The sequence below is a fragment of the Cajanus cajan genome, chromosome 10 (assembly GCF_000230855.2).
Source record: "Cajanus cajan strain Asha chromosome 10, NIPB_CcT2T_4, whole genome shotgun sequence".
NCBI classification, from domain to species: Eukaryota; Viridiplantae; Streptophyta; class Magnoliopsida; order Fabales; family Fabaceae; genus Cajanus; species Cajanus cajan.
The window spans coordinates 39,016,979-39,089,067 of NC_138526.1; the positions used below are offsets into that span (position 1 = coordinate 39,016,979).

At 30.7% G+C, this 72,089-nt stretch overlaps 4 protein-coding genes across 6 annotated transcripts in view; 1 reads left to right on the top strand and 3 right to left on the bottom strand.

Moving 5' to 3' along the window:
- LOC109788339 (purple acid phosphatase 2) overlaps positions 1-3,567 on the bottom strand; it is a 4,033-nt gene extending 466 nt beyond the window's left edge. Inside the window, exons 1-7 of the mRNA XM_020347035.3 lie at positions 3,391-3,567; positions 3,031-3,231; positions 2,688-2,799; positions 1,062-1,291; positions 791-929; positions 418-638; positions 33-154 (exon numbers count right to left, since the gene is read on the bottom strand). Of these exons, the coding sequence (XP_020202624.1) occupies positions 33-154; positions 418-638; positions 791-929; positions 1,062-1,291; positions 2,688-2,799; positions 3,031-3,231; positions 3,391-3,564 (1,199 nt within the window). The 5' untranslated portion in view covers positions 3,565-3,567. The remainder of the gene's footprint in view (positions 1-32; positions 155-417; positions 639-790; positions 930-1,061; positions 1,292-2,687; positions 2,800-3,030; positions 3,232-3,390) is intronic.
- Positions 3,568-13,910: 10,343 nt separating this feature from the next.
- Positions 13,911-18,044, bottom strand: LOC109788336 (uncharacterized). Of its 3 annotated transcripts, none has more exons than XR_002238722.3 (8): positions 17,325-18,044; positions 16,213-16,353; positions 15,994-16,107; positions 15,730-15,903; positions 15,385-15,500; positions 14,892-14,979; positions 14,619-14,777; positions 13,911-14,336 (listed from the first exon to the last, which is right to left on the bottom strand). XR_002238722.3 is itself a non-coding variant. In XM_020347031.3 (7 exons), exons 1-7 carry the CDS (start codon positions 17,811-17,813, stop codon positions 14,772-14,774), a joined length of 1,128 nt encoding a protein of 375 aa, XP_020202620.1. In that variant the 5' UTR covers positions 17,814-18,044; the 3' UTR covers positions 14,423-14,771. The 3 variants fall into 3 exon arrangements, 1 of the variants encoding a protein (XP_020202620.1); XR_002238721.3 differs by having other exon boundaries at positions 13,911-14,367; XM_020347031.3 differs by lacking the exon at positions 13,911-14,336 and having other exon boundaries at positions 14,423-14,777.
- Positions 18,045-23,232: 5,188 nt separating this feature from the next.
- CLUB (TRAPP II complex TRAPPC10/CLUB) lies at positions 23,233-36,079 on the top strand. Its single transcript, XM_020347029.3, has 21 exons — positions 23,233-23,525; positions 24,001-24,230; positions 25,574-25,755; positions 26,255-26,438; positions 26,582-26,672; positions 26,844-27,004; positions 28,135-28,224; positions 28,345-28,506; positions 28,721-28,782; positions 28,937-29,027; positions 29,586-29,749; positions 29,862-30,078; positions 30,288-30,833; positions 30,940-31,152; positions 31,428-31,818; positions 31,900-31,990; positions 32,118-32,202; positions 33,419-33,608; positions 34,246-34,538; positions 35,302-35,392; positions 35,525-36,079. Exons 1-21 carry the CDS (start codon positions 23,462-23,464, stop codon positions 35,704-35,706), a joined length of 3,780 nt encoding a protein of 1,259 aa, XP_020202618.1. The 5' UTR covers positions 23,233-23,461; the 3' UTR covers positions 35,707-36,079.
- Positions 36,080-43,791: 7,712 nt separating this feature from the next.
- LOC109788337 (uncharacterized) lies at positions 43,792-46,139 on the bottom strand. Its single transcript, XM_020347033.3, has 2 exons — positions 45,820-46,139; positions 43,792-45,660 (listed from the first exon to the last, which is right to left on the bottom strand). The coding sequence occupies exon 2, from the start codon at positions 45,611-45,613 to the stop codon at positions 44,726-44,728; it is 888 nt and encodes a 295-aa protein (XP_020202622.1). The 5' UTR covers positions 45,614-45,660; positions 45,820-46,139; the 3' UTR covers positions 43,792-44,725.
- Between the last annotated feature and the right edge of the window lie 25,950 nt (positions 46,140-72,089).

A 72,089-nucleotide genomic window follows, 5' to 3' on the forward strand; every position in this document is an offset into this window, starting at 1 on the left:
GATACAAAGGAGAATTTTTTTATTGAACTTACTTCGTTGCTAACCCTTCAATGTTCCCTCCATCACCAATGGTTATGTACACAGGAGCTGACATATCCTTCACAGGTTTACATCGACCATTTATAAGGTTGTATGCAACATTGGAGACACGTTCCTGATATGGGGTTCATATAATTTTAGTTTCATCATAATCTATGTTAGAATACTTGTATGTTACCAATTTAAAATTATGTTCAATGAAAAAACACACTTAAGAAGCAAAAGCTTTTGAGTGTAACTTTTTTCAATCACAGTAAACTGGTTTTCAAACACACCTAGGTTGTTCTAAGTAGCACAATAAATAAAAAAATCAATTCAATGATAAAAAAAAATACTTCAATGTTCATATGAATATTGTTTTGTATTTTTAGCACTTACAGATCGTTCATAGGCATGGACGTGTCCAGCGAACACAAGATCAACCTTGTACTTGACAAACCAAGGCTCAAACGCCACCCTCATGCTGTCCCCTTCCATGTAATGATAGTTGTAGCTATTATACCATGGCGAATGCATGAGAACAATCAACCAAGGAGTTTTGGTTCTATCAACCTTTGGTAGCTCTGCCTTAATCCATTCATATTGGGGAGTATATTTACCTGAAAGGAAACTGATGTTAGAGCAAAATACATGTATAAGCAATTCAGCTTTTAGTGGATAATAGTTTTAAGCAAAACATGAAGATTAAAAGGTACTGTCAAGAACAATATTTGTTATCATGTCAAGAGAGAGAGATGCCATATAATGTTACCATAAGCTGAATATGAAGCCAAAACTATGATGTGTGCTGAAGCCATCTTGATAGAATACCAAAAGGGTTGAGTACTTCCTGATGCTTTGTAAGGGACTTGGTAACGGTGGCGGAAAGGCTTGAAAGGTTCTGGCTCATCCTAAAGCACATCATCAATTAATTTACTTAAGCACTAAACTTTGCATTTAGAACAAGGAGCATAACATGAGAGTCATAATTTGTCATAACATGAGAAATAACACTCACACACATAATGAAGTGAACAACTTACAATTTCAGGAGCATAGTCAATTTCATGGTTCCCTGTGGTCCATATCCAAGGTTGATAAGCAGTACTTCTTTCTACGAATCTACCCCACGTATCCCACCTTACATTATCATGATTAGGGTGATCATCTGCATAAGAGAGGTCTCCAACATACAACACAGCTTGCCCTTTCTTAGGGTTTGATTCGTAGTGAGTAAAGGTCTTGTTTGAGTCAAAAGTTTGACCCATATCCCCTGCAATGAGAGCCACATCATCTAAAATTAATTTTGGCATTCTTAATCCTTGGTGCCAATGGTACCTAATATCGATGTGTCTTTTATCCAATTTAGATCATTATCGAATATATTTTAGGATTTTAGAGATTTGTTTTTGTCAAAAATAAGTATTTTGATTTAATACTGTTTAATTAGTAGATTTTTAAAAAAAAAATTAGGTATTTTTCATTTCTTTTATTAGTTTTTGAATTAGAAGGAAGAAAGAAGGAGTTAAGGCTAATAAGAGGGAGAAGTTGAGCATCACAAGCTCACTTAAACCAATCAACTTGGTCGTTTAAGTGAGACAAAACCAAAAGTGCCGAACATAAGGAACTTTTGCTCAGAACAAAGGTGAAACATACCTAAAGCAACCCTATATTCATTCAAGTGAGAAGCTTAACCACTTAAGCTAGTAAGAGCAAAGATATCACTGGAACACTCATGAAATACTCGCTTAAGCGAATAAAATGGTCACTCTAAGCGAGTGGACATTGTAAGCTCACATAAAAATAAAAAAAAATCCATTTAAATTTTAAAATCTTATAGAAATAGGATTAGGAGAAAATTGAGAAACACTTCACATTTAGCTTATTTAAGAGTGATTAGAGAGACTGAGAATAAGAGTCTTTATAATTATGGATTCCTCAACGATCTCTTTTTAAATTTATAAGCAAATTCCTTAGTCATGAGGAGTTGAGACATGTAACTCTCCTATTTTTATTCAATTAAAAGTTTTTATTCAATTAATTGTTATTCTTTTTCTCTTAATATGTGTTTTAACTTGATTGTCATCTCATAATCCCATATAATTAATTGAGATAGAAAAAGCTTTTTAAAACTATGACCTGAAGAACAATACTAATAACATTTATTACCAAAAATAGGATAAGAATTATTAATCAACTTTTAGACCTTCAATCTTAATATAGATTTCTTAATCAACTTCACCAAAGAATTGAAATTTTTATTAAGAAATATAGAATTTCTTACCTAAAAAATTAGGATTAAAATATTTTTTATTATTTAATTAATTAAATAATTATTAAAATTGAATAATAATTGAAAAGGTTTCGTGTGAGGAATGTTTAGTGAAATCTCTTATTATAAATTTTTCATTGTCTTTTTAATCTGTTAGTTAATTCTTTAAATCCTAAAAATATTATTATTACTTTTTATGCATTTTCAAATAAATTTTTTTAATTAATATTAAATTAGATTATTTAGTTATTATATAAGTTCATATAAATTCGATATCTAAACTTCTATCTATTATTATTATTTGTAATAATTGGCACACTTACAAAAACTCTATTAATGTGTAAAAGATTTAGTGTAAAGCACCTAACATCAGAGTTTTCAAAGAATATAAACTTGCCTATGAGACCAAATGTAAAAGGCGCATCAGGGTGAACTTCGGGTGGGGTCGTGAACCAAAACTGCCTTCTAGTATGCCCAATTCCAACTTCATAATAATATTTTGTGTTAAACTGCCAAATGAAAAATTCACTTAATTAACATTCAAATTAATGTATGATAAAAAAATAATATAAAAAAAAAGTGCACGACACTAAGGTGCTGTGTTGTGTACTAAAAGCACCGAGTTTTGTCTTTAAAATATTTCATGACTAATTTGAGTCAATTCAATGAATAAATATTTATTTATTTTCCTTCCTGCATTAGAGAAGAAGCATAGCATGCAACCATTAATGATCTATTACCTCTAAATCGTTAAGTGTGCAGTGATGAATAAAAGCAGAAGAGTAATTGAAGAATCTATAGGTAACATGATTTCCCTTGGCCATTCTCTTGTGAGGGAAGTCCTCACTCCAGTAATGCACTAAACTCATTCCTGGTTCGTCCATAGTCACCCATGACACCATCATTGCCCTTCCCTCATGATCACCTTGTGTTATATGAACCTACAAAACAAAGATCAAAACATGTTTGTCATGTTTATATGAAGTAGGAACAATATTAGGAGTTACCACTTGTTTTTCTTTCTCCCTAACTACTAATTCATGATAATTAAACTCAAGAGAGCTAATTAACATAAGGGAAGGGAAGCAAATTAGAGGTACCTGCTGAGGGGCATTATAGCCAGAAGGGGCAACAAAAACATCGCTATGAAGTGGCATATCCTCAGACTTCTCAACCTTCCTAGTGAAACTGCTTGTCTTGCCTCCATTGCAAACCACAACCACATTCAAAACCAAGGCCACAACTATTGCTGCACCAGCCATGCATGTATGCATACTTGATTCCTAACCCTTCAAGAGATGTTCAAGTGTTCAACACTTTCTTCTTCTCATCAACTTATTTATAAGAGAATAATAAATTAATAACAAAGAGGGTGGCTAAGAGCCTAAGACTATATGACATGTGGCAAAGAGTTTCTAATCGCGCCAGTTTCTATTTGGTAAAACGGATTCCCGCCTTATCTGTTAGAAATAAGATTAGAGAAACTCTATTCGTACGTTAATGCATATCACAACACCGGAAAATTTGCACAGATACGAAGGATATACCAACTACAAGACTAGAGAGACTATTCATACGTCAATGCATATCACTTTACAAGTTTCTCAAATTTCTTGTGATATGATATACACATAATTTGTTGTTATCAATTTCTTAGGAGAATCCAATATATTAGGAATCCCAAATTTGCTGTTATTTTTGTTGGAGAGGGAAACGGAAGTGTGGTTACTTTTTTTTTAAAAAAAAAAAAGGAGAATCAAATATTGTTTGTGACAATTGTGGATATATATTTTTTTTATAAGAAATGCTAAGAAAATACTATTTAATGTATATGACTTTGAATTAATGGAATTCAAACATGTTCTATTAAAGATAAAATAAAAATAAAAATTAAATAATAAATATATGTTGATCTAATGTTATAATTAGTTCATTAAATTTAAGATCTTGATTTTGATAAAAAAAATATATATATATTATTTTTTCTAATTTTTTAAAATGAATTAAAATAAAATGATATAATGATTAATAAAATGTAGAGATAAAATAATTATATTGAAAGGAGTATTCTTTTATATATTAATATAAATATACTCTTTTTAATTAATCAAAATTTATTAAAATATAAAAGTTAATGATCATATATTATATCTTATTAAATGATTTTCTCATTTAATTTTGTGATTTTTAATAAATTCTAATTAATAAAAAGAGTCTTAAGAAAAGTGTTAGAGAGCATTGCTAGCACTCCTATATTTTTATTTTCTTTATTTTAAAGCTTTGCAAAAGAAAAAATTTGACATCAAGTTTTGCAAAATTTAAACATCAATTAACCTGACATTAAATGATAGAGATTATATCAAGTGATAAACCCGCTTAATTTCTTATTTGTTTCAATTCTTTCTTTCATCTCTTTTTTTTATTATTAATAAATTAGTATTTTAACATTACATTGCACTCGATAAATTTTATTTTATGTAACTAGAATTTGTATTTTTTTTAGGACAGCTATAATTTAGAATATATAAATATTTGTGAATATATAAATCATAACATAACTGAAATTCATAACTTACAATAAATAAATATTTATTATGATATAGAAATGTTTTTAATTATTGAAATTTTCTAAAATATTTAAAATTTAATTTAAAAATAAAAATAACATTAAAAAAATATAAGAAGTTAACAAAAATATTTAAAAATACTTTCATCGAAGAAAATAATTAAAAACACTATCATAAAATAATGGTTTCCAAAACCACTTTCATTCAAAATAATTAATCTAATATATATATAATATGATTAAATTTTAATTTTTAAAATATTAATAATTTAAAAAAAAAACACTTTATATCACGATGTAATTTTTTTTATCGTAAATCTACGATGTAATTTTTGTTTAAAAATATTTATTTCTTATAAATTTTAAATATAATATAATTAAAAGTATTTATTTGTTATAAATTTTAATTATATAAAATAAATATTTATCATTTGTATACACAAGTTAAAATATTAGTATGTTATAAATTTCTATGAATATGAATTCGTTTAATTTTAGTCTTTAATTTTTTATTTATTCCTTAAATTTTAAAACTTTTAAAAATCATTCTTATTTATATTTGTACTTTTTAAATCAAGTCAAGGTCGAGTTCGAACTTTAACACGATTTATATTAAGCCAAAGTCAAATTTGAACCTTGGCATGATTTTGAAACTTCAATCATGTTCTAACTTCTAAGCATGTGTAACGGAAATAAAAAGATCTACTTTATACTAAAATCACACATGATAATTAATAGGATATTTATGAAAGCAAATAAAGTTTACCCCCACGTGTATCCACACTGAGACTAATCTTTGCTTGTCAACCTCTTGACTGAGCAATTTTCAGCACAGGATATAAGAGAGAAAAGAACTAATTTTCTTATGGTTTCTCTGTGTATATTTCTCCACAGTGGAGCTGTATATTTATAAATATGTAAACATATCTATTCACTTAGCAATAGCTTCCATATTCTATCTTCTAAAAAATAGGAATTATCAAATATCTAAAAGAAATTAGTTTTTATCTTTTCTTATCAAAACCACTTTTGACTAGGTCAAAATTTAAATTGAATCTTTCAATTTGAAATTGAAAAACTGACGTGCTTTTCTATCTTAATAGAAACAAATACTATTTATATTTTGATGCTAGTCAAAAAAATAAATAAATAATATTTTATTTATAAGAAAAATAATTATTTGATAAAATCAAATTCTTTAATTTAATTATCAAATAATAAATTTTCTTGAGCAAAGATTAGAACACTCATTAGTGTGTGACCCTGTAGGTTCAAAATTAAATCGGTAGTAAATTAACTACATTAATTTACTAATTAAGGTTGGCGTCTGGCAACACTCCTTAACGTCCGGATAGTATGAAATAATATTTTCAAGAACCTTTAGAAGATTAACATAAAATTTCCTTCCATCATTTTACAGCTCTAAATTAACTTTAGAATATGGTTTAATTGTCAAATTCTAATCAGTTAACATATAATGAAAAATACAAGAAAAATCTCTTTTTCTTTATTATTTCAATTGCCTTGGCCAAGGTCCTTATTTTCATTATAAAGTTCAAACTCATTACCAAGAGTCGATGGATCCCTTCTTGATTAATCATTTAATTCTACAAGAATTTAATTACACCCAATAATCATTCAACTAACACCTTTAGGTATTAGGTGTCCGAAATCAAAGTATAATAAATATCTTGTTAATTATTATGATAATCTCAAGTCTAAGGAAATTATATATTTCTTCTTAAGAATTTTCTATTGACAAAATTTTAAGGTAATACATAACCATTAGGAATTCTCCTTTATAGAGTCTGTTCAATAGTCATATCCCTATATGCACTATTTATATGAGTAATTTAATAAATGAGATCTATTAATCTCTATCCAATAAAGACTATTACACATATATTGATCTATGTGGATTAATGATGTCCTATCCTCGATAATCCTACGATCAAGAACAATTTAGATTAAAATTAAAAAAGACTTGTTTTTCTCATTATTATAATCTCTATTATAAAAAAAAAAAAAAAAAAAAAAAAGTCTTTAATTTTAATCAAGGACTTTATCATATTAATTATTTCTCATAATCAATAAATATGAAAATAAAGTACAATCTTATTAATGCATATAAGATAGATTGGATCTTGGGCATTCATCTTATTCCCAACAAATTTATATTAAGTCAAGGTCGAATTCGAACCTTGACACGATTTATAATAAGCCAAGATCGAGTTCGAACCTTGGCATGGTTTATATTAAGCCAAGGTCGAACTCGAACCTTGGCACGATTTATATTAAGCCAAGGTCGAATTCGAACCTTGACACGATTTATGTTAAGCCAAGGTCGAGTTCGAACCTTGACACGATTTATATTAAGCCAAGATCGAATTCGAACCTTGGCACAATTCATATTAAATCAAGGTCGAATTTGAACCTTTGCGCAAATTATATTAAGGGTCAAGTTTGAACCTTAAGGCCAAGCATGAGCCCTAACGCGAAAACTAAACGTCAAGTTAGAAACTCAAAAGTTTAAATCATAAGTTCGCTTTCAAGCAGCAGCGCGAAAAGCAATATATATATATATATATATATATATATATATATATATATATATATATATATATATATAGCAAATTCATTCAAAAAGTAATGAGTTCAACACAATGCTAAAAGCAAGTAAAATAAACTAAGTTATTACATAGCCTACGAGCAACAACCAGAAAAGTCTATGCAGCGGTGTTCTCGCTAGAGCTTTCAGATAGATCATCCTCATTCACCAATTGCCCATCTCGCACATCTTTATCAATGTGCATCAGCGAGAAGTCCACCTCGGGAGCAATTAATCGGGCCTGGCGATCCGCCTTAGCAAATCCCCTCTTATGCTCAACTATCACGGCGCGCTTGGTCTCACGAAGCGTCTTCTCCACTTCCTTCTTTGAGAAAGCCAGCGCCTCAAGGTCCAACTTCAAGGCACTAACCTCCTCGCCCTTGCCAACAAGAAGGACCTCATCGCAGAGATGTTTCTCCTCAACCGCCTGCAATTTGGCCTTCAAGGCAGCGTTCTCCTCCCCAAGCAGTCGCACTCGACCTAGGGCAACCTCAGCCTCGCCCTTGGCCGACTTGACGGCACCCACCAACTCGCCAACTTGGGCAGCATATAAGCCTCGTTTGCCTTCATAGCTACCTCCAACGACTTCTGGGTCTTGGATAAATCCCTCCTCAAAGCCGGAAGCTCGGCAACCCCTTTTCGCGCTTTCTCTAGCTCGGCCTCATACTTCTGCCAACGCTGCCTCCAGTGATCCACGATGGCGATAGACCTCTACATGAAGACCTTCGCCGAGTCTAGGCCCTCCACCGACCCTACCTTCTCTATCATGTCCTTGTCGGCCACGAATGTTGGGTTCTCCTTATAGACCCTCTCGGCGGTAAGATTGGCATTCCACAGCGATGTCACATCAGGTGACATGCTAACGTGGTCCAACCTCGCCAAGGGTCGACTGACGTCGAAGCACTGGACGATGCACCTAGACTTCGAAGTCGAGGAGGCGCCAAGATTAGCTGAGGTCATGGTCAGCGGAGTCGACGTCGGAATGGCGGACAACTTCGTATCTTCCTCTCCAACCCCATTTGAGGTCGACGTCGGAACCACCTACAACAATCACATACATTTCAATATTTTTTCTAAGTTACACACTATACGTATAAACAAACAAAAACACAAGATAGGTACCTGTTAGATCGGGGTAGCCTCTATCACGGGCTCCTTCACAAGTACCTCGGCCCAGGGACTTGTAGTGAGGTCAATCAGAGAAACAGGGTCGGCGGCCCTTGAAGACACCTCCTCAAAATTAGGGGCGCCGGAGCCCTCACCAACTGCCTTGGGATCCCTCTTTCTTTTTCGTTTGGCCACCAAGGGGGCGACCTCCTCCTCTCCAGGCTCGGGCACATCGACCTACTCGGTATTAAATCTCGCCTTAAGCTTGCGCCACTTGCTCTTCCCCATCAACTCTACAAACAAGGATTGCAAACATAGTGGTTAGGACAACAACACAACTTGGAAGAAAAAACAACAAATACAATATCCAAATACTCACGCTCCACCCCCCTTTCTTTATTCTTCAAACCCGCCAGAGACAACACGAGTTTGCTATCCAGAGGGTGCGGCAACTCCTCCAGGCCGGCAATGTCGTCCCTATCCGAGTCCGACAAGCGCACACAACTCGTCTCGTTAAACTTTACCGGGCTCTGTTGCCAGAAGAAAGGGAACCTCGGCTCCCCCCCAAAATGGAAAACCTCCTCAGTCATTGGATCGTTGTCTATAGGTCGGATCCGGAAGAACTCTTCTTTAAAGTTATTGTACGATTGAGAGTAAAGTTGAAATAACCCTCCGGCCTTACTCCCACTCAAAGATACCCAACCTAGAGGAGGCTCGCCCAGCTTAAGCTGATAGAAATGAAGAAAGACATGCAAAGAGGCATTCATCCCCAGAGTCGAGCATAGAACTTGAAAGGCCCGCAAAAACCCCCAACTATTGGGATGCAATTGACAGGGGGCCGCGTTTATAAACCTAAAGAACCCACACTCAAACTCGGTAAAAGGCAGGCAAACACCGAGGTCCCTAAATAAATAGCGGTACATGTAGAAGAATGGAGTGTTCACGGTACCTACCATATACACACGCTCTCCAGGTTGGCAAGGCTCAACCGGGATGAGCTCGAAAACGGGAAACCTACTAATCAAGAGTGAACTGCACGCAGAGTTCACATCGTGATATGACCTGAACCTACTCTCGAAGATACCCACATCTCCCCTAACGCACTCATACCCAGGGACGGAGATGGCGGGGTGTGAGTCCTTGGGGTTATTACCCCCCTCTTTCTCTTAGGCTCACCGTCAGCGGCGGCCACTTTTGCCTTACCCTTCCCCTTGGCCTGCCCAGAGACGGCCCTAGGGGGAATCGAGCCCTGACCACCCTCACTGGCCATCGCTCACTATACTACTAACAAAAGGAAAAATGGGAACGAAGGAGAAGAAGTACCTGGTACTCCTTAAACACTGACAACACACTAGGCGTCAACGACGGCCGACAGCAACGGTGCTAACCGGAAATGACGATGGAGAAGACAAACAGGGCACAAAACACTCAACAAGTAAGAGAGAAAGCAAATGAGAGAGAAAGAAACTGAGGAAGAAAGCAAACGCGAGAAATGAGAAGAGTAACGGGTATTTCAAACGAATAAAGAAAACGATAAAAGGGAGAACACATTTAATATGGCTCATAATGACAAGGTGCATCCCATCATTATAAGCTGCCACTCTTCATTGCAAGTCGCCCTTGCGTTTGAGAAACAAGGCAACAACTCGTGACACGCGGCACTTCACCCAAGAAGTAGAGATGAAAGGTCACGACCCCCCACATACTCGACAATTAACTCTTCAACTCGAGGTCCTCAGAGCTCGGGGGGCTAGTATACTATTCGCGCCAAGTACCAAGCTCAAGCTCAGTGCTAAGCACCGCACAACATCGAATAAGTGCTACAAGACATCGACCAAAGCAAAGGCCCAATGCCTATTGGCCACGGCCAATCTCAAGCCCAGATCAATCTTATCCTCGCCCAAGAGAAAACCCTAATTCCACATCAAGGTACGTGCACTATATATATGAGACACTCATACGACTAAAAACTAACTTTAGCATCGGAGTCTTTTTTGCAGGTACCACCCCCATTTCAGAGCAGCCGACATACCTAGCAAAGAAGGCTCACCAATCTTGCCCAGCAGATCGTCCCTCTCAACCGATCTCCGATAAGAACAATACTATATCCACTTAATGGTAACTATTGACTTATAATACATTTCACTGCATCACGTTAGCTAAGATAACATGTTCGATGTATGTCACGTTACTAAATAATAATTATAAAATTCTTTTTAAAATTTAAATTTTATAAAATTGGAAATTAATAATTTTTCTTTTAAGAGTTTTAAATTATTTTTCTTAAAATCTTACACATATCAACTAAAAAGATATAAATTTAAATTCAAAAATAGTCCTTAGTTTTTTTTTTAAAAATTAGTCCATAGTTTATGCTTACTAAAAGACACATTTTCCACCATTTTCAGTAATTACAATTTTTTTTTTAATATGTCGTAACTGATAACATGATTTTGTATCATTTTATATTCAACTCTCTTATTTTGTATTATTATGTATTTTGATATAAAATAAAAATAGACATCAAATAAGAAATCAAATCTTTTAATTTAATGACTGTAAGGTATATTATAGGACATGGAGATTGATATGATATTTTTTAGTTAAATTTTTATCTGTATTAAAATAATGTTTGACCAACACAAATAATTATGAATTTCACTATATAAATTATGTTTATAAATTAAAAAAAATTATTAAATAAGAAAATTACAATTTTCTATAAATAATTTTTTTTTCAAGCTAAACTAACTAGAAGGATACTCAAAAGTCAAATCAAACCCAAAGACATGAAAAGATCATGTCAAATAACCAAAATACAAGTTTAAAAATAAATCTTTATTGCATCATTGTAGCAGAACCATATGAATTCAGAATTAGAGGACCATCACTAACAACCCACTTGTTCAATTCAAAGAGCCAAACCCACTTTTCTTACTAAATACTAATTGCAAAGCAATATCGAACCAATATTTTAAACCAGAATAACCCGCGAAATGTGCATCATAGTGGCACCGTTGCTGTTGCAGTCCCCAAAATAAAATCTCATTTAATTTGGCGAATGATTTTTAGTTTTATTTTTTAGAAGTGATATTTAATTTCCTTCCATAGGCACCAATCAACCTATTTTAGAAGTAAATTAGTATTTCTATAGCTCTAGTAATTAGTAAAAAAAAAAAAATTGTATTTCCACTATTTTGGTTCAAATTTTATCTATAATATTAAAGGCTTGAATCTAACGTCATTATTTTGAAAAGAAATTTACTTGATCATTATTTTGAATTTGAACCGGAAGTTAGGGTCATCACTATTCTGTAAGAAAGAAAATAATAAATTACGATCACCAAAACTTTGATGTAATTTAGAGTTTGACCTTATTATATGATTTAACCATTTTTGGTGTATATGTGATTTGATTGTGGCAAATACGGCAATGCGCCTCCTTTGAATTTTGTTTTATTAATTAAAATATTACTGTACATTTTGAGATATTTTAAAAAATTAATTTATTTATAAAATTATTTTTAATTTAAATTTAAATTTAAAACAATTAATTTATTAATTACACATTTTTAAATCTAATTAATATCAATTTTAACGTGATATTATAATTTGACCGTTGTAGTTTTATTTAATCTTAATTATCAAACATTTTAACAGATACATGGTTGAGTCACATGATGTTGTTTCAATGTAATAAGTAATTTTAAATTTAAATTTTAAACGTACAATTGCGTTGAATAATCAAATAAATGATTATATTACATATAATAATCTTATCCAACTCAAATGTTATGAGATTATCTTCACTCCAGTAAAAGACATTCGTGAATTAAAAATAATATTATTTGACTAGGTTAGCATTTAGTATGTATTTGTTAAATGAGAAAAAATTGTTAAAAATAACCCTTATATATTAAATATAAATTTCTATATTGTGCAAAAATATTTCAAAGAATTTCTCTGCAACTACAAGATTTTTAGGAATTCTTTTATCTTATCTAAGTTGATTTTTATTTATCATGGTTATTTTTAAGTTAAATGTTCATATTTTAAAATAATATTTGTCAACTTCTATATATTAAATACCAATTTTTATCTCACATAAGAGTTTTTAGAAACTTTTTTCAACAAAAGAATTTTTAACTTTTTATTTAATTTAATTTTTATTTATCATAACTATTTACAAATTAAATCTTAATATTTTAAAATAATATTTATTTATAAAAATTTAATATAATTATATATTCAAACATAATATTTATTTATATATATAATTTATCATAAATTTTAGTTATATATAATAAATATTTTGCATGTGCATTATAAAAACTAAAAATACTAGTTAAAGGGTAAAATACACATTTGTGTTCCCTTAAAAAAATTCCAAATTTAGTTTTAGTCTTTAAAAAAATCCTTATTTTAATTTCACTAATTTAAAAATGTACGGTTCTCAAATCACTTTGAAGATGAAAGGCAAGACATTTTCAAATTAAAGAGATCAACATAGTACACAAATTTCTAAGAGGATTAAAATCAGATTTAAAATTTGTTTTAAAGAGCTAAAAGCATATTTTATTCAATATTAATTAAATGTGCGATCAGATGTTAAGAAACTTAAAATTTGTTTGGAAACTTAAAAATTTGTTTGGTTGTTAAGATAAGATGTGATATAAAATATAATATGAGAATAGGATAAAATAAGGACGAAATAAACTTTAATTATATTCAATAAGATAATAAATCAAATAATATTATTATGTTAATTACTGGCATGGATGAAAAAAAAATTAAAAACATTAATTACTTGTTCGATGTTGAATTTAAAATTTATTTTTTTTTTTCAATGTATTAAAAAAAATTTATAAGCAAAAATTAAATTATGGAAAGTATAAAAAGTACCACAACCCATTACAAAATATAAAGTCACCTAAATAAAATCTAACGTAGTCCATACAAAAAATAATCACCATATTGTATTGTCTATACCATTATAAAGCTAGGAGCATAAATTGCCATCTAATAATAAAAAAATTTCAATAGTCCCAAATTTCTGATAATTCTGAATCAGAAAGTATCATAATTCAATGTATTAATTGTGTATTAATTGTTATGTCACAATCTCCATTCATAACCAACAATTGCAAACAACTATGCGGCTTCAAATGGTCAATGAGGTTGCATGACTAAATACATGATACTTCACCACTACGACCATTTCCAAATTTCTAAAATTTACTTCCATTAAAATTAACAACAACAAAAAAATTAAAAGATTTGAAATCACACCAGACAAAATCATTTTTTATACAATTTTATGGTTAAGAAGGACAAAAACATGAATAAGTGATCTGATTAACAGATAGCAATAGCAAGAGTGAAGGGCCAACACGGTGAAGGCTACCAGCCACATGATTACACAAAACTAAATAAATCCAGTTCTTCAAACTGACCTAGATCAAAATATGACATTATGACATTTTCCTGTGTTAATGAATCCACACACCACATGATATCGGTGCACTCTAGCCTCACATTAACTGAGGATTCCCCACTAATGGTACACCGCTGAGTCTATAACCCACCACTATCATACATCAAATATCTTCACTGTTCGTATAGGAAAGAGTGATTTGAAGACATAACCATAAGGTCTTCAACCGCTAAAATAGCTTACCAGAGTTTTCACCGTCACAAGGCACAACAGTTTCTTTCGCTTAAAGAATAGAGCAATTACCATTATTTATGGGAAGTCATTCATCCAGCTGCATCGGGAAGACATAAGAATTCATATGCCTAGAAGACCAGAGCAACCCAAAACATTATTATCCATGAATTGAAGACATGAATATTAATCCCGCCAAAAGCCAACCCACAACCTAGCTTTTTCATATATACATGTTTCAAACATTACATGACGGAGTGAATTCCATCTTGACAAGGCTTTAATACATACAATTACAATTAGGGGAAGGAAAGTTTGAACGAAAATTATATACTCATAAAAATCATCAACAATTATATACTTATAGGAAAGTTGATGTTACCTAACATACATGAGATTCCGAGGGATGCAACATATACACGTATACAATTAGCTTTTTCATATTCCACATTATAAATCTATGCCCTTTATCAAGGACAAAATCTGACTGAGCAAAGCCCTTTTTCTGCCACTGCTTCTGGTCATATCTCTACCTTTACTCCTGATAAAACGCAAGAGAAGATTTTAAAAATGTCCACAAGCCATAAAAATATGTATTTCTTTTTGCAAAATTTATTAAATATGCTTACGTAATAATTATTAATTTATCATGTACCTCGGGAGGATGAGCAGATGTGGTGGATTTCACTTCTGTCGGCACTATAGACTCTGAGTTTCTTGCTTCTGATTTTTCATTTGAAAATCTATTGATCACAAAAGCCTACGTCAGAATCAATGCAAAACTTTCACATGAATAATAAAAGCTGGAAATGTTTGACTGTTTTAGACTGCTTAAATTAATCATCGCCCGAGTAATATTTGCTAATTAACATTAGAGCCATCTGATCTATTTTCAAGGAGAACCATGTACAGTAGGCAGGTTGTACTGTAGTACACTTTAACCTCCACCAGTTTTGCTTTTTCATTATATAATTTCTCCTAGAGAAACTTTATATAGAGTTCATCTCTCAAAACTCAAAAGCAAATGGAAAAGTAAAAGTCCATTTTAATATGATCAAACTTCATCCCGATTCTCGAAGCATTGTATGAAGTTATAAATGTTCAAATTCTAATACGCAGCAATTCAAAATAAATCCAGATCGACATACGTGGATAGTATGGTCACCCAAATAAGCTCTATGGTATCCACCCAGAGAAGTCTTTGCTCAACTGGTATCACTCCATAAGTAATGAGATGGGCAAATGGCCATAGTTTCCAACCCGCCTGTGTAAGAAAAATATAAAAAAACATTAAAATTGCAAATAGCCACATCCGTTCCATGTCTGAGCCAAATAGGTAAATAAATTGGACACATAATGACGCATGTCAGAAACACAAAGTCTGTATGTGGTACACTACACCAAAATGGTATGTCCATGTTCTAGGTTTTCTCAAAGGAAAAAACTGTTTCAACACAACACATGAAATAGGAAAAACCAGATGGTTCTCTTACCGTCAGCATGGGAAAAAACGTTGCCTTCCATTCATTAAAAATAGCGATTGGAGGATCAAAACGCAGAACTGCAACAACCGTATAATAAATGCTGTTCCAAATTGCTGACCATACAGTCTGATCGAAGGCAACTTTAGCAGGAACTACCCACCATTCTTCGTAAGGAAATAGCTCCTGGTTAAATGAAAAACCGCTTACTACATCAACACAGAAATTTCAAGAACCAAACGGAACAAGAAAAAGAACATTATCATTACGCTCTACCTCGCAGAACTGATAATAGTAATGAGAAAGAGAACCATGAAGAGTAAAACCAGCAAGCCCAGATCTGAGCATCCGTGCACGGTCAAACTCAAACAGGGGTTTTCCTTCAAAGCACTGCAAAACCAGTTAAAGTGTTAAACCACAAGGCATTATAAAATATAAACCTTGCTTCTTTCACTAGATTGAAGTAAACTGTACATGAATTACACAGAAACTCACCTGTGCAATCCAGTCCCCAAGAGAGTAAACAATCCCACTAATCATCATCTTGGCAAGAACCGGATTTGTCTTGAGAGCTTCCTCATAAGCAGACCAGTTGTGCTGAGGCGCATATCTGAGTATCTCAAATAGCGTCCATCCCTATATGGTATCAAAAATAACAAGCCATATCAAATAAGGGAAACCTCAAACATAAAAAATGAATAAACAAATTTCGACCAGAGTACCAAGTTAGGCCTAGTTTGGATAAAATTGTCCATAAACACTTATAGTAAAAGAAAATAAGGCCATGTCTGAACAAACTTTTCCATGACCATTTATAAGAGAAGAAAGAATGAAATAAGTTTATCAAACAAGTTAAAATTGATTTTGCATTAAGTTAGAATCAACTTTAGAGAAGCTGAATAAGATAAGATATTCCAAAAAAAAAAATACTAATTTTAACTCATGCACTAGTTAATTTTAAATTATGAAAAAAAATTATTTCATTTTAACTTCTTATTTTCTTATCTCTTAAGTGTTGAAGTTTTCCGAAATAGAGCCTAACAAAGTAAAAATGAATTAAGCTTTTCTCATGAGCTAAAATCAAATTATGCACTTAAATATCATAGAATGTACAAAAGTTGATTTTAGCCTCTGGAAGAAGTTCAATTCATTTTCATTTCTTATTTTCCTCTTCTATAAGGACTTATGGAAGAATATATCCACATATAGCCTTTATCTGAATTAGCAAGAATTGCTTGTTCATATTAAGTGTCTGCATAGATAAACTTTTTCAAAACACTTCTTATAGAATTCAAAAACATTTCTTATAGAAGAAAAATTCAAATTATCTTCATAAGTTAAAATTAACTTATTCATACGTTAATTCGCTTCAACAAATTAGTTTATTATAAGTTCATTTTAGATGATTTTAACTTATGAAAAAGATTAAGCCATTTTTCTTCATATTTTCTTTGGAAGTGCTTTTGTCTAACAAGAAATAACTAATTTATTTTCTAACAAATAACTTTGAAGTAAAAAAATAATAAACAAACAATTCTTATATCTTTGAATAATACACATTAAATTGAAGATAAGGCATTGATATTAGTTCAGCGTTTTCCACTTACATGCCAGTAATCACTATCAATAGTGACAAGTTTGGTGATGGCGAAAGTACCAGCGGCGAGCACAATCGTAGCGTTGATAGTTCTATCAATTAGCTTCTCCATATCCTCCTCGCTCTCGCTCCCAACCAACGCAGAAGAAGACGCCGAAGAAGAAGAAGAAAAACCTTCCAACGACAACAATCCTTCGTTCGCTCCGAATCCGCTCACCTGCGTCGCCAATTCGCCGTCTCCGCCTTCCATATCGACGCGGCTCACCACCACGCCCTCCTGCTGGTCGGTAATGTCGCCGCTCTGCACCGATATCACGTCGAACTCCTCCGCCGCCGAGTTCGCCGCCACCGCGCGTTTGCTTCCCGAGAAAACGCGGTTCCGTGAAAATCTCGCCGCCGGAAATTTAGCATGAGTAGCATCAGGCTTGGGCTTGGGCTTGGGCTTGGCAATGGACGGCAAGAAGGTGCGTGGAGCGACGGTGCTGTGGAGCGAAGCCATCGCCGCGAGTTGCGAGTTACGTACGAGTCACGCCGCTGCGTTTGCTTCTCCGAGTTCGGGAGCTGCGAAACGCGCGCGTTTGTCGTCGTTTGGTGATACGGTGTGTCGCGGCTGCGTGTGTGGCTTCAGAGACAATGCGAGAAAAGGATGATGCTGTAGTATTAAGATGCTCTAGTGATTCAGGGAGAACGTGGAACAGTGTCCACATGAAATGCGTGGATCCTTTGGATAACACAAAATGTGTGAGGATGAAAAGTTATTTTCTAGTAAAAATAATAATAATAATAATAATAATAATAATAATAATAAATAAATATTTTCTCTTATCTCTTGTTTTCATTCGATAGTAGAATCTGGATTCATCAGAATCTCTCTAGTCCAGCGAGGACCCAACCATGTGGGCCTCTTAGTCCATTGTTAATGGGCCACAAAGAGTCCGTGAGTGTTCCAGATCCACAGGCTTGAGCCTACGTGTTCACGTGGAGTACAATCGAAGCGTCTTGCTTAATGCTTAATAGTTAATACACATGCACGTCCAAACAAATGATCATGTTTCTATCATGGATAAGATAAGCTCATTTTAACACATTTTGTTGACCAATTTTAATACAAGCCATTAAAAATGTTAGGGTTGTAGCTAAATATGCAATAGATATTTTTGTTTGGTGTTTAAAATAAAATATTTGCAACAAAAATAGCAGACAAATAATTGCTAGTTGAAGTTTTCATCTACCTATTGTGGTCCAAAGGGAGAAAAAAGGACTGGAGTAGTTATCAAGAAGTTTTCATGTCGTCCAACCACTTATTCCAATTGATCAAAAATAAAAACTATTTTTTGGTTGAAAAGATAAATTTATTTAGCTGGTTTATGAAAGTTTGCATATTTAACTTTTGTCTCTCAAGATTTAATTAGAAAAGATGTATGATAGATTTAGTTGGTAATTTTTTAAAGAGACTTTTGAACTTTTTGGTTTTCCTCCCAACATCATTAGATTCATCATGTGGGTGGTAACGGGTTCTATCCTGTTATTGTTATGGAACATGTTTAAGTTAAAAAAAATTTCTCCTATTAGGGCATGAGACAAGGAAACCCCTATTCTCTTACATTTTTGGAATTTCATGAACTTGTTAAAAATGAAATATGGAATTCTATCAATTAATCTATCTCATGGAGTTCCCTCTCTTTCTCATATTCTATTTGGAGCTGTAATATCGGTGTTCTGCAAGGCATCCAATGAACAAGTGGAAGTTATTAAGAACGCCTTGAACCAATTTTGTGAAGCTTCATGTATGAGGACTTAATGCTCAAAAATCCAAGTTAACCTACTCGAAAGGCCTAAAGGTAGATTTGAGAAATAATACTTTGGGTATTACAAGTGTTTAAAAAATTTAAACCGAACTAAATTAATTTATGATCGATTTAATCCATATTAAAAAATTAAATATATTTTTAAAAAAATCTGAATCAATCTAATTTGTAAATAAATTTAGTTACTTTATCTATTTTTATAAAGTAGATCAGTTGAGTTTGGTTGATTTTTTTTAAAATCAATTTATATATGAGTATAAAATAGATAATTATACTGGACCAATCCAATTTTAAAAAAAAATTGATCTATTTTTTAAAAAAATAAATCGATCCATTTTATAAAAAAAAATATTTTAATAGATTGGTTAACCAATCCACTTTTATAAAATGGATTGGTTCAATTCAATTTAAATTTTTTAAAAAATCCAATCTATGAACACCCTCATTGGGTATCAGGATAGCTTAGTACTCTCAAATGTCCTTGTAATTGGAGCTTCCTTTACATGGCAAAGCATCCAAAAGACAATACATATTCTTAAACATGACTTTACTACAAAGTTAAGATCAAGAGTCTCATCTTTCTTCTATAAGGACTAGTTAGGTCAAGGACATTCATGTGCACATTTCAAATAATCATCTTTGTGTATCTAACCTTTGACATGATAGTACATGGAACATGAACATTATTTGTACTCCCTTTTTGCAAGAATACATTCACAAAATTGAAAATATTCTTATTCCAATAACTCCTTATGATGAATATAACTTTATTTGGCCTAATGACATTTTTTACCACTATTTTATAACTTTATCACTTCGTCTAGGTGCATGGGATTTGGAGGTGTTGTCTATGATGAAGTATGAAGATGGATTTATGGCTTCTCCATAGTTGTGGGTATTAGAGACCATATATGGGTTGAACCATAAGTTATTTATGTTGGTCTTTAACTTTATTGGAATGAAGGGTTTTGTGACCTTTTGTGTAACAATCCAACAAGTCTTTTCACTTATTACAACTCAACAATTAAATAGCATAAAACATATTATCATCTAACTTAGGATTTTCATGTGATAAGTACATGAATATTTATGCAACAATATATATGTAAGGAATAAACAACTAAAAACATAAAATCCCTTAGTGGGATTATAACACTATCTTGTATACAAACACACAAATATTAGAACTACAAAGTATAAAAGACCTTAGTTGTTAGTCAAGCAATAACTAGTTGTAGGAAAATAGTCTCAACCAAAACATGTCATGACTAACATGACACAACATCATGCTCGTCCTTTGGTCTAATCCTACCTTATTCCTACAATAATATGATCATTACAATCCAACATGAAAAAGTAAGGGTAAACTTGCATGCAAAGAAAACATCATATAATATAGAAGCTAACAACTAACTATACAAACATCTTTACAACTAAATAACTTTGTCACACAACTTTCAACACAACATTCAACAATGTATACAATTTTCAACAATTTTATTACTTGACAACATAGCAACACGTTATACAACTTATCAACATAACAACTTAACAATACAACAACTTATCAACATAACATCTTTATACGTCGTCACACATTTGAACTAAGAAATCTTTTTTAATACAGGTAAGCAATTTATGTGGTTTGACCCTCCCAAATCATAACATTTGATCCCAAAATGGGAGATCAAGTCAACACAATGTTTGACATACCAATGTCATGTCAATACAATATTTGGTATATCCAATTCCTAGTCAACAACTTTATTGATTTCTTGGATGTTGTTATTTAGACTAAGAAAGTCTAACACCACTATTAGAAATAAAAACAACTTAGGTGTATGTCTACCACGACATTAATACGCATCAACTAAGCCTATGTGAAATTAGTCTTTCAATTACTTTCTAAATTTGACCTCAACACAAAATAATTTCATATAACTAAACTCTTAAAAATCCCTAAATTTGTAGAGTTCTAAAATATCAAAACATCACATCAACATAATTTTATTAAATGTTGAAATTTAAAATAAACAAACAACTCATAATACAATGTTACATTTTGTGAGAGTTTAACTATGTGGAAATTTTAAATCTTCTCCAAAATTGGTATGGTGTGATGGTCTTATTACACTTTCATACGAAATTTTTTTATAGAAATAAAAACATATTGGATAAAGATTGAATAATCTATCTATCTCTTATTCATTGTTAGGAGTAACAATAAATTGAATTAACTTGAAAATAGTTCAAAACTCAATTCAATAATTAGCTTGTTTAATTTAATTCAAGAACTACGTGATACTAGTGGAAAAAAAAGCTTTTAAAATCGGTTATTTTTAACTTTTAAAATTGGTTCTGTAACCGATTTTAAAAGAGCTGATTTTAAAAATTAGACTTTTAAAATCGGTTAAATAATCGATTTTAAAAGTAAACTTTTAAGATCGGTTGTTTTATAACCGATCTTAAAAGTGCGGGCTAAGAAAAAAATATTAAACTGGAACGGACCGTTCCAAATTGTGAAAAGGACTAATTGAAGAACGTAAATCAGAACGACCCGTTCTCCATGCAGTACGACTCGTACTGAAAGGAGAACAGGCCATTCTCCACGCAGTACGACCCGCACTCCTTGCAGAACGGGTCGTTCCAGATTCAAAATTTACCCAAAATGAACGTATAACGAAAATAGAGAGAAGAGAAGAACATGAGAAAATGAAAAGAGATACAAGAAGAGGAAAATGAAAACGAAAACGAAAACGACAACGAAATTTATCTCTTTAGAAAATGAGAGCGTGCGAGATTAAAAAAATGAATGGAGGGAAAGGTTAAAAAGAATGAGATTAGAGGGAAATATAAAAGGTTTCTGACGATACTTTTAAAATCGATTATTTAAGAACCGATTTTGTATACTACATACAAAATCGATTCTGAAATAACCGATTTTAAAAGTAGCACTTTTAAGATCGGTTACAAAAAAACCGATCTTAAAAGTACTTTTAAGATCGGTTAAATTTGAACCGATCTTAAAAGTGTTCATATTATTTACAAAATTGTCATCGCGTCACTTTTAAGATCGGTTACCTGGTAACCGATCTTAAAACTCCGATTTTAAATCCAATTTTTACACTAGTAATCTCCATAGTTGATGGTAATGATCTTATTACACCTTCATAGAGGAATTATTTATGGAAATAAAAAAAATATGTTGGATAAAAATTAGATAAGCTCTCTAACTCATATTCACCAGCACCATGATGCTAACAAAGCTGCTAACGAATTGACACAATGAGGATATGCTAATGCAAATTGGTATAAAGAGTGGAGTAAGCCTTCGAACACACACATACTTCTTTGGGGTATGATTTGAATATAATTAGATAGTTTTTTTTATCATTAATTTACATTTTGTATAAAAAAAACACGAATTATAAATAATAAGGAACCAAAAAGTGCATTTAAGAGTTTTACAACACTAATCTATATTAAAGTGGACACACCATGTCACAGTCAAGAAGTTATGTCAAAGATAACTAATAAAACTAATGGATGAATTATAAGTGCTTAATTTAAAATATTACAAAATTAAATTCACACAATTAAAAAAAAGAGAGATTAACATTAATATATATATATATATATATATATATAGATATAGATAGATATAGATAGATATATTATTGAGATCAAAATACAATTAAATAAAAAAAATATTGAAAATGACTATTTTAAAAGAGGGTTATTTGCAACATAAGATTATAAATCATCTAAAAATTTATATTAAAATAAAAACTAAAGAATATTTTACTTTTTCTTTGTCGGAATCGAACTCCATATTAAAGAATTCACATCTGTCTCACGATAAAGTTTGTATACTAAAATTAAAAATATCTGCTGGACTAAATTAATTCCTATTATAGACTATTGAGATACACATAACTTATCTTTTGTAAATTATATATGCATAAATGTTAAAATAATTTGAAGTTAAGTATACATAACATTCAACATGATATCACATATTTTAAAGGTTTAATTGCTAAATTTAATATTTAAAAAAATTTGAAATAAATGTACAATTTTACCCCTGTTATCCTGGGAACGGGAAGCAAAGTGCAGTTAACATTTTTGTTAGGAAAAGAACTAAAGAGACATGACGGCTGAGGCAACGGCCTGATGAAATGTGCGAAACGGTGATCGTGTACACCGCGAAGCACTAGATCTGCGGGCCGTAACCTCTCTGAACTCGATACTCGAACTCAACACTCACTCACTGCACACCACTTCCTTCTCTTCTCTCTCTTTCGCTTCCATGGATCTCTGCTGATTCTTCAGATCCAGCATGGCCAACTTCCTCGCTCAGTTCCAGACAATTAAGAACACCTCCGATCGCCTCGTCATTTCAGGTATTTCCATTACTATTTTCATCTCATCGCTCTCTAACCGAAGATCCAAACGCCGTCCTTCGCTTTCTACCTTTCTAGCATTGTCTAAATTCACAATCACATACAAATGCTCCGTTTCGTTCCGTTTTTCATTTTAAATTAACTTCGTATGGATTTTAAATCGCCGTGTAGGGCTTTTAGTTGCGTTCCACAGCAATTTACAGTGTTGTCAATAATTGTTGATATAAATCGTCGCAATGAAACGGAATCCTAACAATTAAGCTCAGTAACACTTCAATTTCAATGTATTGTGGTGATCATTTTAAGGCAAAGTTAAGAGAGGTCCATTGCATTGGCAACTGCAAGAATAATCTCAACTGTTGTGACTCCTCGCAATAGAAGCAGAAACAGTAATCAACAGTAGATGTAGGCTATCATTGATCTAGATGTGTGTGTGTATGACCTTATATTGATGCTTCATCAAAATGATTCTCAGTGGAGGATGTGAGTGACATTTGGCCAACTGTCAAGCCTGCATTTGAGGCGCGTTTGCCGTTCAAAAGAGCGACTTTGAATAACAAGACGCGGAACCCTGTCTTTGTTGAGGCATTGCCTGCTGAGTTTATATTAACTACAGATTCAAGACTCCGTAGCCGGTTCCCTCACGAGCAGTTTTTGTTTTGGTTCCGGGAGCCGTATGCCAATATTGTACTTGTCACCTGTGAGGTAATGTGAATTTCTGTTTATTATATTATTTGGAATTTACTGGAAAGTTAGAATCTACTGGAAAGTTGTAATGTTTTAAGAACCATCTCGAGTTAGTTGAGAAAGAACCACTATGATTTTTATCACACTTTGCAGCTTTCTTTTACATTGCAATTCATTCACTTCATATGGATGTTTTGATGCATAACTTGGGCAATGTTTGGAAGAGCTATTGCAGAGCTTATTTGGTCTTATGAAAATGGCTTATGACCTTACTATAAGCTCTATTTAGCTCATTTCGATAAGCTTCATAAGAAAGCTTATGAATAAGCCTTCGTGTGACAAGCTCTTATCGTATTGCTTAAATAAGCTATTTACTCGAATACTTCTTTAGTGATGCCATGTTTTGTGCAAATGAATGGGAGGACAAAAACATAAGTATCAGGTAAATAACATGCAAATCATATTGATTCAATTGTTAGCAAGCCGAAAGAAAGATTGTTAATTTGTTATTGGTTCAGTGAATTACATATAATTGGAGTGCATTTGTTAACATCAATTACTTAGAGTGGTACTTTCTCTCACCATATATAATAGTCTGTTTAGACACATTCTTGGGCTTGCACTTAACTTTTCAGCTTTTAGGATGATGGGTTTTTTACATGGTATGCAGCCTTTTTAATTAGGGGAGCTGAAATTTGATCCTAGCTGATCCACTCATATAACTGTATTGCTTTAGCTCAACGTAATGGTGTGTGTAGCTTACTAGCTTTGTCATAGCTTCAATGAAGTGGCTTATTAGGGAAAAAAGCTCAGTTTTGGATTTGCACCAGACAACTTTAGCTTTAATGATTACTAGCCCCATGACAACCTTCTTTATATTTATTTATTTACATTTTGCAGTCTTCAGAGCCATGATAGTAGCTATCATGAACATGAATCCATTTTAATTCATTGGATTTCATTTGACTTGGTTTGCTTCTGCATGTTTTTCTCACTCACCATTTGTAATTTTTGTTGGCACGAAGATTGCATTTTAAATGCTGTTGGTTATGTTGAATTTGCCTGAAGTATGGCTAGTTTTCTTGCCACTTGTGAAAAGTAATTATAGGTAATCTAATGCCAAAAGTCCATTATAAGGAGCTTTATTTCATGAAGTTAATCAATAATCCTTTTATCATGTTTTGGTCATACTTCAGAGTTTTTTTTTTTTTTTTTTGGGGGGGGGGGGGTGTGGATCTGAACTATCAATTATTAGGTTTTAAAATTGTTTCATTTAATTATTTTTGGCGTATAATCCGTTCACTTTTTTGATTCAGTTGTGGATCTATTGTGTAGTTTAACTCTTATTTTTTTCTTCCCAGGATCTGGATGAGTTCAAAACCATCCTTAAACCACGCTTGAAATTGATTGTCCAAAATGATGAAAGGGAGTGGTTTGTTGTATTTGTATCTAAAGCTCATCCAGCTAATGATCAAGCAAGCAAAATGGCGAAGAAAGTATATGCTAAACTTGAAGTTGAGTTTAACACCAAAAAAAGAGAAAGGTAAACTTGAAAATTTTGAATGACTTGTTGGTTTATAGTTTGCTAATCGTCTTTTTCAAGTCAACGTTTTGCCAACTTTTTCATGGATATTACAGCATTTGGTCAACTTGAAGGAATCTTAACAACTATTTTTCTTATCATAAACATGATGTAACAATATAAAAAGTGACAATGGTGCTTGGAAATATAGCTTTAAGGGTCAATCTTATAGTTGCTTTCAATAGGATTATTTTTCCAATACTGTGTCTTTTTTACTTCCATAAATTATTATGGAATCAACTGTTTACATTACAGATGTGAGTGGTTGAGAATTTTGATGGTAGAATTAGGAAAAAACACAGTGATAGTTACCAAACAGAAATAGTAACCTTTTATGAGAGAAATAAAAGATTGGTTATTCAAGTGTAGGTTGTTTAATGTTTAGTTTTCTTGCATTAATGCCAAAACTTAATCTCCTTCCTTTTTTTATGCTTTTTAACACTGCTTCTTCCTCATCTAGATGCTGCAAATATGATATGCATCTCCCTGAAGCAAACTTTTGGGAGGATCTAGAATCAAAGATAATGGAATGCATCAGAAATACCCTGGATAGGCGTGTACAATTCTATGAGGATGAGATACGAAAGCTCAGTGAACAGCGACTCATGCCAGTCTGGAACTTCTGCAATTTTTTTATTCTTAAGGTTGATCCTGTTTTGATGAGCTATAAACTTACAAGTGCAATAGATGGTTCTGAAAGTCCAACTTTTGTTGTTCCAAAATTTTTCCTTTCTGCTCATTCTAGGAGCTTTTGGAGTCTTTTAACAAATTTGTATTCTGTGCTCAGGAAAGCTTGGCTTTTATGTTTGAAATGGCTCACCTTCATGAAGATGCCTTACGGGAATATGACGAACTAGAACTCTGCTATCTTGAAACAGGTGCATGATGCTTAGTTTCCTTCTCTGTTGATGTTGTAGTCAAGTAAAGATGACATTTAAATTGACAATATTGTGCTTTAAACACCTTTATGGAACATTAAATATTGTGTTGGACAGAAAATCTCTTGTGAACAATGAAAATTGATTCAAATATAACTGGGATTAATGCAGTTAACGTGACTGGAAAGCAGAGAGACTTTGGAGGGGCAGATCATGGTGACGACCAGGCAGCATTGGTTAATCCAGGAAATAAAGCATTGACACAGATTGTTCAAGAGGACTCATTTAGGGAATTTGAATTCAGACAGTATCTATTTGCCTGTCAATCAAAGGTTTGTCTACTCGGAGCACTTGTGTAACGCAAGACATGTTAACATATATTGGCAGCTTAGTTGTGAAGCAAATTTAGATTGATTTTGTCTTTTGTGTCTTCTTTGATGTTTATAAGCTTGGCTTCTTTTTTATTTGTATTACTTATGATGAATTAAGATGCATTTTACAGACCAGCCTGAATTTTACCTCTTGCATTCAATTAAAATAAATATAAAATAATATGCTTGAAAACACACAAAAATTTTATAGTCATAAAGTAATATGCCTTTGAAAGCCATCTGTTTTTATTTATTATTATTATATTATAATTCCCTCATTGTCTCTCTCATGTGTCAGTATGTGTACATTGATAGCTTTTGTATAATCATTGTAACTCTTGGTGTTTGATTGTTCAAGTGCTTTAAATAAATATCAAGACAAGATAGCTTGCACCATCTTTTGTAGAAAGCTCTGATTTTGTGTGCATTTGGTTGTGTGTTGTAGTTATTGTTTCAAATGTGGTATAATCATTTCCCGTGTCACAATCCAAAGAACATACTAATAAATCCCCCTTAATGCCTTTCTTTAAATGCATCTGAAGTTAATTCTAGTATCTAGTAATTGAACAAATCTCTGTTATTAAATAAATAGTTTATAAGTGGGGAGACAAACGTCACTTTACAAGCTATTTTTAATGTTGAGTTAGGTTCAAACCCACATTCTAAGATTCAAATCTCACATCGACTAAAGATAAAGCAAACAAAGAGTTTATAAGTGGGGAGACAAACGTCACTTTACAAGCTATTTTTATAATGTTAAGTTAGGTTCAAACCCACATTCTAAGATTGTTGTATGAAAGAGATATTAGGTGAGAAATAGAAGAAAAACATTCATATTCATCTATGATAAGAGGTTTTTCTTGCAATAAAAGCATTTAATGATTAAAGTTCTGTTCCAATTTTTGTCCATAAGTTTTATCTATTTAGTTTTAGTCACCGATCTAGAGATGCTTTTACCTTAAAAATTGACGAGTATCTATGTGTTCTGATTGACAATTTGAGTTCAAGCACTATGATTGCAATAAGCCATGCTTTTAACTGAATAACTAATTTAACTTCCTATATTTTACTACTTTACTGCCATTTTGCAGCTCTTATTCAAGCTCAATCGTCCCATCGAGGCTGCATCACGAGGCTATTCATTCATAATAAGCTTCTCAAAATCGTTGGCATTGCATGAGGTACTTGATTTTCTGTAGTTCATATGCTCTCTTCATCACATGTATATATTACTATATCATTGAGTTGTATTTTTTTTTTCATTTGTCCCATTTTGACTTCAATATGATGTTTCTTCTCAGCGTATACTGCCTTTTTGTATGCGTGAAGTCTGGGTAACAACTGCTTGTTTGGCCTTAATTGAAGCAACCACTTCTAATTATAAAGATGAACTTGTGGCACCTGACATAGAGAAGGAGTTTTTTCGTCTTCTGGGTGACCTGTATTCTCTAGCTAGAGTTAAGGTAGGATTCTCATGAAGTTGGTAAATATTTTGGATATCTATTTTGGTTTGATGCACTAATGCACCATTTGGAAATGGAGTTGAATCAAAGGCATTTTTTTCCTTCCTTTTTCCCTCCCCATTTTTCTCTGCCATGTTGATTACTGACTACATTGATATTGTGTGCCATATCATGGTTAACTGGAATTGCTTGCTGAATATTATGTTTTTGGCAGTTCATGAGGCTTGCCTATTTAATTGGGTATGGAACTGATATAGAAAGAAGTCCTGTCAACAGGTACATGTTTGGTAATTAGAAGGCCAATAACTTTTTGCATTTTCTTAATTTAATCATTTTGTATTCCATTAATTAATCATGTAATGCAAGATTAGTTACCCCAATGTTGGTACCATTCTCCCTGTTTAATAGCTGTTTATTTATTTTTGAACAGTGCTTCCCTCAGCTTGCTACCTTGGCCTAAGCCAGCTGTATGGCCTACAGTTCCTGCCGACGCTTCAACAGAGGTGCTTGAGAAAGAAAAGGTAACTTGTAATCATAATTATAAATATGACATCGGAGAAGATTTTCTGACCCAACAGATATTTTAATTTTTAACAAAAAAAAACTTGTTCATTCCATACTATGTCACTATAATGCCTTTCCCCACCTGTTAAAATTCAGTCAATGTCAAAAATAATTACTGCCAATGGAAGATATAGTTATCCCAAGTCCCGTTCCAAGCCTATAAAAAGGAGGGTAGTGAGTCAGCCAATAGCCAACATAAAATTTTGTTGAATATTCACATCAAAGATGATGTAAATTAACCTTTATATATTACACATGAACTCTACAAAATCAGTTTGTAAAGTGAAGATTTTTCCCTATTTATACACGCTACTTTGGGTTTTTTCACAATATGTTAGATGTCTAACAGAAGCATCTAAGACTTTAATAGAATTATAATTTCACTTAATATAATAAGAGAAGAAATTTATATACGAAATGGGTTGAGCACATGTATGTTTAAATGTTATTACTTGTTTGCTGAGATTTTTATCCATCATATTTTTACCTTAAATAATGTGATTATATATCCACAGCTGATTCTCCAAACAACTTCTAGAACCAAGTCCTTTGGTATCCAGAGGAAACCTCTGCCTCTGGAACCTACTGTTCTTCTACGAGAGGCCAACAGGCGGAGGGCTTCACTTTCAGCTGGAAATATGTCTGAAATGTTTGACAGTCGCCAGGGTCCAATGGAAGGGTAATGAAAAGCTATATATTGTTATGGATGGATTCTTTTCAGTGAACTGCTCAGAAATCCTATATTTTCTGTTACAATTTGGGTTTTATCAATCTGATTTGTATGCTGACAGATCAGGTTTCGACTCATCCACAAGAATGTCACCACCGCGTAAAGCACTTGCAAGTTCTTCCATGTCACGTACAAATTCTTCACCAGGAAACTTCGAGGGTTCAATTGACCGACCGATGAGGCTTGCTGAAATTTTTATTGCTGCTGAGCATGCTTTGAAGCAAACAATTTCCAATCCAGAACTGTGGAAGTCATTATCATCATCTGAGGAGTTTGAGGTATCATCTTGGGCTAATGGATAGGAAAAACTCATTGGGATGATTTTCTAGGATCCCTCATTGAGAGTTTCTCATAATTTATATCCATTTCTTATTTTGTGTTTTACATTTTTTCCCTAATGAATACATCTTGAAGACTAGAGATGTTTGTTAATATTAGTTCTATTTGGACTTGATTAATTTCCTTGTCTGTTTCATGTCGTGGGCAGCAAAAATATTTAGATTTAACTAAAGGTGCTGCTGATAATTACCATCGTTCCTGGTGGAAAAGACATGGTGTTGTCCTTGATGGTGAGATAGCAGCTGTTGCTTTTAAGCATGGACATTTTGATCAAGCTGCAAAGTCATATGAGAAGGTTTGTGCTCTGTATGCTGGTGAAGGATGGCAGGATTTGTTGGCTGAGGTCCTTCCCAATTTAGCCGAGTGTCAGAAGATACTTAATGATCAAGCTGGCTACTTATTATCTTGTGTGAGGTTACTTTCTCTTGATGAAGGGTTATTTTTGACCAAGGAGCGTCAAGCCTTTCAGTCAGAAGTTGTTCGCCTTGCTCATAGTGAAATGAAGGACCCTGTACCTCTTGATGTATCATCATTAATTACATTTTCTGGAAATCCTGGGCCTCCATTGGCGTTATGTGATAAGGATCCCGGTATCCTTTCTGTAACTTTATGGAGTGGCTTTCCTGATGATATTACTCTTGATTCAATCAGTCTTACATTAAACGCAACATATAATACTGATGAAGGTGTAAAGGTATTTGTTGTTGAGCGTTATTTTACTAATTTCAACCACAGTACGAGAAGTTTATAGTTTTCAACTATTTACTCTCTGAATAACTTATTTATTTAAATTGTTTCAGGCATTGAAGAGTTCTACTGCTATTGTGTTACACCCTGGTCGAAATACTATTACCTTGGATCTACCACCTCAGAAACCGGGATCTTATGTTCTTGGGGTTCTTACTGGGCAAATTGGGCCGTTGAGGTTTAGATCTCATAGTTTTTCAAAAGTTGGTCCTGCAGATAGTGATGATTTTATGAGTTATGAAAAGCCAGCTAAACCCATTCTAAAGGTAGACTTCTAACATGATGAAAAAAGAAATGGAACGTGACAGTTCAATAGAAGATAGCTTTTTTTTATTCATATTATTTTCCTTCTTTCCTTTTATATTTTCCTCCTGATCATTATATAACTTGAACTTAAATTGATTTTATATAGGTTTCTGGTAGTTATAATCTGTCATTTGTTTTCAGTAATGCTGTTTATCTTTTTTAGCGACCAAAAAAGAAAGAAAAAAAAAAGATTTTAGATTTAATTATCTAACAATACCATTTATCTTTTTTTTAGGTTTTCAAACCTAGAGCCCTTGTTGATCTTGATGCTGCTGTTTCATCTGCTTTGTTGATAAATGAAGACCAATGGGTTGGCATTTTAGTTCGGCCAGTAAATTACTCTCTCAAAGCTGCTGTATTGCATATTGATACTGGTCCAGGGTTGGAGATTAAAGAGTCACACGTAATTGAGATGGAAAGCTCTGCTGGTGTATCAGAGAATGATGGTGATCAGGTGCAGAATGATGATGCCCAAATAAGAACTCTAAATTCTGATAAAAAATTTGAACGTTTGATTCTCCGTGATGGTAAAATAGAATTTCCAAATTGGGCAAGTGAAATTCCTTCTATTCTTTGGGTTCTGGTTCGTGCCATCAGTGACACACTCAGCAGAGGATCATCTTCAGGTTAAGATGGTGACACATGTTTTGATTGCTCCATACATGTACTTTTTAAATTTAAATATTTAATTTGGTTTCTCTTTCCAGCCACAACAAGGAGAGAGAGTATTGTAGATGGAATGAGAACAATAGCTCTGAAACTTGAATTTGGAGCATTCCACAATCAGATATTTGAAAGGTTTTTCCATCATTCTTATGTTTTAATCATCATAATATAATACAGCTGTTGAATTATACATGCAATGCATATGACTTTTGCATACTTTGCCACTGGTGACTTAATAATCTCTTACCTTGATAACCAGGACCCTAGCAGTGCATTTTACATATCCTTTCTATGTGAGGACACGTGTTACTGATAAATGCAATGATGGTACCCTGCTTCTGCAGGTATGGGACTTTATTTTCATAATTATTTAATTACACTTGATTGTGGACAATTGACATACGGCTATCATGAATTAAAAAACAAGGGAATCAAGGCATCAAATATAATCCCTTCCATTGCTTTTGGTACCAAAATTGGAAATAATACAGCCACTGCCATTTTTTCATTTGAAGTCACTACCTGAAATGAGAAAAAGATTGATTGAATTTGTAAATCTTAAAAGGAGTTTTCATATACTTACCCATCATTGAAAAAAAAGAAGAAAGAAATGTACTTTTAGCACTGAGTTTTGTTTGCATCTTAGTATTGCTAAATGTTAATATAACATGCTTGAGTCTTCACCTAACAACTCGAGCTTATAAGAAAGTTGGTTAATGACATGATGTCAGACCTTCTATGACTAATTGGTCTAGAATTCGTTATTGTTGCCCCCATTCTTCTAACAAGAAGTTGAATTTAAGCACAAGGTAAGGGGGCTGTGCATTGTCCTCACTTCGATCCCAAAGGGATCTTGCATGACATGGTATGTTAGATTTGTTATTATAAAACCATTCATGTGCCTTTACCAAACAACGTAAGCTTTTGGAATGGTTGATTCATGACAAGTATCATAGTACTTTAAGGTCAGTGTTTTAACATGATTACAATTGCAGCTCGTCGTAAGATGCTTAAAAAAATTAATCAGATCATTGTTGACATTTGTTAGATAATAAACCATTCAGGTTTTCACCTGTAGTAATAAATCTTGGCCTTCTAAAAAAAAGGATATAAACCATTCAGCGTGATTCTCCTAACAAGTTACTTCTTGGGATGATTGGTTTGACATGATATCAAAACCTCTATAACCATCCTGCATTCTTTTAACAAAAAAAAATCTAACTCAAGGTAGTGTAGACTTGTGCATTGTCCGTGTTTCAAGTCCAAAGATTTCTTGCATGAGAGGACATGTTATATATAGAACCATTCATGTGCCTTCCCAAACAGCTTAAGCTTCTGGATAGTTGGTTTATTTATTACAATTTACAACATTCAATTGGTAATAACATATGAAAAGTCCATGTTAATGTAACAACATCCAAAGCTTTCCACTTGTTTGAAGGTTTTTATATATTTATACAAAATGTAACAATATTTTCTCATGGACACATTTAACCACTAAAATTCTATACTTGTTCTTTTTTGTTTGATAAAGTACACAATGATTCGTGTGACTTCTAGGTGATACTTCACTCTGAAGTAAAGGCTACACTGACCATTTATGATGCTTGGCTTGATCTTCAAGATGGATTTGTTCATACTGGACAAACTGAGGGTAGACCTAATTCAAGTTTCTTCCCACTAATCATATCTCCCTCTTCCAAAGCAGGGATTTTGTTTAGCATCTGCCTAGACAAGACAAATCTGGAAGGTAATTGCATTTTGTCAGAGATCAGTGAAATGATGTTATTGTTGCTTTGCATGTTTACACCAAATAATTTGATAAATGCTCTAAATATAAGGTTGCTATATAATCAATACAGAATTTGGGAACTGTAATTCTATCCAATTGGTTGACTTCATTTCAAGTTCAATCATTTGTGGCCAATTGCAGCAGTCAATAACTCCACTAATATGCTTTTTCTTTGGAAGTTACTGATTCAATATTGATCTTTCTGAACAAACAAGGAAAACGTTTGTTCTTATATATATATAGATTTTATTAGTTGCACAGGTACAATTGATTGTGAATTTTTATGATATTACATTATTACCACCTTAGTGGTCACATTTCCATTTAATTCACTATGTTTTTCTTCAAGACTTGTTACTCATTAAGCATGTGGGGCATGTAAATAGAATGTTATACTATGAAATATTAAAGCATTATGGCATTCTATTTTTCTGAGGTCTGGACATTTTGCAAATTGACAAGTTGAGTGTTTTCCTGATTTACCTGTGGTGCACATTTTTATTCCAATGGAAGTATTTATTTTTGGAAATTATAATAGCCTGATGTTGGCAATTAATCAGCTGATTTGATTTTTCAAAATAAAAAAAAAATGCAGAAGCCAGGGAGCAACCAGAAAGCATATTAAATATCAAATATGGAATTTCTGGTGATAGAACAATTGGAGCCCACCCTCCTGTCATGAATGAATCTGCTGGAGTTGATGGTGCCAGACAGGAGTTAATCTTCAGGAGTGCAATTACTTTGCAAAGGCCTGTGCTTGATCCATGCCTAGCTGTTGGTTTTCTTCCTCTCCCTTCAGATGGTCTAAGAGTTGGACAACTAATTAAGATGCAATGGAGAGTGGAAAGGTTAAAGGATTTGGATGAGGCAGGAGTTTCTAAACAGAATGTAAGTCCAAGCAAACATAACAATTTTTGCTACTTGTTCAACATTTTTATGGATCCTAGATCACTGGTGTATTTACTGTTGCGGATTTCAAATTGACAACTTCAACTTATTTATGTGTGTTCTATTTTTTGTTTGACAGCTAAGTGAGGATGCAAATACAACTTATTTGATATTTTCTATATATTTTGGGAACAAATTGAGAGAGGACAGAAAGTAGAGGCTCTTCTTTTCTTTTAAAAACAATAATGAGAAATGGTTGTGTGAGGGAAGGGAATTATATTTATCCCTCGTTATTGTGCAACAATTGAGCGAATAAAAATGTTAAAAGGTATTCTTTCGTTGTTAGGGAACAACAAACAATGCAAGAATGAAAATTATTTGTACAATACAAGTCTTCCACTGGCTCATATTTATTGTATCTATTTTAATGGGTCCATCATTAAAAAAAAAAAAAACTCCTTTTGTTAATATTCTCTTCAATCTTCCAAATATAGTATAATTTTCAGTTTCACCTCTTCCTCTTCCTCTGCCAACAATTTAATCCTCCAACCTTGCCCAAACCGCTATCCCTCTTGAATGATGTCAATATGCAGCTTGCCTGTGTCTATTTTCTTTGGAGAAACACGAGAGTAAACTTGATTAACTACATAGTCTGAGGAGTTGTTTCAGTCTCGAATCTGGATATTGTGCGAATATTGTGTGATTCTCTTCAACTCTTTCTGTATTTTGTTTGATGCCACAGTGTTGTTTTCAATTTTGCCAGGATGAGGTACTATACGAGGTAAATGCAAATTCTGGAAATTGGATGATAGCCGGGAGGAAAAGAGGATATGCATCTCTGTCCCCAAAACAAGGTACTTGGACCCATTGACATTTTGGAAAGATATTGTTTTTGGTAACTGAGAGGAACATGTTTTTCACATTGAATGACCTGCAATGTGCTATGCCTTTGTTGATATTTGAATTTCTTTCTTACCATATGATAGGCGCAAGAATAATTATCTCAGTATTATGCATGCCACTGGTGGCTGGTTATGTTCGCCCTCCCTTACTTGGGCTTCCAGATGTTGATGAGGCAAATATAAGCTGCAAACCTGCTGGGCCACATCTGGTTTGTGTTTTGCCACCTCCTCTCAGTTCGTCCTTCTGCATTCCAGTTAATTCATGAGTTTTCTCTAAGTCTCAATCCCACTCCACTCAAGCTTGATTCAGTTTGTGTTCCATAGGTTTAGGATGTTTGAGATTTTTTTTGGTTTCCGTAAAGTAGGAAAGTGTAACTTTGCGCCTGTTAATTTCATTGCCCTGCATGAAAAATCTCCTTAGTTGGATTTGTGTTGCTTATAGCCTTCATGTAGTGATCAAAGTATCAGCAGCAACCCTGGCGCGTGTACAGTGGAATTTTGTGCTCTTCCTTGTACGATAGACAGATACACAGACCATAGCATTCTTTTGTCTCATATATAAAATTATGAAAGTTAGTTGGAACCACCATATACAATTTCATCGTTTTGCTCCCGAGCAATAGAACATTTTGTTGACTACCTCTGCCCCAACTTTCTCTCTTGTCAATTATCATTAATGAATTAGAGATATCAATTGGTGTAAACAATTTGGAATCTACTTTGAGGTGCATGTTGAACGTTGACACGTCTATATAGTGAAAGCTTAAATAATATAAAGCTTAAACTTCATTAAAATTATATTAATAACTTATGTCTTGTACGAGTATCAGGTTTATAAATTTCAAATTTTTTATATTAAAATTTTTAATTTTACTAAAATGTGATAGATGTGTATGTAAGATCCCGTGAAACTATGTGTCAAAGGCAATGAAATTACATTTTTAATAATTTTTTTGTTAAATATAAACTTAATTGTTATATTTGATGTTCTTGTTAATTAGATCAAATATATAATTTCAAACTTTAGTTATCATATACTTTATTTTATCATAATATTTAAAATATTTTAGTATTCATTTAGATTGGTGTAAAAAAAAGTATTCATTTAGATAATATATATAGCAAAAATTACGTGACATTTTATACGTAATCATGAACGTAATATTGTATAATTTAATGTTCGGTTGATTAAATTTATATTCTACAATAAGTTATTAAATGTGCAATTTTATTTTGACATTTAATGTTGATAGATCTTGACTACACACATATGTATATACAGGGGGACAGAAGAAATTTACTTATTGTAAAAATAACTCTTGATAAAATTAATTCATTTAATAACTCGTGATCTATATTAAATTTTAATCATTCAATCATTTAATTACAAATTTTTTATAAATAAATTAAGTTTAAATTTTTTTTGCAAAGCTTGAAAACCATTTTTTATTTTATTTTTATGTCATGAACATAGTCTATATAGTGTCTCAAAGTTGAATAACTATTAGACCAATTGGCTTGGTTAAATTTGGAAACTTTATAATACTTCATTAAATAGATTTAAATTAACATACAATATGTTTTTTTTTATGAATATACATCAATTTGAATCGATGTAACGAAACATCAAATATTTTATTTTATTTTTTGAAAATTTTGGAAACGACTTCTTATTTCATTACATAAATTTAAATTTACATGCACTTAGTTGGATCGTTAAAATTTAATACATATCATATGTTATTAAGTAGAGTAACTTGATCTCTCTCTTTCACTCTCTAAAATTAATGAAATTACACCTTTAATAACTTTTTGTATGATATAAATTTAATCAATCCAATTATTGAATTATATGATATTACATTAGTGATCATATATATTAAATAGTATATTATACATTAAAATAAAGTAATGTGATGAATTATCAAATAGTTTTGGAATTATATGAAATTTTACATACATGACCATGAATATATTACATGATTTAATTATTGAATTAATTAAATTTGCTGTAAAAAAATTATTAATCAAAAAATCATTAACGTTGACACTTAGTATCAATAAATCTAATTATATATTATTTCATTTTTAATTCACATTATCCAAATCTATCACACGATCTCCTAATTTCACATTTAATTCATTTTTTATATAGAAAGTTATCACAATGAAGCCCATATAAAAACACATTTATTTTTGGACAAAATGTAACATCAGTAAACATCTCACATAAGTTAATCCACAATTACGTGTTAAATTAAGAAAGCTATCTCTTAATAAATAAATAAATAAATAAAGACAAATTCCTTATAGCTGAATGTGTTATTCAATAACTGTCTCTAAAGTTGGACATGCAATTATATTTTTTCATATCATTAGAAATAATAATAATAATAATAATAATAATAATAAAAATAAAGTTTGGATTTAAAATTTTGTACATACTGTGCGATGTTAAATATTCTTCAAATTGTAAAGAATTTTTCACAAATTAATACATGTGATCCCACTTAAAAAGTAATGACTCATAGCAACCCGAGATAACTCTTGTACAAGAGAGTCAATTTTCTCTAGTACAAGCACCCATATCAGTCACTTGTCAATAACTTTTTAACATTTTGTACTTAAACAATTAAAAAAGATGTATCATACAAAACTACATGCAAGCATATTAAAGTTCATATAAAAATAAATAAATAAATAATCATTTCGAGTTTTATAGAAATATTGAATTTTGTTCTCAAAATAAGGAAATATTGAATATCACTCTAAGATCCATAATATGGAAAATTACTTTTCCAACCTATTTTTCAATTTACTTTCACACACACAAAAAAAAAATATATATATATTTGCCACAGCAGAAAAATTATGAAAAATGTACTAAAAATAACATTTAAAGAATAGAGTATTTTTACAAACTTAAAATCCATAATTGAGTGTAGCCCAACATAATTAGTGGCTAAGGAGGAAGAATATATACCTCAAATCTAATCAAATACATCTTGAAGAAAAATATCAGTTAAGATCAATTTCATGTAAGTCATGCTAAAGAAATTAACTTGTGTGTTTCTTTTAGTGAAATTCTTATAAATTTCATCTAATTATAAACGTATACCCGAAAAACTTGTTAACACTATTCTATATAAAATTGAACTAAGAAGTGAGGTGATATCATAATCCAAATGTTGATATCACTTGTTAAATCAGGAAAATTGCTAACAAAGTTGAGTATATATCAAAGCTACAACTTCATCGTAAATTGATGGCTTTTTTACGGATTACGTGTATTTTTTCAAAAAATTAAAATAAAATGAGTACTCTTTTAAAAGGAAAAAAAAAATCGAATTAGAGTAAGTCGTGTTTCTGAAACACGACTTTTACTTTCTCTTCCTTTTTCTTATATTTTACAAAAATCGTGAAAAAAACACAATTTTTTCTATTTATTTTTCTTTTCAAAGTGGTAAGTCATGTCACTAATCGAGACATTTTATTTATTTTTTTACGTTAAAATCATATTTTTTATGTTAAAAAATAATTTCCATCTCATATTTACTTTGAGAAAAAAAAATTGTGTTGTAAAACACAATTTTTATTTTATTTGATTTTTTTAAGACGATAAAAATCGTGTTTGTGAAACACTGCTTTTATTTTACAAATGGTGTTTCACAAACACAAATTACACTAATTTGAAATAAAAGTGTATTTCACAAACACAATTACACTAATTTGAGAATTTTTTTCTAAAGTTACTAATTTTGGAAATTTTAAAAAGAATTTGCACCGTGAGGATAAAAAAGCTTAAATTGATTCATAGACTATATTATAAATACTTGGATTTATAGTGTTACTAGCAACAGAAACTACAGCGAATTAATTGTCCGCTTACCAAATTAAGCACAAATTAGCTGTAAAAGGACATTAGTTAAATAAAAACGAGGAATCCTAATAATGTACACTTGTCGTCAGCACTATAAATTAGTCTGCATTTTTTTTTATTTTAACGAAATGTAGCCAAGGAAACACACTATAATATTTTTCTTGGTAGACCAAGCTACATTATTGCAGAGTACCATTTGTTCTAAGATAGAGAGAATCACTGTCTCTAGATTGATTTTTGGTACATTATTCAAGGGTTTACAAGAACAATGTTCTCCATCATATGTATCCTACTTTTTGCCATTTGATAAATATCTTAAATTAATGTATTTTTTTAAAATGTGAAATGCTAATAATAGAATTTGACCTTCACATCTTGTACGATTTATCCAAATCTTTTAACCTTATTATATGAAAAAATATTTATTAGAAAAGGTCAATTCCTAAAATAAATTTCAATCCTTTAAAATATTAATCATTAACATTCGAATGAGAAATATATTGATTTAAGAGAAAAAGTTAACCTTACTAGCAAAATCGATGTCTCTCATCATTATATGAAGAAAAAAAAATCAATGTAAAAAAATTTATAGTTGAAATGAATTTTATGAGTGGGACATCTTATTGATATGAAATATTTATAAATTTTATTAATAATTAATTTAATTTTTGCCAAAGAATCTCATTGACAACTTTTTTCATTATATTTTCTTTATCTACAAAAGTTGAAGTCAAATAATAGAGATCTTAGTTCAATTTTCCTCGAAGGAAATACATGATCATCTATTAAGATTAATTTAGGTATATATCTCACTTACATTCGATAGTTCAAAACTAAATCTATTTGTTCCGGCCAAAGGGTGGACTAGGGATTCTTCCTAGGTCAAGTCTCAAAGCCAGAGCATTCAAAAGTGTAATTTGCCTTCTTAGCTTTAGGGTTTTAGGTTTTATACTTTCTTGTTCATGGGCCTCATGGGCCCCGTGAATACGGGGATTTCCTTAACCGTTATCATTTTGAAGATACTTGGTGAACGCTAGGATTATAGATCAGGTCCTGACCGACTAGACCCGTACCGAGGGACCAGTCGGGTATTGGCCGAGTGGGGTCCTATAGGCTGGGGGAATCAGGATGGGGCCGAGCTGGTTCATGCCAAAATGCCAACTCGGGCGTAGACCGAGTGACCTAAAGAAAGGGAGTCGGCCGAGGTCGTAGTCGGCCCATCGCCAGGGAGAGGGTAAGGTTGGATTCCGATCAGGATTACAACCTGTTACGGGGAACAGGTCGGAAATTGACGGTACACTTGCCTTCCAGCCTTGAGCTATGAGGCGAAAAGGCCAAAGCAACTGCCCCCTTTGAATCACATCGGAAATAGGCCGAGAGTATGTATCCTTTGAGGAACTTCTCTATGGGATGCAGGATCGGTCTTTGACCGAGTAGGTTCACACAAAAAGGTCAGTCAGGAACCGACCGAGTACTTGTTTAAGTGCGAGTGGATTCGGCATATGGCCGACCTGATCTACGTGGACCAAGTGGAGCCGAGTGAAATTCTAGAGAGAGAGAAATAAGGAAAAGGAGGGGAAGTCGGCTCATGCCAAGGCCAACCTATCCCGTGTAGAGGGCCTAGTCGGATTCCGACCTAGACCATACACTATTAAAATCATTTTGATCTAATTTTTAAGTATATGAAAAATGTCTTGTCCAAGACAGTTTGCTGCCACATCTCATTCCTGTCAAAGTCATCTACCCCCAAATGGACCTACATAATTAGAGACACACTTCTCGTGTACGATAGATCTACCCTTCCCCAAATCTGGCACTGTGGTGTGGGTTAGTGTAAGGGGAGAGAGTAGAAACAACGACATGATACTACAAAATCAAGTGTGAAAACTAGTTTATAAGAACACTTTAATTCTCTTACCACCCCCAAAAAGATTCCAACTATGTCGATTTCACCCGAGTATTTTATACATTTCCGTGAATATATATTGTAGTCCACCATTCAAATTTGGTTACCTTTTCCTAACACTAGATAGAAACTTGTTAATAAATATCACAAACGAAAAATGTCATTGGCTCTGGATCACATGCTACATTGCTGATTGCGTATAAATCATTCAAACCAATTGGTCAGGTGCAATTCAGAGATGGAATGCACCACCCAACTTCAGAGAATGAGCTCAATCGATCTCATGTGTGGAGTAATTTAATTTTTCTTGCGATGCTGTAAGAGAGATAGGAGACACATGGATGGAATTAGTGACACATGGAGGGAAGTAATGTGATGCATTAAATTGGTGTTCTTTTTTCTTTTTTTTTAAAAAAGGTATGAGTAAATATCCACATGGGAGTAATGGAGGCGTGGTTTGGTTCAGTTTGATATTGCTCACATGACACGGCATGCTCTTTGTTTGCTAAATTAACTTGTTCATTTCAAATCTTTGGCGTCTTTGTGATCTCAAATTACTAAATTTATCCAAGTTGTTTCAACTTTTCATCTTTCTTCAGTAAAAAGCTTGGACTGAAATTGTGTTACCGTGTACTCCAAAACCACTGTGCCACGGGCACAAAGTGCATCAGAATTGAAAGAAGAGAAAGCAAGAAATCTCGTATAGTTGTTTTTGTTACGTTGAAGTAGACAAAGAATATATTTATGAATATTATTTTCAACATATATTAATGTGACATAATAAAACACATGTTATAAAGGAGAATGTGTTGGATTCCTGTTTTGATCATTTCCAAATAGATTGCTTAGCAACTTGCTCTAGTGGCTGATCAGGACTGTTTCAAAAAGGGGCAAAGTTTGCAGACGGTGTACGATACATGAAAATGTATAAGAACCTTCCTGAATGGTATATTTTTAAAATAACCAATGATCTCACTTTCAAAAAATAAAATAAAATGTTCATCTCATAGCAGAGTTTATCGTGTCAAAGGCATTTGTGACCAGTGGGCCTTGCATTAAATTTTCGATGAATGTTTTCCTCTCCACGCAATAGACTTGCATTGGATAGGTAAATGGAGAGACATGTCTCTGGTCCCCAAAAGAAAAGAAAAAATAATGAGATAGAACACAAGATTATTATCTTCGGTTAACGTTAATCAATGCAGATGCTTAATTTCTGAGTTCATCATGTTATCATGATTGCTTTTGAGTAGAAACAACAAACATTTATCGGTTCTTATTCACATCTTACTTTGTACAGTACCTCTTTATAGTCCATGGATCCAAGATCATCACGGAAATTTATAATGGGTTTCAATTTCGAATCAAAAAGGATACATTGTTCCGGACAAAACGATTTTTATACAAGTGTTGCTGTCAAATTAACAGAGAATTTTCCATTTTAAGTTTTACAACAAGTAAACGAAAGAGATAGTAGTATTTTCTTTAGCGCATCCAACAAAAGCTTAAAGACAAAACCCTGTTTAGTTTGGTTCTGACTTCTGACGTCCTCTAAAAGCGGCAGATTTTCAAGGTATTTATTTATCCTTCCTAATTTCATAACAGTAAGGATCAGAATTTATGACAAAAATAGAAGCAAGACGCAGTCATTTCAGAAATCTTATCTCTACTTTACAATGGAAAAGATTTCGAGACTATATGGTATGGATAATTCTGTAAATGTGATCTTCCAAGAAATGAGATATCTACAATGAACCCAAGAAAAGAAATTATGATGGCCTCATTGATGTCAAGTCCCAAGTGGCCATTGGTCATGGGATAGCTAGTATGGCCCCATACACCTAAGGTGTCAGGATTAGAGGAGCACATGCACCATGTGGTCCTGGGAGAGGCTACTATTTTAGATAATCTAACCCATTATAATGTCAATGAGATAAAAACTTAACCATATAATTTTCACTTAATGGTTTTGATTTGAGGGTAAGCAATACATTATCAGTAACAGTGACAACGACAGTTCCTTCTAATAAATTCAATTGGTTCCGCGGGACATGAATTGTAAATGCGGGATAGATTTTGCACGATGCCCTTTCTATTTTTCACTTAAGCAGTTATTTCCTTTCAAGTGCTTTCTAGCGATTGACAGAGAAGCAACAACCCCACAAACAACACCATGTAAATATAATCCATAACTCAATTAATTAACCATAATTACTACTCCTCCATTTTTTTTATTAATAGTCGTTTAAGATTTTACACGAGATTTAAAAAATGATTAATATTTTAAATTTTTAAAAATATTTATTACTTACTTTCTTATTTTACTTTCTATTTTTTATAGTATTTTGTTGAAAATATATTGCTCTTTTATATGCAACATTAACTTTATATAAGTGATTGGAAAAAAATAAGTAGACATTAAAAATAAATAAACATATTATTCAATAAACATATATTAATTATCAAGGATAAAAATAAAAAATAATACCAATAATAAATTATTGATTTTAATAAAATGACAAAAAAAAATGAACAAAATGCCTATGAATAAAAAAAAGGGAGTAATGAACACAATACCAGTAATTTTCAACTTCACGTGCAAATTGATAGAACAAAACGAAGTTAAATGACTCCATCACCAAATTTTGGGAAACCATTTCAGTTCTCTATGGCTAGCAACATCACGAACCTCACTCCGTAGCATGAGATGTAAACTTCAACAAACTCCTCCAGCATGTGGTTAAAGCTTCGCAATCGAAAATCTCTGATTGTGACTCCAACAGGGCCAGCAGTCCACGCCATCATTTCAACCCATAACCTCCACAAAGTTGCATTGTACCGGAAAGAAATATCACTACTTTTTTTTGCCATCCATTCGTCGACATTTAGCTTTCAACTTTTTATAATAGAATCCAACCTCACATGGAAGAGAGAAACTCGAAACCCCAAAAATTAAATAAAGACAACGACACCTTCATGCTTAAAAATTAAAAATCAAAAGAAACTCTTCTTTGCCTCACTATTCATCCATTCAAGCCACGATTAGCGGCTTTTCCACTACTCATAATTAAAACCTTCCCCCATTCAAACAACGTTTGAAAAATTAGCACCGGTATGAAAAACAGAATAAACATAATCTAACACAATTTCAACACAATCACACAGCATTCAAAATCAATTTTGAGAAAAAAAAAAAAAAAAAAAAAACAAGAACTAAGATACATCAAAAGGGCTACAATTTCATTGCTATCAATAAAACCAGCAACATATACAAAAATCCGGCTCCAACTCGATTCATCACATTATTGCATCATCCACTTCTTTGCTTTTTTTTACATATAATTTTTTTCAAGATCTGGTTCGACTTCGCCTCCCCAGCCATAACTTTACCTTCAGATATTCTCATTCATATCTCTTTTTTTTTAAGAAAATATTTCTTAGTATAATATTAATATATATATATAATTAATATTTGTCTATTTAGTGTGAAAAATCCAGGTCAGCATAATCTCCAGTCCAAGCGAACTTCGGCGGGGCCATGGACGTGCTGACTGGGCTTCCGGAATGAAACGATGTGGCTGCTGACCATGAAGGCGGTTACACGCTCAGAAACTCTCACATCTTCCATCTTCAATTCCTGCAACCGAAGCACGTACTCCGGCACGTGCAGTAGGTCCCACACCACACCTACACCGCCAGGCTTCATCACCCTCACCAACTCCGCCACTGCGCGCATCCTCTCCGCCGCCGCCTCCGCCGTGCGCGCGCCGTACTCCCTCCCGACGGTGTGCACGAACACGCCGGAAACCACCACGTCGAAGTAGTTATCCGGAAACGGCAGCCGCCGCGCGTCGCCCTCGCGGCACGTCACGTACTCGCCGACTCCCTCCATCTTCGCCGCGCGCAGCGTCGACAGCGTCGTCCGCTTCGACCGGTCGAGGCCGACGACGCGGCCGGAGCTCCCTTCCTTCTTGAGCTGCGTCGCCACCGCGTTCAGGAGGATCCCGCGGCCGCAGCAGCCGAGGTCCAGCGCCAGCTTCACCGAGGACCAGTCGTGCACGGCGGAGACGATGCGCTGCGCCATGTCGAAGTGCAGCGGTACGGACGAGTAGAAAAAATTCGCCGCCGCGAAGAACAGGCACAGCGCGGAGAGCGCCGTCACGGAGCCGGTGATTCCGGCAGCGAATCGCGCGGTGCCGCCGGCGCCGCCCGAAAAGATTCGCTCGAAAAAGTTGCATACGAGATCGAAATAAAGAAGATACAAAACAGACAAGACAGAGAAGAGTATCGCCTGGCACAATAGGAATATTAGGGTTTGCCATTGCTCCATTCCGTAGATCGCGTACATCTGCGTCCAGTCTCTGTTCCCTGTGGTCGATTTTCCCATTCTCCTGGCGCTTCGCCTCACCGATTCAGCGTGTTGCTGAATGGAAACTGCAATTGAGAGCGATGTTTGAGAGAAAACGTGGTTTCGATTTTGGCTTTCATAGCGAAAAGTGCGTAAATGAGTGAATCACTTAGGAGTAACAGAGTTGAGAATTCAGATCCATATTTGTGGCGGTGAAATTAAAGATAGTAGTGACAGGGCCATACCGTCGATGATTTTGTAGTGGTACAGTTGTGAGTTACGGTTTGTGTTTGTAGCGAACGCGTTTTGGTTCGTCGTTTAGCGTCGTCCAAAACGGCAACGCTGTCCTGCGTTTCAGTCTCTCTCTCTCATGCGTCTGGAACGAAGTGCACGGATTTTAAGAGCGAAAGAGGGAGCGAGTGAGTGAATGTGAATGAATGAAGTGAAACGCCAATGGGACCTTGTTGTTGGTTTGGTTGTTTGTGATGCGTCAAGAAATAGTTATATAGTGTGTACGGTTCACCGGCTTACGTGGTTCCCACTCGCTACTAGTGACTAGTGTAGTAGTCACTGACTTTTTCGTCCCTCGTGTGAAAAGTGAAAAACTGTTTTCATCGCCTCCTTCTAACTTTGCTCCTCTTGCTCCATCACCTTCTCATCTTGGTAAAACCAATTAATGCGAATTATTTTCAGGGTCATATATCTAGACTTTTTCTCCTCTCTCTGGGAGAAACTAACTATAACCCACTCTTTCCTTTCCAAGCATCACATTTATTGCCTTGTAAATTCTTTCTTACTTTTGGTGTTTAACTCAACACATTACCATTCTTTGGGTGGGCTTAATTATGGGAGAATTTCCAATATTATTATTTTAATACCTGACTTTTTTTTATTTTTAGGGCTCATATAAGAATAAAATTATACTCTTAATTGTAATTTTCATCTACATGATTATTACATGCTTCTTTGCAAAGACTGAATTTCAATTTGCGAATTGTTTTGCCCAAAATTGGTTCTAGCCTTGACTTTCGGATGCAGAAAGCCAGAAACAAATGAAAATGTACCTCGTAGGTGAGAGGTTCGGTGAACGGATTTGTCTTCCTAGGAGCTAGTCCCTCTTTTTTCCTTTGATAAACTGCACACTATATTCTTTTTTTGTCTTCATTGTAAGCAAGACACTATCATTACTTGACAGGAAATGAATAATATATTGAGAATTCTTTATTTAAATATCACTCTCTATTTAGTAATTTTCAATTATTTATAAAAATTTAATAATATTTAATTTGATTGATAATGAAAAAAATAAGAAACTCTTTTAAGAGTTTAAATGATGAATATTTCCTTAATCATGCGATTATTACCATTTTATGAAACGCTCGTTTTGCAATAGTAATTATAATTTGTTTCCTTTTGATAAATATGTTGTTGTTAGTACATAATATTAATAAATGTTTATTTCAATATATTTATTTATTTATAAGACTTGAAATTAAAATTTTATTTAAAGAATTTAATTTTTTTTTCCTCATACTAAGGACTAGTTGATTATTAATTATTTTAACTTGTTCCATGAATTCTTGTTTAACCACTTTTTTATTATTATTATCTTTATGCATACATGAATGAGGGGAATGTTAATGAAGCAGGAAGAAATTTCCAAAATAACAAAACATAATAAGACAATAATCATTGCATATTTTCTTTCCACATCGAAAGTGATTTTCAAAATTTTAAAACCATTAAGCATGAGTACGTCTTTAAGAGTTTTATTTTATTTTTTTTAAATTCTGATAACAACTTTATCCTGCCATCACCATGTTAGCTTTAATTAACGCTTTGGTACAATTAATATAACTGTTTTTGGGGCATTAACTCGACTAGAGTGAATTGCACTAAACTATTAGGGTAGGGTCTCGTGATTTTCGAACTAACAACTCCACAATTATGCTCATTAATTCACTAACCGTTACTTATACAAGCTCTATTAATGTTAATGAACGGACAGTATCAACACATTAAATATAATTTATACTAGTACTAAATTTTACTATTTCAAGCATTAATTAGTTTTTAAGTTCAGTTTCAATAAAAGTTAATTTTATAAAATCAACATAATTTAAAATTGAGCTTGCTACAGCTCACTCAAACACATTTCAAGTTGAGTTGAATTAAATGACAAATTTGATAGTTTCTCATAAATTTTATTTTAATATATCGAAGCAAAGTGAAAATGTGTTTTTATCTATTTATCAATGTAAAGCTTGCCAACTTTCATGAGATACTGTTATTTGCTTCAAATTCAAAATAAGTAGTAAACACGTAACCCACTTTATAGATTTTTCTACCACTCAGATGACCTAGTCGACAAAGATGCCTTACATAGTGAGTTCATTCGCAAATCACGCTTTTCCTTTTTCTTATTCTGTCTCTCTTTTTTTTTTCATAAGAATATTCTGATATAATATAAGTCGTTTAGCTAGGTTGAAATTAACTCGAGAAATTTCATCCGTCCACATACATGCCTCTGAAATTTGGTAAGAAAACACAATCAGAGTCCCATTTTTGGTGCAATTGCAATAACCCATTTTGTGAAATCAATACTCACTGCTGCACTAAGGCACAAAATTGTAAAACTGTGTGATGGAAAAATAACAATCCAATGCTAAAACGTATAAGCAATCCCCATCTTCACCGTACATTTTTATTTTTGACAAAGAGTACAGGTTATAAACATTTTTTTATAATTTTTCTGATGAAAATAAAGAATATTTTTCAATTGAGAAACTCTAAAAAATATTTTTAAACTTATATCCAGATAAACTATATACACTTGTATTTTCTTTTATAGAAAAACTCTAAGAAAATGACTGAATTGTAAATTTTGATGAGACAGATAATAATTGTGCCGAATACTACATGATTCTAGGGATAAAAAAATTCTCAAGTCCAAACCTGAGATATTAGACTAATTTATTTTCGTTGAATAAAAACATTGTTTTGACTCAAGTTGTTGTGAAGATAAAATTAATAGAATACATGCGTAATTAATTAAGTGATTTTTCAAAAACTAATGCACCATGAATTAGATAGGAAAAGAGCTATTATACAAGTAAAATTATTCCAAAAAAATGTCAAATAAATTTAAATAGGGGTAAAATAGAGTTTTATATATTTAAAAAAGTTGTTGTAGCATTTCATAATAAATTGAGTTATTATAATTTTTAATTTTTAATTCATTTGTCTAAATATTTTAAAATATAAGTATCGATCTCTTAATATTTTCCTGCTAAATTATTTTTTTTTATTAAAATCAATGCATAAAAAGAAATAGCATTTAACTTTCATGCATTGATAGTATAAATTTTTTTATATTGTTAAAAACCATCTTAGGTACTAGGACTTTTTTAAAATAACTATTATAAAAGTTAATAAATTTATCATACATGACAATCTATGATTAAATGACAGTACAAAAAATATTTTTATTAAATTCAAAATTAATATTTAAGGTTCTTTTTTACTGAAGTTTAATCATATGAAATTTAAATGTTTGTATACTCTTATATGTTAAATTAAATATTGCATTTGTATAGTGGGTAATTTAATCTTTTATCGTATTCTCATTTCATAAAACGAGACCTGTTATTCTCAACGGCCCTTCTTTCAATTATTTTTTTAAAAATAGCATATCCCTTATATAATTTTAAATATTTTTCTATTAATTTATATTTTTTCCTAAATTAATAAATACTTGCACCATAAGGAAACTGTGGTATTTTCAAATACATATTATGTGGAGTGTAAAAAGAGAATATCATTTTGTCTTGTTCAAATGACATTAATCAAAATGAAAAGATGCCTAAAAATCTGAATGTGTCTTGGTCCTAACATGGATGGTTGAATTTGAATAAGGTCAAAGAGATCGTGAAACAGCAGTGATACTAATAGTGGTAAATTGAAAACAAAGAAAACGTTGTGGTTCAGACAACCATGTTAACATGCATGATTAGGTTCCTTTCTTTCGCCTTACTCTGCGTGACCGAAGTGGTATCCATGCTATAAATTTGCACAGCTGAGAAGCAGCAAATAAAAGTTATAAAAGTTCATCATTTTCGTACAGATATATTCATATGGGATCATCATATTCATCCTCGGAGATCCTCGTCACCTTTAGTAGTCATAAGATTGCTTCAATCCGATCGAGTTACTTGAGTGTTTAATAGTATAATAACATTGAATGGATGCATCATATTTATTGTTTACATAGATGAAAAAATAAATATTAAAAACTGTGTCATCAAATAAATTTAATTATCTTATTGAATTTCTATTAATCACAACTTATTTAGACATCACAATTTTTTTTTTAATGCAAGGGACCTAAGTCTTCACATCACACTAAATGAAATTAAAATTTATTGGGTAAGTAATACAAAAAGTATCTCCCATGAGTGGAGTGTCATAAAAGGTGTAAAATGAAAAAGATAACTCATTGTTTTCAAAGCATCTACCACTTGATTTACCTCCCTAGTAATGAGATTGTTTGAATTTGGGAAGTTAGATTCTTAATCTCTTGTCACTAGAGAAAAATAAGAATATGAACTCTTAGATAACCTTCTATAATGAATCCGATTGCAACTTATGAATCTAATTCAACTTGAACACATGATTGTATCTATTTACCATGGTAAGTATGAGCTCATAAACTATATATCCTTTGAAGTTCTGCCTAAACTACACTACATGTCCCCAATTTATAGGAAAAAATGTGAATATAAACCTACTACTATGATCTTTGGACACTCCCCCACATGTTGCTTGATGTAATAGTAGAAAAAGCTCCATCACAAGTCAATTTAATTACCCCTATATCATGTTTCTACCGCTCAACATACCACTCAACTCCCTTTGACCTGATTCTAGTATTCAAATGTCTCTCCACAATTGTTGTATCAAAACAACACAACAAAATAAAGTTATCTCCAACATGGTCATCCACCCAACATATCATCTAACCTAATCATGTCCTACTCTCATAACAAACATGATTGTAGTCCAATAACATAAAAAAGTAAGAGTGAACTTGTGAAAGAAAATATCATATCAACAAATCAACACAACTACAATCCAATGTCCAGTTTAACAACACATAACAACACACATGTATTTACAACTTAACAACTTTTTCAACATTCAACTTAGCATAGTTTATCAACACTCAACAACACCACATCATGGAAACATAGCAACACAATTCTTTCAACTGAACAATATATCAACACAAAATAATAACAACATAGAAACTTACAACACAACACAACTTAGCAACATGTCAAATTAAACAACATGGCAACACGACAACTCAATGCATCATTACACATTTCAATTAAGAGATCTCTTACAATATAAGTAAGCAATTTAAGTGACTTAACCCTACCAAATCAACTTAACAACACAATCCTTTTGGATTTGTTAGATCAATAACAAATTTGGAAATCAATTCACAACACAACATGATTTCTCAAAAATTTTCACTTAAATAAGGAAAATCCAATATTCCTATCAAGGATGGAATAACTTGGACATGAGCCTACTACGATCATAGCATGCATAACTAAGCATATGGAATTAGCCTATCGATTATTCCAAATATTGTCCCCTTCTAGTACTTAGTTAAAGATTTTGGTCCCTAACCTTGTAGTTTACTCGATTAGTCACTTTATATATATATATATATATATATATATATATATATATATATATATATATATATATATATATATGACTCAATCTTGCCTTTATATGATTCTACATTGGTCACTTTTTAGTCAGTATGCCTCGACTTAGCTTCCATATTATATCAACTAAAGATCTAAAAAAGACTTAATACTCTACTTCGAAAAACATAATTTTTTAATAACTAAGTTCTTAGAACACCACAACATATCCTCACAATGGGATATTCATTTTTTTATAGTGTCAATAGATTAAAAATTATATCTTAAATATAATTTTTAAAATAGTCGACAAACTTACTATACATAATAATTTGTTATTGCATATCAATGTATATATTTAAATTAAATTATAATAGTCATGTTTATTTTAAATAGTATGTATGTGTATAATTTTAGGTTTAGAACTTGTTATCATTATTATATATAAAAAAATCTTGAATGTAGAAAACTGAAACATACATAATTTCACTTATTTGTTCATGGTATTGAACATAGTTATAGTGTATTTGAATTATCGGTAAAAACACTATGGTGAGTGCAAAATGAGTTCATCTCTAAAGTAGGGACTTCACAGATGTGACAATAAGTGTCACACAGAAAACTGAAGGAAGCCCCCTTGTTTTTTGCTTTATTCCCAAAAATACCACGGCCGTCGACGGAAGCATGCCGCAGCACAAGGTGAGTTGGCCACCAACTACGCTTGACTTTTATTTCTATATTTTATGGGAACTATGAAAATAAATTAATTTAATATCACTACCGTTCTTTAGATACTTATGTTATCTCTTCTTCCTCACTGTCCTTGCTTTACATGTCAACGCGCTTCTTACTTTAATCAAATAATTTAACCATTTCTCATAAATGAATTTGTCCTCTTCTTCACTGGTCCAATTCCTATTATACTATTCACAGATTCTTCAATCATTTAACGGATTTTACGTTTAATTTTACTTACTATTGTCAGGGAAATTGGATTAAGTGCAGTAAAAAAACCTTCTCTCAAGTGTACCAATCCACATGACTGAAGAATTCTACAAAAATATTTTTCAATCCATATCCATTTATCAGATAAAAACTATGACATTGTAACAAAAAATAATATAAAGACTATGACATACTGACATGAAATGCACCTTTCATGTAAACAATATTTATTTATGTGAGAAGAAAACCTTCAAAACCCACCATGAGCTGGCAGAAGGTGTTCAAAAATAATTTGAAATTCCCGTTAATTTAAATTGGGTCAAATGGACTTACTTAAATGTTATTTTTTTTCTTTTCAAGTGTTAAATAATTTGCAATAAATTATAACTTCTAAGTAATAATTATTTTAAAATGAAAATACAGTTACAAAATTGAGAGACGACACATACAAGTTAGAGATGATTATTTCTTTAGATTTTTTGATAGATAAGCATTATAATAAATAAATTCTATGATTTAATTAAAAAAATACTTTATTGCGATGTATCGTGAAATTTAGCTTTATTTTTTTAATTATATTATTGATAAAAAAAAAGGATAAATTTTTTACCTAAGACAAAAAAATTTGCTTAAGTATTACTATTATATAATTAATCAATTATTTATTTATTTATTATTTTTAAATAATAAAAGACTAAAAGTATTAATTAAACTTAATAATTAAAAAAAATTCAGCATCCCACACTATGATAATTCATTCGGTAACCTTTCATGAATTTTTTTTTAATATTTTTTCAATACCATTCTTTTTATTGAGATTCAAAACAAATATAATATAGCTTTTTAAATTATAATAAAATTTCTCAAAATAATAATCCTATACTATATATATATATATATATTAAATAATTCTATGATTTTATTATTGGATTTTGGACTCTCTTCTTATGTGAAGAATAAACTCAACTTGTGTAACTCTATATATGTCTCACTTAACCAAGAAAAGAAGAGAGAAAATTTTATTGTTCATATTATATATCCACCATACAACATTTTGTTGAATTGCAACCAGAGATTTGCTCATTATTTGATCAAACTAATTTTTAGATAGTAAATTCATATGACATGACGTTTCATATTCAATGGTTAGATTGTTAAGTAAGAGAAAAACATGTCGCAATAATAACACTATTTTTGAATTTTTCATCTATAAGCAATTGTATTTGATTTGTTTTGGTTGATTGTAAACCGTTTTTTAGAGACCTTCTTGTATCCTTTGTTGATTATAGCAAAAAAAATTATCTGAACAACTCATAGTTTTTATCCTTACATTAAGGAGTTTTTCATGTTAAAAATTTTTGTATCGTTTGGATTATCTATTTTTACTCTATTTTATTGGTGCTCCCCATTAATTCTTGCGAGTAGGGAGTATAATTTTTGTACATTATTTTTTTTATTGATTTATGATTGTGATGGATTTTCCCCATCACTTACACACTAAGAAATTAATTATAAATGATATAATAAAAATTATTTATTATTTTAATTAAACAAATATTTAAAAATATAAACAAAAACATAAGTTGGTTGGGGCACAAGGCAATGGTCTTAATGACCTTTCCTTAACCACAACCTTGCAAAGTATTTATTAATTTTATCAAAAACAAATTCTTGTTAATAAACTCAACTAACTGGTCATTTTTAGTGAAAGTTTTCCTTTCAACCATTTTTTTATCCACAAAACTCAAATCTATAATCTTATTCAAAGAGGTTGAGATTAATTTCATTAAAATCACTCAAACAAATTTTATACATTAAATTATTAGTTTTGTATTTTAATTAAAAATGTCATGATAATTATAATACTCGTATAGTATTAACTTTGAGATTTCAAGTAAAAGTAAATTAAAATTTATTCAAAATTTTTATTTCACACGCAAAAGTTTTAAAGCTCGTAATAATAATTCAAAATTAATTATTGGTAATATTGAAATATTGAAAACTCATTTTAAAGATTTACTTACATTAAAAGGGATTGAATTATAATATATTAATTGTAACGATATGTCAGGTCATTATACTTTACAATTCATCTCTTCACAGTGAAAAGCATGAATATTATTATCTATGGTTAACATACAAATAATACTTGGATATACATGCAATAATATATACTTATTTGTAGCAATTTCATCATCAACTGTAATAATAAAATGAATTTTTCCATGACTTTAACATACATAACTAAGTCTTCTATGATATTAGTCCATTGACTACCCTTCAAATACTATGTCCCTTCCAGTACTTAGTTAGGAATTTTGGTCCTTGATCTTGTAGTTGATTTGTTCACTTTATACATGTATGGCTCAATCTTAACCCTTATACAGATCAACATTTGGCCACTTTATAATCAATATAGCTCGACTTAACCCCTATGTTGTGGTTGCTTATAGACAATATAACTTGACCTTGCTCCCATTCTACATCAACTAAGGTCCTAAAGGAGACTCAACTATCCACTTCAAGAATCAACTACTCAATAACGATTTTCAACATATGTACCCGTGGAGTACCACAACACAATATCTTCACAATGGGATATTCAACTTTATAAAACAATCTCTCCTCTAGTCCTAAGTTAATCAACACAGCTTAACATAATGCCTTTAAGCATTCTAAACACAATTACCTTAACATTAATTCAACGTACAACTCAACTTACAACTGTCAATAGTTTAATCATCAATATACATCAACATGTACATGATAAAGGTTCAACAACATATACATGTTCAACACTTAAGTCAATAATTCAACACATATTAATTAGGCAACCCACATCTAGTGCCATTCTCCTTGCACCCAACATCATTAAGACAAATAGCTTCTAGCTTGTCCACACCCGACATTAATCTATCCATGCCCAACATGAATGAGGCAGAAAACCCTTATGAAAATCACGCCTGACATGACTAAATCCATGCTCAACCCCATTTTAGGCAAGGGGCTCTACCTTACTTACGCTTGATGTCACTACATTGATGTCTGACATTGTCAAGGCAAAAAAACTTTTGTCTTGATCTTGCTTGGCACCACTTAACTCGGACCCAATGTCACCAAGTCAGAGAGCTCTTGTCTAATTCACGCCTAATGTTATCAATCTTGAGCTCAACGTTAGTGAGGCAAAGAGCCTCTAGCCTACATCATGCCTAACACCTTGAAACTACACTTGACGCAATGATGAATTTTATACTTAGCAGATTCACAAATTTGGCTCTCCACACCTGAAACACAAGAATTTCCAACATGCAACGCAATAAAATACAAGCAAGCATCATACTCAACCCAAATACATCACAATTTTAAACATGCAATACACAAATGGATTAGATCATCAAAATTCACCTCAACATGCTTCATGAGCAACAAAACTTCAACCTTCAAATCTAAGAGAATCAGCCAAACAGCCACGATTTGAGAGAAATTAAACCACACATACTTCACAATTCATCAGGAACCAAAATTCTAGCTTCCCTTACCTCTAAGAATCAATCAGAAAGAGAAGGAAGAAGAAGAAAAAAAAGATCTTATGGAAACTCCACACCACAACTCCACGAACTCAGATTCTTAACTTCACAAGCCTTAAATCACCACTCTACTACTCCACTACGATCCTCTACACTCTTAGGAAGGCCGGGAAAGAAGGAAGAAGTCTTAGGGTTAATGTTCATCCCTCTAACTTCTCTCTAAACTTTGAAGAAAAATATTTATGAAGTCCACTTCTAAAAAAAAATTACATACCTTCCTTTTCTTAATAGGTTAAACTTGACATCTACTCAAAACAATTAAAACTCCTAAAAATTTCTAAATTCTTAGAGCTTCTTAACAATTAAACAATTAAATCACCATAACACATAATTCAAAAAAAATCAACAATAATTAAAATGCATAGTGATACATAATGACTTAAGGAAGAGTGTGTGATTTTTAAAATAAAAGGATAGAAAATTGTAATTTATTAAAGAGCATGCATAATAAATAATAGATAAATATACTTAAAATGAAGTTTCTTTTTAGAATTAAATATGTTTTTAACTTATGAACTTTTGTCAATTTTTATTTTTAGATTTTTATTTCCTGATGATTTTTTTTACTAATTTTAATCTCTAAACTTTTATCCATTTTCACTTTTAAACATTAATTTTTCTTTACTATTTTAGTCTCTTGCTTCATAATTTTTTGTTCATAAAGAAAATTTTCAAAGACTAAAAGCAAATAAAATTTGTTTTGAGACTAAAATAAAAATTGGGAAAAACTTATAAACTAAAAATATATTTAATTTTTTTATACGAGAAATAACAACAACAAAAAAACTAGTAAAAAGATAAGATAATATTGAAACTACCCATGTTCATGTACTGTTAACATATGAACTCTTGAGGTAAAACATTTTCGAGCTAAATAATGAGAAAACATAAGAAACAAAGTGTTTTTTTTTTAAAACAAATTATGAAACAATGTATGATGTTTTTTGAAACAAATTACAGAGAATATGACGTATACTTTTTCTTTTTTTTTTTCCCTCTTCATTTTAAGCAAGGCAGGTTCTTGAATGGTAAGAGTGGTGTATGTGTGACATTTGTGATTGAAAAAGAGGGCATTGCGCAAAGTGTAATTAAACATTCTTTTATTTCCCATTAAAGTAAAAGTAAAACTGGTGGGGGATCCCAGACTGTGTTCAAGAAATGGAAGCAAGTGGGTCCCACAAAAGAGAGAAGAACGCGGGAATGAAGAAAAGCCAAAAGCTGATTGCGCGTGGATTCAGGCTGTTTGGCACCCAAACACACTCTGCCCATCATCTTCACGTTTGGCTTTGCACCATTAAACACACTCACCCACTCCCTCAAAATCCTTTATATTCCAAATTTTCCCACCATAATTCAAACCTCAAATAGATTAAAAAAAAAAAAAAAGTTTTGTAGATGATTCACTTAATATTTTAAAATTAACAATTAAAAATTAATATACAATTACAAAACATAGTTCATCAATCAAATATTACTTTTACATGGATTGAAATCAAACTTAAAAACATCTTAACAATTTCATATCTTAAAATAGGTCTTACATATAAAACAAAATAGATGACTTAGTGAGTTTTAAATGTTTAAAGTTTCAGCTGAAAAATAAATCCCTACTTGACTGAGAAGAAACTAGAGAAACGGGAGCTAAAAAATGAATCCATTTAAAATTTTAGTTTTAATTTTTTCATAATATTTAATATTTATTATACATATTAAGGGCAAAAATATTTTTCTAAGAAAAATTAATTTATTTTTCTCTATTTTTTTTATCCAACCGAGTTATTAAAAAATTCAACTTCTTTTTTTCCTACTTCTTTCAATTTCAACACTGTAAATGTCTATTATTTTTTATTGATTTTTTCTTCTTTCTTTATATTTTTCTCTTTATCTAAACAAAGCGGAGAAAATGTTTTTCTTCCCCCCTGAAAAATGACATGTCACCACCATTAGAATCACTCTTCCCGAAATTTAGTGCAATTGCGAAGATTATAATAGGAAACAGCCGAATCCATTAACTTTGTTATCTGTTTAATTCACCAAATATTTGCAGACAAACATTTTTTGGGAGGGGGAGGAACACTAATCACAAATCGTATATTTTTGGGCCATGTGCTTGGTTTACAGATTTAATATTTCCCCCTTGCTTAAAATTTATATAACAATCATTTTGTTTTGTATTTTAAATTTACATAACCTACTACAAACGATTTAGTAGTGAATATTTGAGTAATTTATATAAAGTTATACATTCTATCTTCATTCTTATTATTATATACAAAATAACATATTTCTATTTATATTATATTAGCTTATATTTAAGGTCATGACTTTTTTTTATTAATGAGATAAAGGAGACTCTTTATTTGATTTTGGTCTGCATGATAAGATCTTGTTGATTTTATTTTAAAATTATTTTTTATTAGTGTGATATTAATCCGGTCCAACAAACAACGAAGTCTAAATTGTTTTATTGTAAAAGTATCTCTCAAAAAATTTGTCCAGAAGAAAAATTAATAGTCAAGATGTTTTATTTTTATCTGAAAATCTGATTAGACATTTTGAGTTGAATATTTCATTTTAACTATTTTTTTTATTTAGAAAATTTTAGTTTAGTTTGACTCAAATTAACAACATATTTATAATTAATAGCCAAGTTGATATAATAAATTTTAATGTGAAAAAATTCTAAAAATCATTAAAAAAATATATATAAATAATTTAATTCTTAATAAGAGTGCTGTGAATATTTTTTTATTTTCTTTTTACAATGATATTATATTTTTTTTAATATACAATGTATAAAATCTTAAATTTAACTTTAAATCATTGTAATTTTTGTAACATTATGTTTTTTCTCTTAATTATGTATATTTTGTATATATGTAATTGGGTATTTCATTCGTGTTGTTTTATTGTTGTAGTTTATATGGGGTGGTATGTAGTTAGAGTTATGATGACTCTAAACTTAAGTTATAAAGGATATCATTTAACTGCGTAAGAATTGATCTAGAGAGGACTGAGATATATTTACGAATTCTGATAAATGAACTTCATAAGTTCACAACTCTAAAATTTTAGAGAGAGGTGCCTTAGGCCACTAGAGTCTAATTATCGATTCGATTCCACCGGAGATTCCTTTTCTCCCCCTGTTGATTAGTTGGTGTAGTAAAAATTGATATTTAAGTTAAAGGGTTGAGAATCTAAGTTGGTAGAGAGCTTTCGAAATTAGTCAAAGTCATTTCTTCTTCTTCCTTCTTTCTCATTCTCTTTGAATCTAAGGTAAGGAAATCTAGAACCTTGTTTATGTTGGATTGTCCGAGTTGCATGTTTGATTATCATCAAAATGTAAATGTCACTACAATAAATGTTTCATATAATGACATACAAAAAGTATCAATATAAATACAATATATGTAGGTATACAAAAAATGTTACTATAAATATAATATATGTAGTTATAAATCAATTTAACATATATATAGTTACATATAATTTTAGTGTTAATTTTGAACAAAATTTAACAACATATAGGGTGTGTCACCACATATGACAACTTTTGTGTATTGGTTGATTTTGGATGGTATGATGAAGGGGTTGGGTTATGGGTGCTTTAAGCATATAAAGGTGGATTTTGATAATTTGACATTGTCGATGATTGCATGTTGTTATTGTATATTGATTCTTTCACAAATTTATCATTATTTTTCTTGTGGTTAGAACTGTAATAATCATACTTGATATGAGAGTTGTATATGACTAACATGATTTTCTTTCTATACATGCAATATAATATATGTTCTAGTAAATGTATATCTATAGTCTTAAGTTAGATATTTTCTATTACTAGTGTTTGTGTTGTCTAATGTAAAGACTAAGTCGGATGATTATATATATATATATATATATATATATATATATATATATATATATATATATATATATATATATATATATATATATATTATATATATATATGTGCATATATCCAATTATTTTATACATTAATTCTAAATAATTGTAGTTGTTTTTCACTTATTATTGTTTGGTTTTGTTAAGTGTAAGAATTATGGTTGTTCATTAGATTTTTTTATTAATTAAAAAGTTTTATTTAATTGATTGACGAAATTAATATTAGCTACGGGATAGATTTTCATTGCTAATCAGCTTTCACTAATTAATTCAACTCCTGATATCCTAATATTCATTTTATCACTTAACTAAAGCGAATCAACGTGTGAAAACAAATTCTCATGAGCTGACTTTACAAATATAATAATTGCAATTTTGTAGACCTAGTCGCTGTTTATGAACTTAATCATCTTTATTAAATGCCACAACAATCGAATCTGTGTAGATGCATAATCTTATTCATATCTTAACTGTCAACCGTCCGTATTTAATTTTTTAATATATTTTTAGTTATTTTTTTCTTCATAATTATATTAAAAGTAAGAAGTTTAATTGATTACTAATCTCTTTCAAAAATATCTAACCGAGAATTTTCAGTAGAATATCTTCCCAAGCATTTTTCTATCCAAAAAATTTAAATTTTAGACATTACTTAAAATATTACTTTTTAATACATAAAAATGGTAAATAGAGAATGCATATTAGAGACCATTAGATAGGTAACAAGTGACATGTCAGGGATCCTTAGACCAAGCACTTGGTTAGTTAAGATTCAGTAGTGTCGAATTTGACCTAAAATTTTATTTATTAAATTGGAGGTCAACAAAGATCCACCATTTATACCGACCCACAATTACACTTAAGATATATTTGGTTATTCACTACACAGCTTATTTACGAAGACATAGCAATTTTACTTCAAATTCTAATATCATTTTGCATATTTTTAAATAAATTTAAATATATGTTTGATCTTTTAAATTTAGAATAAATTTATTTTTGGTCCCTCAAATTTAAAATTGTTGTTTTTAGTTCCTGTAATTTTTAAAAAAAAAATTTTTACTCCTTTAGGCTACCAATAACATATTTGAAAGTGACAGATTGAAGTTAAACAATATTAGTTGGGTTTAACGTGATATTTTCACTAACAATACTAATAGATAGATTTTTTGTGATGATATTTGACAGATTTTTTAACAAAATTTGAGTATAAAGATTAAAACAATATTTTTTGAAATTATAGTGACTAAAAACATCAATTTTTAATTTTAGAGATTAAAAATAAATTTACCTTAAATTTGAGAGACTGAAAATATATTTAAGATTCTTAAATATTTTTCATTCTCATTTTTAATATAAATATACATGCTAAAAAATTAAAAACTAGTGACAGAACATATTCTTTCACCAGTATCGATCATGTTTGTAACAAATGAGACTAATTTTTGACAGATAAATTTATATTACCTAGTAACAGATATTCATTCTCAATCTAAATAATCTTTCACTAAGTAAATAGAATTATTTTATACCTGGCAATGAAAATTGTGACAAATTGTCTTTCTCTAAATAATTCCATCACATATATAAATTAAATTATTAGAGAATGATACATTTTATCACTAATATTGTTTTCAAACAATAATTATTTATAATTTTTTGTAGTTAAATATATAATTATCCAAAAAATATATAAATAATTAATCACGCAAAAAAAAAAACAAATCAGGTTACCCATTTTTAACAAAACCAAAACTCACCTGTCAATAAATGTCAAAATCTAGAAAATTCTAACATTAAGATCATGAAATATTATTAAAAGAAAAATATATCCTTTCTATTAAATATGCTTAATAACTTCAAAAGAAAAAGGTCTTATCCATTTATCTATATTATATTTTTTGTATGCTACACATTTTTTATATCAGATGAGAGTGTTAATGTTAAAGAAGAAAATGAATTAAAATAAACTTTCCACTTTGCCGTTAGGCTAAAACACAAGAATGGTGACGATAGATGAATAAGGTTGAATTTGACTGCAAGAGACGATTATGATGCAGATGACATGGATCCAAGTGTGTGTGGAATCTGATAGCATTATTTATATGCAGATGGAAGAAAACAATTTGTGAAAAACAAGAGAAGGATAAGAGTGAACGTGCGTGCATGCTGCCCCTTGTTCTTGCCTAACAGATCGAGACGATGAGAATTGGACCAAACATATTGACTTGTGTTCATGACACATTAATTCAAGTTAAAGTTTCACATCTTCTAAATTTTCTCCATATATCACACAAAAACCTTTTCAGCTGACCAATAAAATTAAATCAGCAGGACCTTGTCATCATAATTTAAGCTTAATTAAACAAGAAAATATCATTCAACGAATTAATGGATTATTAATTAGGCCTAGAATGGTCATATATATTGTGATGTGAAATTAGGCTTTTGTTGAATTTATAGCCACTTGACGACGCTTTTCGGCCTTGTTTTGGGTTAGGCAAAGATAGATTACAACTCTATTTATTTTAATTTAACTTTTTAGAGACAACTCTATTTATTTTTATTTAACTTTTTAGATTAGGGTGGATAGGTAATCCATGAAATCGAACGGACCCAAATTAATTTAATGAGTTTGGATCAAATTTTTTAATATTTGGGTCAGATCACTACTAGAAAAATGTTATTTTTTTTACAAATTTTCCTGCAAAAAAATATTCGTAGAAAGTTTTTGCAAAATTTCCTGCAAAAAAAATATTTGTAGAAATTTTTTGCGAATTTTCCTACAAAAAAATATTCGCAGAAATTTTTTGCGAATTTTCCTGTAAAAAATAATTTACAGATATTTCTTACAAATTTTGCTACAATTTTAATAATCATGGGAAAAAAATTTCCATGGTAAAAATTTGTAGAAAATATTGTAAAAATTTTATTTTGTTTCTTGCAGATTTTCTTGCAAAAATAAATTCGCAAGTAATGTTTACTAAATGGTAGAAAAATTTTGCAGGTAATTTTTCCTGCGAATTTTCCTGCAAATTTTAATTCGCGAATTAAAAAGATATTTAAATTCATAAGTTTAATATTTTAAAAAATCTTCAAGTCTCACATCGATTGAAAATAAAACAATTAAAGAGTATATAAGTTGGGGCAACACTTACCTTACAAGTTGAATTGTATGGTTGAGTGTTAGACTTATAATATACAATCTTAGAATTTAAAAGATTATGTATGAGGCATGAAAATAAAAGATTATGAATTCTTAAAATATAGAATTTATAGTATTTTTTTTTAATTTTTTCGTAAAAAATATTCCTGCATAATTTCTGGTGAAAAAATTCGCAAGAAAGTTTCCTGTGAATTTTTTTGCAGGAAAATTTCCTGCAAATTTTTTTTTGCAGGAAACTTTCCTGCAAATTTTCCTACGAATTTTTTTTGTAGGAAAATTTCTTGCAAATTTTTTTTTGCAGGAAACTTTTCTGCAAATTTTTTTCACAAAAAATTTTGCAGGAAAATTTTCTACGAATTTTAAAATTCGCAAAAATATATTATCAACAAAGGTATTACCTGCAAATAAAATTTCGCAGAAAAATTTGTAAGAACAACGTTTCCTGCAAATTTTTATGAAAAATTCGCAGGAAAAATCGCATGTAATAAGAGAAATTCTAGTAGTGGATCCAACCTAACCTGATCAAAAATTGTATGAGTTTCATAATGAATTTTGTATTTTCAACTAATTATCCAATCCGACCCGATCATATAATAATAATGATGATGATGATGATGATAATGATGATGATAATAATAATAATAATAATAATAATAATAATAATAATAATAATAATAATAATAATAATAATAATAATGTTTGAATGATTATTTGCTTAAAATAATACTTACTTTCACTCTTACTTAATAACGAGTTTTGTGTTTTAAATTGATAACATTATAATAATATAATATATTTATTTTAAATTTTATTTTGTATTCATAAATGATGTTTTTTAAAGTTAATAATAATGTAATAAATTATTAATAAATTTATTTTAGAATTTAATTTGTATCATTGTTTGCTTTATATATAGATCGATAACATTGTATTTGCCGCAATGTATCAAATGATTTACATATATTTGAAATATTTATATTTTCATAAAAAATAAATAAATTTAATTATGTTAACTCGAATAATCCAACCCATTTGTGATTGGGTTAGATTTTTAAAAAAAATTGCACAACTCAACTCAACCCATTAAATTTTGATTGGATCAGATAACAGATTAAACAAAACCTAATTTAAACTTAAAATCATTGATTAAGTTGAAATAATCTCATATGAACCACACGCTTGCTTGTAGGAAGTGTTACACTTAATGTTCATTTTGAATTTCTAAAGTTGTAATTTATCTTTTTCACTAGCCTAAAGATAAATTATAACTCTATCTAAGTATTTTATTAAAGACAATCTTGATTAAACGTTTTAAAATTAACATCAAACACATCTCTAATAGATGATTGTCATGATATCAATAAATAGTGACATGAAAAAAATTATAAAATAAAATTTTATAAAGATTAAAAATCATCACACAAAATATTATTATATAAATTAAAATTATAAAACATATGTATTACGAAGATTTGAAACATACTTAAGTTTTTATTTTTCATTAATTATTATTAAATTTTAACCACTAAATTTTGTCATGTACTTTAAATATTCTTTAAATAAAATTGTAAAGTGCATCTTTAATGAGTGTATTTCACATCGGTATTTGTTAATTTTGATTGTGATTTTTATAAATAAAAAAGTAATTTCATATTTTTTTCTTTTTTAAAAAAATTAGATGCATTTTCCAAATTTAAGTTCATGATCAATAATTTCACTTTGCTAAGTGGTTAGAAAAACCTTGCATGAGTATGTGTTAAACTATTTGGCTTCAATATTTTTCCTTTATAAAATTATAATAAAATATAAAATAAAATGGGTCAATTTTTTTTTTAAATAAGGAAATACAAAGAAAAGAACAAGAAAAAAGAGGCTAGTCTAAAGCCAACGATTCACATAAGTAAACATCTAAAACAAGAAAAGGAGAGATAGCAAATTCTTTTTTCAATTTCTGACTTCCAGAAATCATCACCAAACTATTAGGGATGACAATAGAGTGGGGCAAGAATGAATTTCAGTATTCACATCTTCGTTTTCATATCATATACCCATTATTGTCCTCAAACTTGTTGGGTATAAAATTTGTATCTAAATTTGATATCAGATATTATCGTACCCATCTCGTATTTGTCCCATACCCACTAAAAAATTAATTAATTTTTTATAAAAGAAAATATTAAAAAAAACAAAATTTTCAACATAAATTAACAATTACAAAATCACATTAATTAAATTTTATTTAAAAATTTTAAAATAGAGTAAACATAAATGTAAATGAATTTTTTAAAAATAAATTAAATTTTTAAAAAATTAAAGTAAATATAAAACGTATAAGTATATACTTATCTCATCTCTATATCCGATTTAATAAATCAAATATTATTTATATTTATATCGAATTAAATGGAGTATTCTTAATTTAAACATAAGAGACAGGTACATATTTACTTATTAACCCTAATGATACATTCGCATCATGGTGGATATAAGTGAGGCATGCCCTCTATGATCTAGATAATAATTGCTTCACCTCGTGTAGTAGTTCGTTCTTTTTGGAGCATGCAAAGTAATATATGGAGGATTTGGGTTATGCACGACCTATATCACTTCCAAACAGTCATATTCACAAACTACACTTATGTACCCCAAATCCCAAGTACGAAGGACTTCATCTATGACACCTAGATGTTCCACTAAGAAAGAGTTGCCACCACCATAAAACTTGGAGAATCTAAATCGCCATTTCCCTTTGAGACCCGCGGATAACACCTCCACCACCCAAAATGGGTCAATTTAACCCAACTCAAATAAATTGATTGACCTCTAATAGGCCCATTTTACAGCCCAAAGCCACAGACAGATCTCCTTTGAATAGTAGGATAATTTAAAGGTTGATGATATATACACTCTTTTTTTTTTTTTATAAGTACACCTCCTTTTTTTAAAAAAAATAATTAAATTTTAAAATATTCTTAACTTTTAATTTTGAATTTTTTAATTTCACATCCACAACATTTAATTTATTACTTTTTTTCACACATCTTTCCTTTTTTTTTTTCAATTTTTACATGCACCTCCTTATCTTTCCTTCACCCCACCTATTTTGGTAGCATGTAAAAATTAAAAGAGAAAAAAGAAATTTATGAAAAAGAAGAAAAAAAATAATAAATTGAAGGTTGAAGGTATAAAATTAGAAAAAATTTTAAAAAAATAAACTAATATTTTATAATTTTTTTAAAAAAATAAAAGAAGTGTACTTATTAAAAAAGGAGGTGTATATATCATAAGCCTAATTTAAACAACTCAAATACGATAAAACAAGGGCCAAAAAAATGTTGGCAGCTTCGCAGGAAGAGTAATGTTATTCATAATATTTTATATAATAATATTTTTATTTTTCTTTATTACATCATTAATTTCATTTCATTTTTTTTTGCTCTCTCTCATTTTGTTATAAAGCTATTGTACAAATTATGAAGGCTCATGATATATACACCTCCTTTTTTTTTTGTAAGTACACCTCCTTTATATTTTTTTTAAATTATAAAATATTGTGGTTTTTTTTTAAATCTTCTATTTTTACACCTTTAATTTTCAATTTTCTACTTTCTTCTTCTTTTTCATACACTTTTTTTTTTCTTTTAATTTTTACATGTTACCAAAATAGGTAGGGTGAAAGAAAGATAAGGGGGTGTATGTAAAAATTGAAAAAAAAGAGGAAAGATGTGTGAAAAAAAAACTAAATTAAATGTTGTGGATGTAAAATTAAAAATTAAAAAATTAAAAATAAAAAAATTAAAAATAAAAAAATTAAGAATATTTTAAAATTTTAATTTTTTTAAAAAAAAAAGAGGTGTACTTATAGAAAAAAGGAGGTGTATATAAGCATAAAGCCCAGGAAACGTTGTTTGAGGCTACGCTCGGAAGCCCAAATAGACCAACCCATCTAAGGTAAAATTGTTAGCCGCAAATGACATTTTTGCGAAGAAAAAAACTGGGATCGGGTTTCTCAAGCTTGGGCCATAGCGGGCCCTAACGAAGGTCCTTCGTAAAGGGCGATGAGGGAGAAGATTTAGCCATATGAATATGGTGATGTATTTGATAGAAGAAATATTTTCTATTCTTATTAATAATCGTAAAAATTTCTTCTTTTGTTAATTTTTTAACGCATTTTTGTAGTTTTTTTTTCTATACTTATTTTTCTCATCGTTTGCATATTTTTTTTCATTCATTTAAATAAAATTTATACTTTGATAATTATTTTATATGCACAGCAAATGTAAATTTTTAGTTGGAGTTCATGGATATTTTGTCATGTAATTGTGTAGAAATTTTTTATGATTGTAATTTATTTTCTATATTGAGGATTTTTGGCAAGATAAAATAATTGCTACGTAATACATAGTACGAGTTTTCTTTTTCGGTATGTCATAGTAGGAGAAATTAAACTGGATATATAACGGACAATATTTTTAATTATTTGATAAAAATTCACAATTATTTATGTAGAAGTTGATCATTTGCGGAAACATGTCATGTACTTAGCAATAGCATAGAGCTTTTGATTAATTAATTATTGCTATAATTTACCCTAACACATTTAGCATATAGTTTTTAATAATTTATAACTATGATTTATCCTTTCCGAAACAAGAGTATATAGTTACGGAAAAATTAAGCCCAAGCGTATGTTTCAGCGGTAAGGGTTGATCCACGCTTAAGCAAGATCAGGGGTTCGAATCCTGCCTTGTATATGCAGCCGCGTGTACTCCCTCCTAGTAACTAGGAGATTAGTCACTGCTATCGACTCTGGATACTCCAGGGACGAACCAAAAAAATAGTTACAGAAAAATTATTTCCTAAAATTTCAGTTGTTTTAATTTTTTTTTAAGAAAAAAAGCTGTTAAAATTTTTTTAGGACTAGTTAAAATTTGTAAACAATTTTTTTTTTTTAAAAATAAGTTATTTTCATACATGTGAATTCTTTTTTATTTTTTCCCTAAAGCTGATTTATTATGTAAAAATTAATTTTGTTATTGTATTTAAATTAAATAAAATCTCTCCAAATTATTTTTAACAATTATACATATAATTAATTATTAAAGTAATCTAATTTTCTATATTTTTCAAACACGCTCAAAATCTTACAAAACATGCATGTTGCAATTTTCTTTGACATTTTTTATTTTTTCCCCATACCACTGTCTATATATCTGCTTTTCGTTTTTGTGAATTTTCTATCTATCTAAATAATTATTATTGCTTTTAAATATTACGTCCTTTTAGTCACAAATAATTTTGAGTTTCTGACACATGTTTCCTTAACACTAGAACATTCAAATTTTCCTCACCCCACATGCAGAGTGGTCATTTGGGAGCTTTTTGCTCAATGATTTAATAGGAGTCTACGTAAGCAAAAATAGTCTAAATTAAAATTATTCTCTAAAAAAATTGGTTCATTTTATATAAATTGTACAAAATATTAATCAGAATTTGGTTCAAAGTGATATATACATAAATGACTTTTCTTTAAATAAGATCTGAATCTTTTGCATGTAAACAAATTCCATCATAAGAATTAGTCTTTGTTGAGCTTTTCAGCTCGAGTAGACTTGTGGATAATACTTATAGTCTTCACACATAAAAAAGGTATAAAATCATAAAATGTACGTATATCATTTAAATCATTAAAGTAACATGTATTATTTGAATAGAGAGTTTGCTTAAAATTAACTATATATTGTGAACGCACCAAACAAGATTTAGGTATAATAACAATAATTTAACCTTGAGTAAAGATTTATTTATTTTTTATCTATCAAAATCGAAGTCGTATCAATAGATTTGAACTTACAACATTTTACATATTCTACTGAATCAATTAAGTTGGACTCTCATGATATATATATATATATATATATATATATATATATATATATATATATATATATATATATATATATATATATATATATATATATGATTTGTGTCATCAAAAGGGACTTACGAAAAGAAACAATCTCTCAGCAGGTGTGTGAAGTAATATTAAGCTTTTCTTTTGTTGTTTTTTTTAATAATAATAATAAATAAATAAATAAATAAAAAGGTATCCTAAAGTGTGCTGTGAAATTTGTGATATTCATCGAGTAGGGTCTTCACGTTCCACTCAAATTTATCATTTATGACAGCTATATGAACAACAAAAGGTTCCTTGGTCTTGATGTAAGCTATCGTTAGTAGCAAGTTCTTAATCAGTAGCTAGTAGTTAAGATATTTAATATTTTAATTGGTGTATGCACAAAATTATTGGATATATGTATTTTTATTTTTGATTAATAAATAGAGTAGGGACGTGGCAAAATCTCCTCACGTGTTCGAGGGTAGTGGGGTATTATATATTTTCAGACAGTACAAAATCTCTCCATTGGTGACTCCTTTTTTTTAGCAGCTTTTAAATATTATACAATTGCACCCTTGATATATAGTTGAAATGATTTATTATTCCGATATTTAAGTCAAATGCACCAATAATAAAGCCTTTCTTATTAAGCTTTTATTCACCAACGGAACAATTAAATGTCGGAACTATATAAGTTTGGATAAAGAGTTATGTTTACTAATGAATGATTTATTGTTTGGTTTTACTTACTCTTCATCAATATTTGATCAACATGCTTGCAAAACTTGGATTTAAATACCTATTACCAAGTGTATACCATTAAATGTAACGTGAGGCAGAAAATAACACATGAAACTCCTACGAGATAAGTGGATCTCACCTGATAAGTAGATCCCACGTATTTATAAGTGAGACCCACGAACTTTATGTATCTTTGTTTTATCTTTTTGGACTGTGTAATAATTGCAAATTAATTAAGAGTTTTCGATAGAGTCCGAGTCTCTAACTATTTACAAGAAAAACTTAGATATATACATCTTCAAAGGGGAGATTCTGAAAATTGAGTCAAGTAGAAACAGATTCCAAGGAATTGAAACTATATATTATACATTATATATCTTCATATTTACGACTTCCACAGCTACGTAGTAAGTAAGTTTAATGTGGAGCTCTATCTCTCTTTTTCTAATATCAGATTTTGGCTGCAAAAGAATGGATGTAAATATTCAATATATATGCTTCGTGAAGGAAATTCCTGTGCACATTAATTAATTTGCCAAATGGGACTCTCACACTATGAAGATATCTATAGTGCACTGTCTGGAACGAACCATATATATGCATGTCAATTAAGATCATCTTGTCTTCTTTTTTCGTATTGCTGATACCCGTCATTTCTTTCTTGTTAATTAGTATGCATTTATTAACTATAGATATAGGTGTGTTAAAAATTTTGTGTACGTCAATCAGTGATTTAATAATAATAATAATATAAAAAGGTCTTTAATCATGTAGTTTGACCTGTCTAGCTAGCTCATCAAATCCAAAGTTGAATACACATCTTAATAAGTGAGAATATCATGATATCATAAGATATCGACTTGGCAACTATTTGCATATGTTCTGACTAAAATCTAATACAGTTTTATTTCTCAATTAGAGTCCAACCCTCAACAACATTGACGACAACTTTAAAGGTAAAATTATGTTACGAGGGTCTATTTAAACATTAAATTAAGCAGAAGAGTAATTTATTTTGTATAAATTGTTAGAAAAATAAATTTAATAGAGCACAAGAAAAAATAAATATTTAGATTTATCAATAAAATCAATATCAACAACACAATGAATAACAAAAATTAAAAGCAAAACAATCAGTAACAACTAATTAAACACAAAGAACAACTTAGAATATTAAATAATAAGTTTAGAGTAGCCTGAGTTAAAGCACGTCTTATAGTGCACTCCTCTCCCAAATTATGTCAGCCCGTTAGACTGTTCGAGTGTAGCGAAAGATTCTCGAATCAAAGAACACCGCTCCAAAATTATAATTTTGTAATAGAAAAAATATTGAGGGAGAGATAAAAATGAGCTTACTGTATATTTTTCTAATCTTTTTCACGTACCAGGTCTGTATATGTAAACACAAAATATTTTACATAAAGGATGTGCACCTCGTTTTTCAAGTTTTTTCAGTAACAACAAAGGTGTACGTTTGTGTGTGGATGTGCACTATTCTTTAGCTAGCTTTTCGGTAACAGCAAAAGTGTACGTGGTGCACTTTACTAACTAATTAGAAATTGCAGGCTTGGTCAAAGTAAAGAAGGTCAAAGTAAAGAAGGCCATAACAATTTTAGGTTTTTTTTTTTTGGAAATTACAAATATTAAATAAAATAAAGATTAACTAAATTAAATATTTAACTTAAATTTTAAATTATAAGATAATTTTTCAACATAAATCACATAAAGTGTTGACTGTTGTCTCACCTCCTCATTATGTTAATTCAACCACATAAAAGGGTAATCAATATTTTTAAGAGATTATTCATTATTTTTAATGATAAATATTTTATACTAATATTATAATTACTTTTCATGATAATAACATTTGAACACAATTTTTCTTTTTTCAATTTTTATTTTTATTTCTCTTTAGCACAAAAGCCTTTCTTTTTTCAAATTTTATTTTTCTTCTACATGTGAGTCATTAATGAGAAAATGTGAAAAATAATGACATATAAGTATTAATTATTAATTATTATTTAAATTTTAATGAATTCAACCTTTTTCTTTAAACCTTAGTATTAGAGGTGAAATTTCTCTAATAGATATCACACTACTAGAATTTCTCTTATTACATGTGATTTTTCTTGCGAATTAATTTTTTTATAAAAATTCACAGGAAACATTGTTCCTATAAATTTTTCTGCAAAATTTTATCTGCATGTAATACCTTCTTGGATAATATATTTTTGCGAATTTTAAAATTCGCAGGAAATTTTCCTGCGAAATTTCTTGCGAAAAAAATTTGCAGGTAAGTTTCCTGCAAAAAAAAGATTGCAGGAAAGTTTCCTGCAAAAAAAATTCGCAGGAAAGTCTCCTGTGAATTTTTTCGCAATAAATTCTGCAGGAATATTTTTTATGAAAATAATTAAAGAAATTACTATAAATTATATCAATAATTCTTCAACTTTCAAATGTTCACAATGAATTCATCCAAAGTATTTATTTCCATGCTTCCAACATGTGATACATAATCTTTTAAATTCTAAGATTATAGATTATAAGCCTA

What these genes read in the sequence shown, in the direction of transcription:
- CLUB (XM_020347029.3), top strand. Translation starts at nt 23,462, where the DNA reads ATGGCCAACTTCCTCGCTCAGTTCCAGACAATTAAGAACACCTCCGAT. An exon ending in ATACTGATGAAGGTGTAAAG is followed by an intron (nt 30,834 to 30,939) that starts GTATTTGTTGTT and finishes AAATTGTTTCAG; the next exon opens with GCATTGAAGAGTTCTACTGC. An exon ending in CAGCTAAACCCATTCTAAAG is followed by an intron (nt 31,153 to 31,427) that starts GTAGACTTCTAA and finishes TCTTTTTTTTAG; the next exon opens with GTTTTCAAACCTAGAGCCCT.
- LOC109788336 (XM_020347031.3), bottom strand. Translation starts at nt 17,813, where the DNA reads ATGGCTTCGCTCCACAGCACCGTCGCTCCACGCACCTTCTTGCCGTCC. An exon ending in TTGGGGACTGGATTGCACAG is followed by an intron (nt 16,108 to 16,212) that starts GTGAGTTTCTGT and finishes CTGGTTTTGCAG; the next exon opens with TGCTTTGAAGGAAAACCCCT. An exon ending in ACTATTATCAGTTCTGCGAG is followed by an intron (nt 15,904 to 15,993) that starts GTAGAGCGTAAT and finishes TCATTTAACCAG; the next exon opens with GAGCTATTTCCTTACGAAGA.
- LOC109788337 (XM_020347033.3), bottom strand. Translation starts at nt 45,613, where the DNA reads ATGGGAAAATCGACCACAGGGAACAGAGACTGGACGCAGATGTACGCG.